This window comes from Arachis hypogaea, chromosome 18, assembly GCF_003086295.3.
Source record: "Arachis hypogaea cultivar Tifrunner chromosome 18, arahy.Tifrunner.gnm2.J5K5, whole genome shotgun sequence".
Taxonomy (NCBI): domain Eukaryota; kingdom Viridiplantae; phylum Streptophyta; class Magnoliopsida; order Fabales; family Fabaceae; genus Arachis; species Arachis hypogaea.
This window is the reverse complement of record NC_092053.1, coordinates 130,397,224-130,469,312: the sequence shown is the minus strand read 5'-3', so window position 1 is coordinate 130,469,312 and position 72,089 is coordinate 130,397,224. Positions and strand designations below refer to the sequence as shown.

The 72,089-nt window shown below is 31.1% G+C and overlaps 4 protein-coding genes and 1 long non-coding RNA gene across 5 annotated transcripts; 1 reads left to right on the top strand and 4 right to left on the bottom strand.

Annotated features, from left to right (window-relative positions):
• Window positions 1-12,226: 12,226 nt before the first annotated feature.
• LOC114925813 (STS14 protein) lies at window positions 12,227-26,994 on the bottom strand. Its single transcript, XM_029294964.1, has 3 exons — window positions 26,970-26,994; window positions 23,631-24,050; window positions 12,227-12,657 (listed from the first exon to the last, which is right to left on the bottom strand). Exons 1-3 carry the CDS (start codon window positions 26,992-26,994, stop codon window positions 12,227-12,229), a joined length of 876 nt encoding a protein of 291 aa, XP_029150797.1.
• A 16,931-nt stretch (window positions 26,995-43,925) lies between these two features.
• On the top strand, window positions 43,926-45,729 carry LOC140181676 (uncharacterized). Its single transcript, XR_011876719.1, has 2 exons — window positions 43,926-44,340; window positions 45,501-45,729. It is a non-coding gene; the product is annotated as an uncharacterized lncRNA (long non-coding RNA).
• A 3,356-nt stretch (window positions 45,730-49,085) lies between these two features.
• On the bottom strand, window positions 49,086-51,976 carry LOC112770567 (pathogenesis-related leaf protein 6-like). The gene is made up of 2 exons (XM_025814906.2): window positions 51,826-51,976; window positions 49,086-49,516 (listed from the first exon to the last, which is right to left on the bottom strand). Exons 1-2 carry the CDS (start codon window positions 51,974-51,976, stop codon window positions 49,086-49,088), a joined length of 582 nt encoding a protein of 193 aa, XP_025670691.2.
• A 2,850-nt stretch (window positions 51,977-54,826) lies between these two features.
• LOC140181495 (uncharacterized) lies at window positions 54,827-59,777 on the bottom strand. Its single transcript, XM_072225119.1, has 5 exons — window positions 58,133-59,777; window positions 57,334-57,869; window positions 56,515-56,883; window positions 55,915-56,242; window positions 54,827-55,782 (listed from the first exon to the last, which is right to left on the bottom strand). The coding sequence occupies exons 1-5, from the start codon at window positions 59,775-59,777 to the stop codon at window positions 54,827-54,829; spliced, it is 3,834 nt and encodes a 1,277-aa protein (XP_072081220.1).
• A 2,361-nt stretch (window positions 59,778-62,138) lies between these two features.
• Window positions 62,139-62,645, bottom strand: LOC112770566 (pathogenesis-related protein 1-like). Its single transcript, XM_025814905.2, has one exon. The coding sequence runs from the start codon at window positions 62,643-62,645 to the stop codon at window positions 62,139-62,141; it is 507 nt and encodes a 168-aa protein (XP_025670690.2).
• Between the last annotated feature and the right edge of the window lie 9,444 nt (window positions 62,646-72,089).

Below are 72,089 nucleotides of genomic sequence, written 5' to 3'. Positions count from 1 at the left end.
GCGGCGGTTTTTCTTGAACCGCCGCCAAATGACATATTGCGGCGCATATCGCGGCGGTTAGCGGCGATGCTTCAATCAGGATTGTATTTAGCGGCGGTTTTTCAGCGAACCGCCGCTATCTGTAATGTCAAGTGACTCATCATGTTACATTTTGCGGCGGTTTTTATTCCAACCGCCGCAAAATGCGTATAACAACATATTTCATTGGTTTCCTTTAAGGGAGACACTCCGATAAAGATGCTTAAAACGTCTTTTTTTAAAGATGTTTGTTATTAACTAACATTTAATACATATAATTGATTAAACTATATTATTTTTGTCAAAGATCAGACAAATTGATTTGGTCAAAAAATTGATAAACCAAACTTTGAACCGATTTAAATTAGTATTTTTTTTATAGAAAATGACTACAATAATCTTATTATAAAAAATAAGTAAAATATTTTTATTATATATATATTTTTTTAATTTTAAAAATCTTAAATTCTAACCCTATAACGATACAAAAAAAAGGAAAAAAATATTAGAATTTAGGATTCTTAAAATATATTTATATATAAAAGAATATTTTAGTCAATTTTTATAATAGAAATATTGTAATTATTTTTTATAAAAAATATTAATTTAGACCAGTTTAAAGTATAATTTATTGATTTTTTGGCCAAATCAATTTATCTTATCTAATTTTGATAAAAATAACATAGTTTAATCAATTATATGTATTGAATTTTAATTACTTAAAAACATCTTTAAAAAAATACGTTTTAAGCGTCTTTATCTAAGTGGCTCCCTTCCTTTAATAACAACCATTTGGATATAATTTAGTTAATTTAAGACTACTATTTTAGCCTACATATGGTTTAATCATTGTTACTTAATTTCATAACACTTTTTTTAGATCCGTTTTACATAAAAAAATTTCACAAATTAAATAAGCTATATATGTTAACTCATGTGAACAAATTTACCAATAAGATTTTCTCGTTTACTTTATTGTCATTTAAATTTGCATTCAAATATAAATGTAAAATAAGAAAATATAGTCATAGGCTGATTTTATAAAGTTAAAATAAAGTTGTAACTAGCATATATTAAAGTTACTCTTCTTTGAAGTTATGCCTTACTAAACATAAATCAGGAAACTCTAAGAGTAGATAAACATGTAAACCTGCGACCCAAATCATTAAATTAAGGGAATCAACGTAACTCTTATAATAAAAAAATCAAAATTTCTCTCCAACATCGTATTGACCTGGCGAAAAATTAATAATTAAAAATATTTTCCACAAGTCATTAAAAATTCAAAACTTTATAATTTTACCAAAATTATAATTTTAAATTTTTTATTTTAATGATTTGTTGAGCATTTATTAAAATAAAAAATTTAAAATTTATTTAATAACAATCTTAACTTGTATTCTTAGATATAAGAATTCATAATAACTAAATTCAAAATTAATTAATGTTTTATCAAAATTAAATACTAAATAGAATAAAAATATTTTTATATGAAAACCAATCAATCATCTATATAATTATTAGCGCTATATACATCGAAGAGTCATTTGGCTTGGTGGTAACATAACATTGTTAAAGCTTTTCCTTCTTCCAGGTTCCAGGTTCGAGCCCTGCCTTCTTCATTTGTGGAAGGTTTACATAGAGTTGATATTCTACAGTGATCTACATGTTGTGGGTCTATTGGTGGGCACGGATTTAATGATTGAGTCGGTTGGACCATTGGACCACCGGTTGGTTTGACTATAATAACTATGAATGGAAATACTGAAATTTAGCGGCGGTAAAAAAATGATGTTTTCGTTTATTTGCTATTTAGCGGCGGTTTGCAACCCGCCGCAAAATTGATAGACGTTTAGCGGCGGTTATTCCAGCGGTTGAATAAAACCGCCGCTATCCGTTTAGCAGCGCCCCATCTTGCGGCGTTTCATTAAATCGCCGCGAAATGTTTTGCGGCGGTTCAAAACCGCCGCTAAACGGCTCCAGGAACCGCCGCTAAATGGCGATTTTGTTGTAGTGTAAATTGGATATTCAATATTCGAATATATAAACAAATAATAGTGGTATGGTATAATATTACAATAAATAGAAAGGTGAGTTGTTATGTAGAGGTGGGTTCCCTAATGAATCTTTTACTGAAACTCTTCCCTGCTCCCTACTTACCTTACTTATATTTGGCGATAAAAAAGGGAGTAGAATTTAAATCAAGAATGCACAAATAATCCAAATCCATCAACCAAGGTCAAACTCACAGTAATAACACATTCCTCACAGTATCAGCAGCAACCATACCAAATTAATTAGCTGATAACATAACTTCAACGACAATTAATAAACCATATCAAGAAGTTCTTATCTCATAAGCCATAACATAGCAGCAGCAACAACCAACGAAATTAACCCAGAATTAACATATGCAATCCAAGAAAAAAAATACAGAAGGAACGGAACAAGCAACTAAAATCAAATAAATGGGGATGGCGAACATTGAAGAGTATAAAAAAATAAAGACATGAACAAAAAAGGAAAGAATACGAACCAGTGAAGGGACGACATAGAGACGAAAAACACACGACAGTCGGCAGGAGAAAGGGAAGAACAGCAGCGGCTGTGGGAGAATAAGGGAGACTGTTGGATTCCCGAACTAGGCCTTTTTATTTGTTTTTTGGTATCCAAAACGACGTTTAGATCCTTCATTTATTTTCAAGAAACAAAATAAAAATATCATGGAGTTACACTTATCTGTAATCATAATATTGGAAGAAGAGACAGGAAAATACGCATAACCTACTAATGAATAGTCTAAAATAATGAAAAAAGAGAAGGGAAATTACATAAGAAATCTACTTAACACATATTTTTAATGAAAGGCTTGATTTGATTAACATGACTGTATATATGATAAGTAGAATGACATATTAATATATAATCTTTTTATATATATGTATATAAAAAAAATAGACCAAAGTTTTCAACTCAAAATAATAAGATAACTAAATTAAGGTACCATATATCCTGTACAATCAATATCTATATATCATGTGTGTATGTATAATCAACTTAGAATATATGAATGTTGTATTTTTAATAATTTAGGATTAATATCAAATTATATTATTAACGGATTTAAACCATAAGAATTAATTAATACAACATTTATAAAATATAATTCCTTATATTTAGAGTCTTGACTTTTTATTCAGTATAATAAATAAATATACCTAATAAATTAAATTTAGCATCAAAAGTGGGACTGGGATTGGGAGAAAAGACAAAGACAAAAGTAAATGAACTTTTATGAGCAAATAGAATCTAAGCAGAGCAAAGCACAATCATCCATTCTAACAAAAAGATGCTATATATGAAACTCAAGGTGGGCATGGTTTGAATTTTTATAAATCCAAACTGGATCTACTTCAGAACCAGTTTTATGGTTCATGAAACCAAACTAAAACTGGATTGAAGAGAAAAATCGGTTATAAACCGATTTGAAAAAACAAAATCAATTTTAAACCGATTTTATTTACAAACTGGTTTTAAATTCGGTTTTATTTATATACCGGTTTTAAATCCAGTTTTTTTTTTTAATCCAAATCTAAAAACCGATTTTTTTTTATAAAATCCAGTTTTAAAACCAGTTTATTCAACCAAAAATTCAATTTTAAAACTAGTTTTTAAAAATCCAATTTTCAAACCAGATATTTTAATAAAAAATCCAATTATGTGTCTTTCAAAATAAGACCAAAAAGCTATCAGCTAAAAAGAGCCAAACACTTTAACAAGAAATAGAAGAAGATGGTGCTAACAAGAATAAGCTATTTAGCTTAAAGACTAAAAGAGCCACTATTGACCATGATGAAAAAGAAAGATATTTATGATTAAGACGGAATTAAATTAAAAAATAAAAATAGAACTGGAATACACACATACACATGCCTCTTCCAATATCGTAGTAGTAGGAGAGTGAAGGGACCAAAACCAACATAGAAAAGGGTATCAGAAGATTAATAGGAACCCTTTAAATGACTTAACTGTCAAAATAGGAAAATCAAACAATAATCAAAGCTTTTAGTTTTTTCCTTCCTTTATCCTAGCCACAAAAACAACACCACCCTATGCAAAAGAATCCACAGTACTTCTATCTTTTCTTGGGACAAACCAAAAAAGATGTTAAGGCTTACATATAAAGTACTCACTTTAGTGGCTTCCTCATTTTCCACAGCACTTATATAGATTAGGATAATTATTTATTGATTACTATATTAAAAAAAAAAGAAAAATTAGAATTAAAATTAACAAAAAGGAGACTAATAATAAAAGCCGAACCTAAGAGTTATAGAATTCTGTACCCAGGATCCGATCCCGTTGATCAGTGATCAGGACGATACGATTGGTTGTAAGACTTGGTTGGAACACGAGGTTGAGCCAGGTGGCTTTGTTGAAATGAAGAAGCAACAGAAAGAAAGTACTCATGACTCATTCATAATCAAAGGTAGCTTTGTTGAAATTAAGAAGTGTCAAGTATGATCAGTATGCACGGTGAGGTCCTACACACCCAAATCATGGTATAGACCATGTACAAATCACAAACATTAAATAAATTGATGCATTTAATTTCTGTTTGCATCACTAGATTCTATACAAGTACAACGATATTTTACTATATATATAACTATATACAAAAATAGGTGAAGGAAGGAATAAACATCAAGTTAATAAATAAACATAAATAACAACATTATTTAAAACTCAATCACCCAACGTCTACCTAACAACTTACTCTAAATAAAAATAAAATGAATAATATTTACTTAAGAACTTAATTTAACTAATATCTAAAAGTAAACCTTATCAACCATATCCTTCCTAACAATATGTTCATCCAACTAACATATTTTATACATTAGCTCTATAAAAGTACCCTAATTATGACTTCATTCGTACACGTTCGAATATAAACACAAAGAACAACACTAACTTCGATGTCGACTGCCCCTGCGATGTGCCATGTCGCATTCAAACGATTGATGTCTAGATCATTTGCATCTGCACGCGCCATACTCGTCTAGTAGGTCGATAATTTGGTCAGAAGAGGGTAAAAGTTAGAGAAAAATTGAAGAAATCAAACGAATTGTATATATAGGCCACGTTTAGTCTTATCTCGTTGCACGAATCTCGTTTACATTGTAAACGAGATAAAGTATGAACGAGATACGTATAATCTTATTTCATTTACAGTTTTATACTGTAAATGAGATAAAAAAGATAAGGTATATTTTTGTATTATTGCTACAAATTACATATTTTGATAAATAAAATATTTATTTTATTTATTTAAAAAAACTTGGATGTATCTTAATGTTTTTTTTTAATAAGAGAGATTTGTATTTTTTTTTCATTAAAAATCATACCAGATATTTGTTCCTAAAAACTTATAGACATGGAATAAATTATATTTCATATAGATTTTTAGTAGGATATAATATTGTTTTAGTTTTCAAAATTTAATTTGAAAACCAAAATAGTCTTTAATATTTTTTATTGTAAAGAAAAATCCCTAACGCTACACAAAATTTTAAAACGAAAATGTTTGGTAACCAAAGAAAATCAGTCAAAGACAGTCATAACTTGCCTTATTTAGCATTTATTAATTATTACGACAATTAATTAATGCTAAATAAGGCAACTTTTGACTATTTTTTTTTGTCTACCTAGCATTACCCATTTTAAAAATAGTAATTCCTTTAAGCAACATCTATTTTTGGACAAAATTATTCCTTTTGATAGTTGCAAAAAAAAAAATTAAAATAGTTATTGAATTAATTAAAAAGGAAATTGAAATAGAAAAAAAAAAAAAAGCAGACACACACAATGGGAGTTGAAGGTTGCTGTTGTGTCGGGGATGACTAAGTAAAATTTTTATATTATACGGACAAATATTAAAAAATTATCAGAATTTATTATTTTTAATTATCAACCTAATTTTTTTAGTAAAGTAATTTCATAATATATTTTAATCCATACTTTTAAATATTGATGACTAAAAAAATAAATTTTAATGATCCTCTAATATTTATTTTTTATATTCGTAAAGGTAGAATTTTTCTCAAAAGATGCTAATATGTATGTGATGTGATAAATTATTTAAGATAACTAGAGTGCACAAGTGACAATTTTGTTAAAAAATTAACATCATATAATACAATTAAAAAATTTTGCATTGTGCCATATTAAAAATGCTTTTTCACATGGAAATTAAAATATTCTAGACCATTTTATTTTTCAACTTAAATTTTGAAAATTAAAACAGAATTATATCCTTTCTAATATTTAAATAAGATTGTTTTTGATAGACTACCTATAATTTTAAACGGGCACCGCAGATTATTAAAAAAGTTATAATATGCTTCTAAAACAGTTATAAAATAGAGATAATATTCAATTTGGTCTTTAAATTTATACGTAAGTCTTAATTTAATTTTTGAAATTTTAATTATTTTTATTTAGTTTTTAAACTTTATGAATGTAACTCACGTTAGTTCTTAGAATAATTAGAGTGATGATATGAATGGCCAAATGCCATGCTGGACTCTTTAAAATGATGTCATTTTGATTTTGACACTTAAATAACCCGAGAGTGATTATAAATGGTGTTTATTAAATGTTTTCTCCTAAAACAAGTGATACGACATCATTTTTAGATTATTTAAGTGCCAAAACAAAAAAAGACATAATTTTAAGGATTCTAGTGTGACATTTGACGATTTATGTTAATGTTCTTAACATTTGTATGATGGAAATTGTTCCAAAGAATAATGTGAATTACATTTATAAAATTTGAAGACTAAATAGAAAAAATTAAAATTTTAAGAATTAAATTAAAATTTATATACAAATTCAAGGATTAAATTGAGACATTGAGTATTAATTCTATAAAATTTCCAACGTTGAAAAATAATTATTTTTAACTGAACATAATATCTGTCATTTCTGTAATGAAAATTTGTGGAATATAATATATATAGTTTTAAAAGCAAATGCAATTTTCATTGATGTTGTGGGGAAGTTGTTCAAGTATTAAGAAGCATTATTAGTCTTCACAAGATAATGCTCAACGAAGAAGCTCTTCTATATGTTAGATTTGTGACGATTAAAGTGTGTGTTTGTATATGAAATATAATAACGAGTTGGTCATATAATGTGAATCATTGGGGAAGTCCACGTTAGAAACTGTGGACTTTTCTTCTTCCTTTTTTCTTTTTTAACAGAATCATCCATATCTTCTTTTCTTTTCTTTTTCGTATCTTCCAAAATTATGGAATTTGAACATGTTGCTATTATAGTGACGGGGAAGAATTAAAGAATAATTATTATTTTGTACTCAAACTAGTTATTCTCTCGAATATTGGATAACTTAGAATTACCTATATTGGATATGATAGTAATGACAAACCATTCCTAATTTTATTTTATTTTTTCCTTCTCAACATATAATTTTCATATTGGTCCGTTCAATTTAAAGCTCTAGCTCCACTCCGGGCTTCCTGCGCAGCCCATTTGGTGAGTCTCGCACTTTACAATGGACCAACTCTCTATTACTCATTATTTACACTCTTTTATTTATGAAAAAGTATAGGGTACTAATATATTATCTGTCAATTTATTATCAATAATAATTAATTATTATATTTTAAACTTATATATAAAAAGACACATCCAAAAAATATATTTATAAAGATACTTCTATTAAACACAGTTATAAAAAAGATATTTTTATTAGACATATCCACAAAGATACTTCCATTAAACACAATTATAAATAAGAGTTAGCAGAAGTTAGCAGAAATACTGTTGGTAACGTAGCAGGATTGTTTATTTATTTGGACTATTTTAATCTATAAATGGACTAGCTTATTATTTTTGTTTTAGTCCATTTCATATTAATTACAAGTTTATTACATATTTAATTATTCATATATTTATACTCTTTTATTTATGAAAGAGTATAGGATACTAACATATTATCTGTCAACTTATTACCAACAATAATTAATTATTATATTTTAAACACATATATAAAGAGACACATCAAGAAAATATATCTATAAAGACACTTCTATTAAACACAGTTATACAGAAAATATTTTTATTAGACACATCTACAAAGATACTTCTATTAAATACGTTATAAATAAGAGTTGGTAAAAGTTAACAGAAATATTGTTGGTAACGTAGCAGAATTGTTTATTTATTTTTTGAAAAAAACGCTACTTGTTAGTTGTTAGTTGTTACTAATATATTGCAACACACCTTATAATTTTTACATGCCAAGTTACTCACACGTGAATTTCATAAATAATAAGGGAGTGTTAGAGGAACAGCAGATTTTATGAGTTATAGTTATTAATTAGTCATCAATAGTATATTTAATAGTGTGAAATTTTATCTAATAATAAAAAAAATCTACTGATCCCTAGATTTTTCCTATTTAATATTTATACCCTTATTTCCGCCTGATTCTCGCAGTCAAGGATTCCGAAAATCTTATAAAATTCATTATCACAGTTGTTATTTGCGAAAATACAACTAAATTTATAAATTTTTATAATCTGTTTTATTTGGGTAAATAATCTTTTTTATTCGAATAAAAGCCTCTCAAAAGTAGGACTTATACGGACAGACGTGATCGGATTTAATTAAATTTAGACTTGACTTTTAATAGTTTATTTAAATTCGGTTGTAAACTAATTTGAAATAAACCAAATTAAACCAGGTTTATTTCTTGTGTAATTATGTATTACAAAATTATATAATAAATTAATAAAATTTATTTTTAAATATTAAATAATATTTTTATCAAAATAAATTATATAGTAAAATAAAAATGATATTATCATATAATATAAAAATCTATTATATATCTCTAATTTTAAGGCCAAAATGTGCCACATGTCATTCTCTCATTGCAATTGAAATCAAATCTTTCCCTCCAAAATTAAAGAACTCTCTTCTCTTCTCTCTTCCTTTCTCTATCTCTTTCATTTTTTCATTTACTCTATCTCTCTTATATATCATTATCAATGACTAATTACAAATTTGACAATCAAAATATACAACATAACATTCTCTAATTGTATTTAAATTAAATTAAAATTAAAATTAAAATATAGCTATATTATATATTAAATTTATATATTACTAACTAATTTAATAACTAAAATGTGTCACATGACACTCTCTTATTAAAATTTAGATAAAATATTTTCCTCTTAAATTAGTGAACATTCTTCTTATATTTTCTTATCTACCTCTCTCTTTTTTCTATTTCTCTTCATCCTTCCCACTCTATATATAATTTATAATTCATATTTTATATTAGTAATTTGACAAATCAAAATGTATCACCAGATATTTTTATTATAATTAAAATAAAAAATTTTCTTATCTTCCAAAATTAACAAACTCCCTCTCTCATTCTTTTTCTTTATCTTTCTCTCTCCTTTCTCTCATTCTTTATTTTTCTCTACCTTTAAGTTCTACGAAAAATAGAATTAACAACATAATATAATTTAAATTAAAAATATTATTATATACATATTTTTTTATTTAATTTTAAATTTTTACTGCTTATCTTTTTAATATATATTTTCACTTTTTTTTAATATTTATTACATATAATTTTAAAAAAATACTAATGTTGTGATTAAAAGTTAAAATTAAGATTCAATTATTTTAAAAAAAATAAGTTAATTTTATAACTATCAATATAAATTTTTTTATGTTAATATCTAATTATATTTTTATATATATAGAAAAAAATATTATTTTTAAATAGCAAATATAAAAATTAATTATTTCTGTTTGTACAACAAACTTAATATCTAATCAAATATAAAAATATACATGTTAAATTCTTTCAAATTTTAGATAACGAATGTTAAAATTAAGTAAAAAATTAAATTCTTTCATTTGAAAATAATAACTAAAAACTTATTATTTAATTTTGTTTAAGACTCTGGTCTTCTTAGTCGACGGAGACTTTTGTCTCTTACGACCATTTTATAAAAGTAGTTTAATGTTATAAATTTTTTGTGTCATAATCTATAATACTAGGATCGACGTAATTTTAAAAAATTTATATTCCCGTAATAGTATTACGGGTAAAAATTCTATTATATATCTCTAATTTTAAGGCCAAAATGTGCCACATGTCATTCTCTCATTGCAATTGAAATCAAATCTTTCCCTCCAAAATTAAAGAACTCTCTTCTCTTCTCTCTTCCTTTCTCTATCTCTTTCATTTTTTCGTTTACTCTATCTCTTATATATCATTATCAATGACTAATTACGAATTTGACAATCAAAATATACAACATAACATTTTCTAATTGTATTTAAATTAAATTAAATTAAAATTAAAATATAGCTATATTATATATTAAATTTATATATTACTAACTAATTTAATAACTAAAATGTGTCACATGACACTCTCTTATTAAAATTTAGATAAAATATTTTTCTCTTAAATTAGTGAACATTCTTCTTATATTTTCTTATCTACCTCTCTCTTTTTTCTATTTCTCTTTATCCTTCCCACTCTATATATAATTTATAATTCATATTTTATATTAGTAATTTGACAAATCAAAATGTATCACCAGATATTTTTATTATAATTAAAATAAAAAATTTTCTTAGCTTCCAAAATTAACAAACTCCCTCTCTCATTCTTCTTCTTTATCTTTCTCTCTCCTTTCTCTCATTCTTTATTTTTCTCTACCTTTAAGTTCTACGAAAAATAGAATTAACAACATAATATAATTTAAATTAAAAATATTATTATATACATATTTTTTTATTTAATTTTAAATTTTTACTGCTTATCTTTTTAATATATATTTTTACTTTTTTTAATATTTATTACATATAATTTTAAAAAAATACTAATGTTGTGATTAAAAGTTAAAATTAAGATTCAATTATTTAAAAAAAAAATAAGTTAATTTTATAACTATCAATATAAATTTTTTTATGTTAATATCTAATTATATTTTTATATATATAGAAAAAAATATTATTTTTAAATAGCAAATATAAAAATTAATTATTTCTATTTGTACAACAAACTTAATATCTAATCAAATATAAAAATATACACGTTAAATTCTTTCAAATTTTAGATAACGAATGTTAAAATTAAGTAAAAAATTAAATTTTTTCATTTGAAAATAATAACTAAAAACTTATTATTTAATTTTGTTTAAGATTCTGGTCTTCTTAGTCGACGGAGACTTTTGTCCCTTACGACCATTTTATAAAAGTAGTTTAATATTATAAATTTTTTGTGTCATAATCTATAATATTAGGATCGACGTAATTTTAAAAAATTTATATTCCCGTAATACTATTACGGGTAAAAATACTAGTATTAACTAAATATAAAAATATAATATTTTATTATTAATTTTATGATAATATATATACATATTAGTTATATAACATGACTTTGAATTAGGTCAGATCCACTTAAAAGTATGATTCGAATTTAATATAAAAGTTATATCAAATAAAATATATTTTTAAGTCCATAGTCCATATGAGATTTTAGGTTGAATTTATGAAGTATGGATCTTTGACAGAGTTATTATATCTGCATGTCGGACACATTTTGAATACGAATACGATATTTATTGACATTTTTCGATATGTATGTCTATTGTATTTAATTGTGTCTTAATAAAAAATAAAAAATTTTTCTTTAAACACGCTTAGACACACTTAAATACCATCCCATATCAGTGTGTCTAGTTTTATTTTTAACATATATTCTTAAAATAAATTTAAATATAGTATATATTATTACTTATTAAAATAAAAAATATTTTAAATACTTGATATAATTAAAAGAAAATATTAAAAATAATTAAAAAATAATTTATATTTTAATATCAATAAAATATCAAAATATCATTATAATTTATCTAAAAAATATTTTCTATTTTATATATATGCGTATCTCCGTGTTTTATAAAATTTTAAAATTCACATAATAATCTCATATCGTGTCGTGTTTCGTGTCTGTACATCAATCATATTGTTGAACTAAATTTTAAACATCTTTAGTAAAAAATGCAAACTCATATTAATCAATTATCTTCATAATAGAAATTATAATCCATAGCAGGAAAATAACTAATTAAGTAATTGATTAATAGGGGCGTTGACCTGGAATATTACCCGGAGGTTCATAATTACATCTAATGAGAATGCCGGAATGATTGTGGCACGTGACTCCAGCGCAGCCTAAACGAGTAGATCGCTTCCAAACAAGTTGAGTATAGGCATGGCATTCACCACCAACACATGAGTTAGTTACATGGTCGTAGTTTTCGTGCTGATGGGCCCATTTCACCACAGCATGTGCTCCTACAAAGGTGTCATTGCCCCAGTTACGTGCAATGTTCCAACCTATACCGCTGCTAATTGAAGGTTTTCTTGCTAAGCAGTCCACACTGTTTGCGTTCACGAAACTGCGAGCATGTTTTTCTAGTTGTCGGTCCCACTTCAGCACTGAAGACCCAAAATGTTGACGGATAACGTTGTGATATTCAAGATAGTGCTTTGGAGAGCTTAGTCTTTCTAATGAACAACACAATGGAGTTATACTCACAAAACTTACGAACAACGCTAAACTATTTAGTAACCATTTCATTTTTTTTTTCTTTATTTTGTTCTAGGATGATTTCGAAAATAAAGGTGAGTTTCTTTTGTGTTGGATTATTGTTTTAATGAAGATTAATTGGGATATATATGACAATTGGCAATTTAAATGCCAGTTGTCATTTGATGGACTTCAAAGTACATATTTATTTGTTTGTTAGAGGATCTAGAAGGGAAAAAGTGTGTTAAAATTGTTGAAGCAGCTCAATATGCCTTGGCCGTTTAGAGCTTGAGGGGTCAAAAAAGCTTGTGAATGGTTACATAATTTTATATATATGTATATACCAAAAATATTATGTATATACTACTAAAATTACTCATTGTGTATTTATATATATATATATATATATATATATATATATATATATATTATTTAACTCATTTTTAATTTATATTTTATATATATTTTAATATATATTTTATATTAATAACTGATTTTGATATACATCTCGCATGAGAGAGAGATGGTGTAGAATTTTATTTACTATTTGATTTTAATTGACTCAACATTTTAGTACCTAAGATCAATTATGTTTTTCTTTTTTGAAATTTCATTTTTTTTTCCTGCCAACTCCACAATATCACTACTCGCCGGCATTAACTTGCGAAAAATTTAAAAATTAGTTAAACATTCAAAGTTAAAGAATATAATGTTTCCTTTAGCCTTCAATACTATAAGATAGATCTAAATTAAAGGAAAAAAAAAAAAAAAACTTTACAAACACAATGAAAGAAAGGTCTATGACTTTGAGCAGGTCTTGAAGGAAGAGATGATAATTCACATATTGCTTATTCCTTTTGGTGCGTTACCATTCATTCATTAAAAACAAAAATAATGGTTCTTGAATTCAGGAACGGTTACTTGCTATCACATAAAAAGATACAGAGAATAAATAATAGAAAAAAATTTGAGAATAATCCGACCATCTAAACCAAAAGTTGTCGAGAGGATACATGGTTTCTATTTATATAAATTATAAATAGAAAATTAAAAAAAAATCACATAAGAGAGATCAAGTGATAATATTTTGATAATACTAAAAAAATAATAATTTAAAATGGTAATATTAGAGAGATAAAAAAAATTAAAATTTATTTTATTTAGTATTTACTAATTATTATTAATGAATACTATATAAGATAAATTTTAGTTGTTTTTAACTAATTTTTTTTAATTATCAAATATTTTTAAATTTAAAATGATATTATTTAACTTAATATCTATAATTTTATGTGTGTAATATTTATAATTACATATTTATTATATTTAATATGTACATTTATTTTAGCATACTATTTATATTGTTCTCGAACTATGACTCCAAAATATGTTTATAATATACATTATTATTCTAATAATAAAGTGAATAAACAGGATAAACAAAAAAAAAATAAGAATCTAAAAATAATGTTCTGCATGTTATTTATATATACGTACATATGTTTTTTTTGGCGTTTCTTCTTTTTTTTTTTTTTGTACATTGCTGTTGTTATTGTCTTTTTTATTTTTAATCTTGTTTTCATTCTTTTTTTTTATTATTATTGTTACCATCATCAGCATCTCTTCCTTTTTCTCCTCAGCTCCTTCATTTTTCATTTGAATTTATTCTCCTCTTTTTTTCTCCGCGATCCTCCTCCTATATCATCATCATCGTTATCGTTATCGTTATTGTTATCTTTGTCATTGTCGTTTTCTTATTATACATAAATTATAGTGTTTTTTTTTCTCCTTTATTTTCTTTTAAATTTTTAAACATGTAAGATTTCAATTCAATAAGTGTGCATTCAAGTCTAGTTGAGAAGCAATGCTGGTAAAAGAAGTAAGAGCAACAGAAAAAAAAAAGAATAAGAAGAAAAAAATTACAGCATTAAAAAAGAGATTTTTGTATTTTATAGCAATATTATTTTGATATCAAAATTAAAAAATTTCGTTGTCAAAATTAAGAAATTTTGGTGTTTTTTGTTTCTGATGAGAATTCAATCCAATAAGTGTGAACTTAAATAAGATTCTAATATAGTATAAACATGTTCATTCAAGTAATTTTGGTGTTATCTTGTGATTTTTTAGTATATAATTTATTTTTTACATTCATTCAATTAAATAAGATTGTAATACATGTTCATTCAAGTCTAACATGAGAAGTAATACGCCTAAAAAAAATAAGAATAACAATTCAAAATTACTCTCCTCTTCCTTTTCCTTTTATTCTTCGTTATCTTGATCATCATGATTATTTAGCAAGATTAGAACACCAAATTAAAAAATATTCCTTCTCATTATCTCTAGTTAGTAAGTAAAAGAAAAAAAGAAACTCTCATTGAAGCATAAGAAGTATAAGAAGACATTAAGATAATATTTCTGTGTCTGCAGTACAATTTTTGTGTCAAAATTAAAAATTTTTTGTGTTTTTATAGCAACAATTTGGTGTCAAATTAAAAAATTTAGGTATTAAAATTAAAAAATTTCGGTATAATTTTTTTTTTACAAGAATTTAATCTAATAAAAGTGAACCTACATCCATTCAATTAAATGAGAGTACAATATAATACAAACATATTCATTCATATAATTTCGGTGCTTCCTGGGTGGATAGAGAATCCGTTCCTATGCGCCTCCTTCAAGATATCTTGCCGCAAATTTCCAATATTTGGCACGCAAATCTTGCTCTTATACCTCCATATTCCATCTCCGTCCCACAAAACTCCCCATCGCTTTTCCTTCTCGATTGCCAGCAACACCTTCTATAACTCCTGATCATCTTGTTGAGCTTTTGAAATTTTGGCCTTGAAGTCACTAGAGATCTGTAGTTGGTTTAGGCATACACTCCCACTAGATCCTCGACAACCAATCTTAAATAATTCCCAAAATTGCTCATCAACTCCTCTTCCTTAATCATCATCCAAGAGACCGTCAATGACTTCCGACTCAAGGTATCCGCTACAACGTTCGCCTTCTCTGGGTGGTAATTTAACTCAAAGTCGTAATCCTCCAGCAACTCCATCCACCTTCTTTGTCACTTGTTGAGCTCCTTCTGATCAAAGAGATACTTGAAACTCTTGTGATCAGAGAAGACTCGAAACTTCACTCCATACAAGTAATGCCTCCAAATCTTCAATGCAAATACAATCGCCATCAATTCCAAATCATGAGTTGAATAATTCATCTCATGAAGTCTCAGCTAACGCGATATGTAAGCTACCACGTCCTGGTGTTGTATCAACACACACCCCATACCTTTCAACGAAGCATCGCAATACACTTCAAAAGGCTCATTAGGTTTAAGTAAACGGCGCATCCTTTCGAGTTAACTTTGTCAAAGACAATTCAATATGTTAAATTTTAAATATCTTTAGTAGTCGAAAATGCAAACTCATATTAATCGATAATTTTACCTTTTTATTTTATGCTATTTAATTATCTTCGTAATAGAAATTATGATCCATAACTAGAAAATAACTAATTAAATAACCCTAGTATTCTTCAATTAAAAAAAATCTAAGAAACTAGTATTTTTATTAAAATTTGACTAATATTTAATTAATAAAAAGAGTGAATAATCTTACATTATTAGATATAATCTCATACTGTTAAAAATATTATTAATAACTAAGTGATAACTATAAATCACAAAATCTACTGATTCACTAACATTACTCAATCACAAAACCTGTTGTCCTAACACTCTTCAATTGATTAATAGGGGCGTTCACCTGGAATATTACCCGGAGGTTCATAATTACATCTAATGAGAATGCCTGAAAAATTGTGGCACGTGACTCCAGCGCAGCCTAAACGAGTAGATCGCTTCCAAACAAGTTGAGTATAGGCATGACATTCACCACCAACACACGAGTTAGTTACATAGTCGTAGTTTTCTTGCTGAAGGGCCCATTTCACCACAGCATGTGCTCCTACAAAGGTGTCATTGCCCCAATTACGTGCAATGTTCCAACCTATGCCGCTGCTAATTGAAGGTTTTTTTACTAAGCAGTCCACACTGTATGCGTTTACAAAATTGCGAGCATGTTTTTCTAGTTGTCGGTCCCACTTCAGCGCTGGAGTCCCAACATGTTGACGTACAATGTTGTGATTTTTAAGATAGTGCTTTGGAAAGTTTAGTCTTTCTAATGAACAACACAATGGAACTATACTCACAAAACTTACAAACAACGCATTTAGTAACCTTTTCATTTCTTTTTTCTTTATTTTGTTTTAGGATGATTTCGAAAATAAAGGTGGTCTTTTGTGTTGGATATTATTTTAATGAGGATTAATTGGGATATATATGACAATTGGCAATTTAAAATACCAGTTGTTATGGACTTCAATATGTACATATTCATTAGTTTGTTAGAGGATTTAAAAGGTCATAAAAAGTGTGTTAATTGTTGAAGCAGCTCAATGTACCTTGGCTCGTTTAGAACTTGAGGGGTCAAAAAGACTTGTGAACGGTTACATAATTTTATATATGTATATACCGAAAATATTATGTATATATATACTACTAAAATTAGCCATTGTGCATATATATATATATATATATATAATTTATTTTTAATTTATATTTTATATATATTTTAACATATATTTTATATTAATAAATGAGTTTGTTATACATCTGGCATATATAAAGAGAGAAAGAAAGAGAGAGAGAACTAGTATAAAATTTTATTGAGTAAAGTATGGTTTTTGTCCCTAACGTTTGGGGTAAGTTTCAAAGTTGTCCCTAACGTTTCAATCGTCCTATTTAAGTCCTTAACGTTTCAAAATTGACTCAATGTTGTCCTGCTGTTAGGGATTCGTTAACAGAATTGACGGCGAGACAAAATTGAGACGATTTTGAAACGTTAGGCACTTAAATAGGACAAAAATGTTAGGGACAAAAACAATGCATAAAAATAAATTTTAATTTAATTTTATCTTTCAATAATATTAATTTTTTACTGTACATAGTATTCAATTATTTTTTAATTATATCTAAATAAATTACATTTAACCACATTACTTTCATTTTAAATAAATTTATTTTTTTATAATTTTAAAGAATTTTGATATATTAGAGACAAAAAGTATAATTTATATTTTATTGTATATATATTATTTTTTTCTTTTCTACAAGTTTATATACTAGTCATTTTACAAACATTTCATTGATAACTAATAATCTTTAAGAGTAAAATTATAAAAAAATAATTTATTTAAAATAAAAATAATATAATTAAGTGTAATTTACTTAGATGTGATTAAAAAATAATTGAATACTATGTATAGTAAAAAATTGATATTATTGAAAGATAAAATTAAAATTTATTGCTTTGTATCATTTTTGTCCCTAATGTTTTCGTCTTATTTAAGTCCCTAACGTTTTAAAATCGTCTCAATTTTGTCCCGCCGTCAATTTTGTTAACGGATTTCTAGCGGCAGGACAACATTAGGTCAGTTTTGAAACGTTAGAGACAACTTTGAGACTTACCCCAAACGTTGGGAACAAAAATGATACTTTACTCAATTTTATTTATTATTTGATTTTAATTAAGAACTCAACATTGTAGTACCTAAGATCAATTATTTTTTTCTTTTTGAAATTTTATTTTTTTTCCTTCCAACTCCACAATATCACTACTCGCCGGCATTAACTTGCGAAAAATTTAAAAATTGGTTAAACATTCAAAGTAAAAGAATGTTTGCTTTAGCCTTCAATACTATAAGATAGATCTAAATTAAAGGGAAAAAAAAAAAAAAAACTTTACAAACACCGAAAGAAAGGCCTATGACTTTGAGTCTTTGAGCAGGTCTTGAAGGAAGAGATGATAATTCACATACTGCTTATTCCTTTTGGTGCGTTATCATTCATTCATTAAAAACAAAAATAATGGTTCTTGAATTGAGGATAATTCTACCATCTAAACCAAAAGTTATCGAGAGGATACATGGTTTCTATTTCTATAAATTATAAATAGAAAATTAAAAAATCACATAAGACAAATGAAGTGATAATATTCGGATAATATTAGAGAGATAATAATCTAAAATGGTAATACTAAAGAAACAAAAAAAATAAAAAATAAAATTTGTTTTATTTAATTTAGTATTTATTAATTATTATTAATAAATAATTAATAAAGTAAATTTTGACTGTTTTCAACTAATTTCCTTTAATTATCAAGCATTTTTAAATTTAAAATTATCTTATTTAATTTAATATCTATAATTTTATATGTATAATATTTATAACTATATACTTATTACATTTAATATATATATTTATTTTAGCATACTATTTATATAGCTCTCGAACTATGATCCCAAAATATGTTTATAATATCATTATTCTAATAATAAAGTGAATAAAGAGGATAAAAAAAAAATCTAAACCGAATAAAAAAATAATATTTCGCATTTAAGTTATATTAGTAACTAAATCCAACTAAATCATTTACATACACGCTTATACGTTTTTTTTTACGCTCTTTTTTCTTTCCTTTGTACATCATCACTACTGTTATTGTTTTTTTTTATTCTCAATTTTTTTCTTCATCTTTCCTTTTCATTATCATTATTACCACTACCACCACCACCATCTCCTCCTCTTCTTTCTCCTCCCTTTCTCATTTGCATTTATTCTTCTCTTTTCTTTTCCTCCTCTTACATTATCATCATCGTTATCATTGTCTTTATCGTTTTATTCTTATACATAAATTATAGAGTTTTTTTTCTTCCTTTATTCTCTTTCAAATTTTTTAATATATAAGATTTCAAGCTAATAAGTGTGCATTTAAGTCTAATTGAAAAACAATGCTCATAAAAGAAGTAAAAGTAACAGAAAAAAAAAAGTAAAAAATATAGCATTAAAGAAAAGATTTCTATATTTTTGTAGCAATATTTTAGTGTCAAAATTAAGAAATTTCGGTGTAAACCTAAATAATATTCTAATAGATAGTACAAACATGTTCATTCAAGTAATTTTAGTGTTATCCTGTGATCTTTTAGTACACAATTTATTTTTTACATTCATTCAGTTAAATAAGATTATTATAATACATGTTCATTCAAGTCTAATATGAGAAGCAATACTAAAAAAAAAAGTAAGAATATACAATTCAAAACACCTCTCCTCCTCTTTCTTTTATTCTTCATTATCTTGATCATCATGATTATTTAGCAAGATTAGAACACCAATTAATATATTCCTTCTCATTATCTTTAGTTAGTAAGTATGAAGAAAAAAAAGAAGTTCTCATTGAAGCATAAGAAGTATAAAAAGACATTAAGATAACATTTTTGTGTTTGCAGTAAAATTTTGGTGTCAAAATTAAGAAATTTTTGTGTTTTTTAAAAATATTTTGGTGTCAAAATTAAGAAATTTTAGTATATTTTGTTTCGGACAAGAATTCAATTCAATAAATGTGAACCTACATCTATTTAACTAAATAAGAGTGCAATAGAGTACAAACATATTCATTCATGTAATTTGGGTGCTATTTTGTGATATTTTAGTATGTAATATACTTTTTAGATTTATTCAATTAAATAAGACTATAATGCATGTTTATTCAAGTATAATATGAGAAGCAATACTCCTAAAAAAGTAAGAATAACAATTCAAAACTCCTCTGATCATCATTATCATCATCATAAGAAGGAAAAAAAAATAATGCATTAAAAAAGATGTGTTTTGTAGTTAAATTTCAGTATCAAAATTAAGAAGTTTTGGTATTATTGTTAAAAAAATTTGGGTTATTTTTTAATAAATTTTGTATAATTCAAAACTCATCATCCTCTTTTTCATTATCATCATCTTCTTCTTTTGTTGTCTCACATTCTCATAATTCTTCTTATTTTATCCTGTTAATAAGAATAAAAACAAGAAAAAGAGACGAAAAAATCAAACAAAGAAAAAGAAGACATACATAATACGACAAAAAATTACCAGAAAGATGAAGAGGAAAAGAAAAGAAAAACGCAGCAACTGCATGCAGAGAAGAAAAAGGAACGCGAAGCAGAAGAAGGAGCGCGAAAAAGAAGAAAGAATGCGAAGAAGAAGAGGCATGCGATGTCGCTGGGAGTTGGAGCATGTCTACATGCTGTCACTAATAAAATTGGTTTTTGTTAGATTTAAACCTACTTGGTTGGACTTGTTTGTCAAAAAGACTTAGATGTGTAGAGGTATTGTATACATTGAAATGAAAGGGATAAATTGAAATTAAATATAAGAGAATCACTCAATTTTTTATTCGATTTCTTGATGAAAAAAAAGGGATTCTTCAACCTAACTTGTCCACACCATAGTTCAAAAATTAGATTGAAGTGACTCACTCAATTTTCTACCCAATTTTCTAATGGGAAAAGCTCTACATCCATGTAAAAATTAAATGGATGGTATCCATGTAACTTTCACTCCACGCCCCACACCCCGCTTGTTTTACACGCGCCTCTTATAACCTAGATAACGAATCCTTATTTTGCATTATCAACGTTTCTCAACGTAAACTTTTTCATACAACATAAACCTCTTTCTTCTTTTTCTTCTTCTTTTTCTTCTTCTTTGACCTAATTAAATTCGTTGTTCTCCTCTTTCGCGTTTTTCTTCTCTGCATTATGGATTTGGATTGATTCAACGCAATTATATTCGTCGTTCATCTTCTTCTTCGTTTTCTTCTTCGATCTGCACTTTTGAATTGAAACAATGAATGAATCAACTTCAAATCAGTTGAATGAGTGCAATTTTGATGATTCTTCTCAAACGAATCAATTTGATGAGGTTTGGATTATTGAATTCTGAATCGAATTTAATGGAATGAAATTTCTAATTTTATTTGAAGTGAATTGAATGGACTGAGGTGATCTACATCTGAATTGAATTCAATTGAATTGATAATATGTAACTGTGAGTAATTGTGAGTGTCAGTAATTGTGAGTAACTCTGAGTAAATGTGAGTAACTTTTCGGTTCGATAAGTACTAAAGAGGTAGTTCATCACTTTCATGTTTTCAGTTCAGTCCGCAGAAAGAAGTCTAACAAAAATTAGACCAATATGTTCTATTTTCTTCCCTAAGCACTATATAATTGTTTCACCATAATTAAGATTTCGGTTCACCATAGCTAAGATTCGGTTCACCATGAGTATTGTGTTTGATTCATTCTGCACTATTCAAAACTCTTCTTCCTCACCGTTTACTGCGTCTTCACCAGAGAGAGAAGAAGAAAAAGACAAAAAAATACAGCAACAACAACAACAAAAGAATGACGATAGAGTTTCAGGGTTTAGGGTTTTAGGGTTTAGGTTTATGGGTTCAGGGTTCAGTGTGTTTCAAACTTTCGGTTTGTCCCGTGTATTAATTTCGGTTCACCGTGTTCATGGTTGAGGTTTTAGGGTTTAGAGGTTTAGGGTTTAGGGTTTAGAGTTTAGGATTTTAGGGGTTTAGGGTTTACGGTAGGGTTCAGAGTTTAGGGTTTAGCATTTAGGGTTCAGAGTTCAGTGTTCAGGGTTTGGGTTCAAGGTTTAGGGTTTAGCGTTCAGGGTTCAGAGTTCAAATTTCAAGTTTCGAGTTCAGGGTTTAGGATTTAGGGTTTAGGTTTTAGTGTGTAGGATTTAGGTTTTAGGGTTTTAGGGATTTAGGGTTTATGGGTTCAGGGGTTCAGGGTTTTGGTTTTAGTGTTTAGAGTTCAGTGTTTAGGGGTTCATAATTTCTTGGTAAACAGGAGAGCGATTTGGATTACTCTTCTGAAACGAATCAAACTGACAAAGTTTAGATTATTCAATTTTGAATCGAATTGAATGGAATGCAATTGCTAATTTGAATTGAATTAAATGGACGGAGGTGTACTGAATTGAATTGAATTGAATTGATAATACGTAAATTGTAGGCAGAGTTATTTGAATTTGATTTTATATAATGGATTATGTTTCGTTCACTCAGTACTATACAATTGTATTGTTTTCGATTCACCATGAGTACTATGTTCGGTTCACCATGAGTACTGTGTTCGGTTCACCATGAATACTGTGTTCGGTTCATTCTGCAGAAAGCTGTTTGAATTTGATTTTATATAATGGATTATGTTTCGTTCACTCAGTACTATATAATTGTATTGTTTTTGGTTCACCATGAGTACTGTGTTCGGTTCATTCTGCACTATTCAAAACTCTTCTTCCTCACCTTCTATTGCTTTTTCACTAGAGAGAAGGAGGAAAAGACAAAAAAATACAGCAGCAACAACAACAACAACAAAAGAATGACGATAAGGAGAAAACATATGAAGAAGAAGAAACGCGAAAAAGGAGGAGAAGGAGGAGAAGGAGGAATGCGAAGAAGAAGGCGAAGAAGAAGAAGACGCTCCGTGCGTAAACGAGCGTGAAAAGAAGAAGAAGAAGAAGAAGAAGAAGAAGAAGAAGCACGGGAGAAGAAGAAGAAGCGTGGGGGAGAAGAAGCGTTGGGCGATTTCGTGTGTATTGGGCGCGTGTATTTCACGTTTCATTTAATGGTATTGAATTTTTTTAGTGTTGGACCAACTTGGTTACATGATTACATGGATGTGTAGCATCCCCGTTTTCTAATATAACAAGAGAATAACTCACTCAACTTTATTTATCTATACCATGATTTCATCACAAAACTAAAAAGTATTTAGGCACTCCTTTAATCTCTCTATATTACAACTACTATATAATAATTAATGAAATATTTATAACCTCTTATTAAATTAAAATAAAAAATTCTAAACTTATAAACATAAAATTCAATTTAATAATTAAATAAATAAAATTAAAATATATCAAATTAAATTAAATATTTTAAAAATATAAAATAATAATTTTTAATTAATAATTAAATTTTTTTTAATCACGAACATATATAAAGTACGTATTAAGTTCAAACTGGGCGTTTACCCGGAATATTACCGGGAGGATCATAATTACATCTAACAAGGGTGCCTATATTATTGTGGCACTTGATTCTAGCACAACCCAAAAGCTTAGAATGCTTCCAAATAATTTGAGTATAGCTACGACAGTCACCACCAACACATTTGTTGGTTCCACGGTCGTATTTGAATTTCTGCTTGACCCACATCCCCACAGCCTGTGTTCCAAAAAAGGTTGTATTTCCCAATTTACGTGCAATGTTCCAACCAATACCGCTTGTAGTTGAAGGTTTACTTCCCAAGCAGTCCTTAATGTGAGTGTTCAAGAAATTATGTGCATGTGTTTCTAGTTGCGTGTCCCACTTCAGCGGAAGAGACCAAACTTCTTCACGTATTTCGTTGTGATATTTAAGATAGTCGCGTGGAGAGCTTAGTGGTACTTGTTCTAATGAACACAATAATGGAACTATACTCACAAAACTTATTACTAACACCGCTAAAATATTTAATAACTGTTTCATTTTTTTGTTTTTTTTTCTACAATGATTTCAAAAATAAAGGTGAGTTGGATTATTGTTTTAATGGGGCTCGGGATATATATATATATATATATATATACGACAATTGGGAGTATATTTTTTATATGCTAGTTGTTATTTGATGGACTTGAATATATATGTATATGTGTGTATTGATTTATTAGAGGAACTAAAAGGCAATAACAACTAACAAGTATGTTAACCAATTTGGGTTGGTCGAGTGGTCAGCTCACTCGTCTGTTTAAGTAAGTGTTGGGGATTCGACTCTTGTTTTGTACATGTAGCAACCCATTAGCTAACGACAAACTTTTAAATGGAGCTCAGATCCGCAACAGATTAATTTTTGACCTGTCAGATTGGGAGATACCGTGAGAAAAAAAAAAAATAATAACAAGTATTTTAATTATTGAAGCAACTGAATGATTAAATAAAGACAATGTCCCTTGACTCTTTCATAGCTAGGGGGTTAAAAAGGCTTGAATATTACCAAATCAAAATATTATGCTTTTAAGAAGGGAGAACTGGTGTAGAATTTTTCCTTTTCAAAATATTTTACTATTAGAGTCTACGTAGGAAATCAACATTTAAAATCTTACTAAAAATTATCCAAAATATCAGAACATCCAAAACTAAAAATACATCTGATTCATTTATATTGAGTTAAACATAAAAAATTCTTAAATCAACCAAATGAACGTCAACTAAATCTTTATAAAATTTTCCCAACAATTGATATTATAGCACATTCTTCGCAGTTGGATTTATAGTCGCAGTTTTGTTTTTGTGCCACCCATTTGCACACATCATCTATTTCGGTATAGTATTTAGATCTTCATATACGCACAATGTTATGATACTTGCCATGTTGATGTACTTGCATTGTATAACACATATATTATACATATATTGATTTACCGGAGGATATCAAGAAAGCATTAATAAAGAATGTTAATTATAAATACCATTTTTGTCCAAAATATTTGAAAATAAACAATAGTTTCACATCAATTAGAAATAAGATTAGATTTCATTAAAACCAGAAAAAAGGCCTAATAAGTGACATTAACCATTCATGTGTTACACACTTACACTGTTCTTGAATGATCATGAACATGATACAATAGTCTTACACTAGGAGACAACACCGAAAGAAAAACGTTAAATACTATTGAATTTATTGTCGGATGCAGTGTCGGACATTAACGGTAGATTTACTGCCGGTAGATTCGACAATATATTCGTTGGGTAAAATTGTAAAAACGTTATCGTTGGATTGTAAGTTTTCCAACGATACACTACAAAAAATACGTTGAGTACCGTTGGATTTACTATAGCACATTAGCATCAGATTTTCCTATGGATTTAGCGACGATTTTAGTGTGGGATTCATCATGCCAAATAATTACCTGCGGATTATCTCTTCCGACAGTAAAGTCACCGGTAATATTTGATAGGAAAACAAGGCAAATAGCGCGTCAAATTTAGCGTCGGATTTACCAGCGAAAAAATATGACGGTAGACACGTTTATTGAAACGCCGAGTTTTGGTGATCCGCACCGCGTTACCATTGGAGTTATCCGACGGTAATCGCGTCCTAAAACTGAACTACAAACCCTCTCCCCTTCATTTCGAAATCTCTTCTCTCTCTACCCTATTTTCTCTGTCTCTCTCTGCCCCTTTTCTCCCGTCGCCGCTGCGTCAGCACCGCCGCCGATGCCTCCTGTCCCGCCTCCCTCCTCTCCTTGCACTAACCCATCTCCGTGACGAGAGAGTTGCTGAAGCCGCGGTGGGTGATTCGTTTATTGCGTCCCAGCAGGATGCTCCTCCACCACTACCCGTCATACGACTGAAGGATATGGCCTGATGGCATGTAGGCGTGAGTACATGCTATTTCAATGTCTTTTATCCACAATCTATTTTGAATTTGTTAACGTTTATGTGTTTTTATGTGTTTGTTAATATTAATTTTTTTCATTGATAGGTTTGCATCAAACAACAATCCATGCACACAGGAGATCTCCGAGGTCATTAAGTCAATATACGACACCGCATGGTCGAGCTACACGAAGACCCCTGCTGAGATTAAAGAGTGATGGTTTCAAAAGTGGGTGGTAAGAACCCAATATTGTTAAATTAACTATGTTTGAACTGTATTTTATTCGACAAACTAATGTTGTTGAATCACTTTGTGCAATTGAAATTTATATGGGATAAAGAACATGATCTGATAATCAAGAAGATCTACGACCATCGAATAGTTAAACGACTTCAGGAGATGATGAGCGACTTTTGTCAGGAGTGCGACCACTTAACGATCTGTGTAAGACCTAGGATTTTCATAAAAAAATATTATTATGAGTTAATTTCAATTTATTTATTCATAAAAGATTTTATTTTTAAAAATTATTTTATTAAAATTAATTAAATTAAGTTTTGATAATTGAATTAAAAATTTTACTTAATCTCATAATTATTGAATAATTTTCTATATTTAAATTATACAATTTAACAGTTGTAAAAGAATAAGAATTTTATATGATTTAATTTAAATAATTAAGATTTTAGAATTTAATACTTTAATTTTTATAAACAGAAAATAAATTATATTATCTCTAATTTTAAATTAGAATACTTGATAGCAATTGATAATTAAATAATATTTTTCTAATATAATTTTAAAAAATTAAATAAGATTTCAAATTAATACTCTATGCTCCAATTTATTAAAATTATCAAACCCTAATTAGTCCAAATATATCCCCAAATTTAACTCTAATCCTAATTTTACCCTAACCCCTACCCACACTCACATCACTGCCACTCACCTTTTTCCCCTAACCCTACTGCCATTCCCCCTTCGCCTCTTCCTCTGTACACACACAAATCCAACATTCAGCATAATCTAGAAAAGAAAAAACCAAACAAAGAAAGGTAACCAACAGAGGAGAAGAGAGAAAGAGAAGCGGAGAGGGAGAAGAGGGAGAAGGGAGCACCGATGGAAGAAGAAGACGCGCCAAAGCTAGTGGACCGCGACGCCACTGTTGCCGCGCCCTGCCCGGCCGTCGTTGCCATTCTGTTAAGCCGCTGCCATCCTCGAGCTTGCCACCGTTGCCTTTGTTGCCGAGCAAGAGCGGAGAAGTCACGCAGCAGAGAAGAGGAGGGAAGCTCACTGCGTCGCAGTCGTCACTCCCACCGCATCGCACCGCCGCTGGTCCACCTTGGAGCCGCCGTCGAAGCAGAGCCGCGGAAAGAGATGAGTTCGCGTAGGGAAGAGAGAAATGAAACTGGGAGAGAAAACGAGCACGAGAGGAAGGAGACGGCCGTTCTCATCGCTGCTAGAGGTTCCACCGCCATCGTTGGTGCCAACCGAAGTCACCGCCGCCTTTGCAAGCTTTTTCCGAGCTGTTTTAGTTCTGGTCCTGCTACAACTCGCCAATGTCCCTACTCATTTCTAACATTTGTTCAGCCTTCGCCATAGCTTGCCGTCGCTGGAGAAACACTTCCGGAACTGCTCAAATTCGCTGGTAACATTACCTTGGTACCAATCTGGTTTTTGGCTTTTACTTTCTTGAATTTGTCTTGCTTCTATTTTGTTCTGTTGTTTTGATTATGAGCTTTTGCTTTAACTTGTAATTTCCAGTACCATTCTTGTTGCGCTCCGATCGATTTGAATCTACCGCTTTTCTTGGTGTTATGGTCATTGTCGTTATAACGGGGAGTTAATGTTGTTGCTACTATTGCAGTTCTGGTTGCTGCAGTTTTGATTTCTATGAGTTTCAATACTAAGGTTGGGGTTTTCTTAAAATTTATTTTATCTTATAGAGTTGTTATAAATAGATATTAATGTGAGAAACATGTGTCTGTGATTATAATTGTCTTATAAATGTGGTTGTTTGCTATACTTAATGACTGATTGCTTGATTGCTTGAGTGGTATGATTGTTGAAAAGAAATTATTTTAAAAAGTTATTTAGTTGATTATTATGAAAAGTGATTTTTCTTAGTTTTGAAGTTATTTTGATAATGTAAATGAATCGGTTTTGAAAATTATTTGAGATATGAAAATGAATTAATTTTAGAAGTGGTTTAATTTTGAATTAGTTTGATTTTATAAATAATTTAATATTTGAACTGGTTTAATTTCAAAAAAAAAATTATTATTGGAAATGGTTAGATTTGGAAATAATTTGATATTAGAACTGGTTGAATTTTTGAAAATGATTGAGATTTGGAAATGGTTGAGAAAGGGTTTGAGGAATGTTTGGATGGAACCCGAAAAGGGTGGCAGAGTTCGAGTTTTAGAGGAGATGCTGCCAAAATTTTATAAAATTGGAAGTTTCGTTTGAAGTAATTATTTAAAAAGATTTAGTTTTAAACATGATATGTTTTAAGATTGATTTATTTAGGAAAGAAAGAATTATGTTTTGATTTGGGATTGTTGATGAACGGAATGGAAAGAAAGATGATGAGAATTGACATTGAAATATGATTTTTGAATGAATTTGGAAATGAGATATTGATTGACGAATGATGATGATATTGAGAATGACTTAGATATTGATGAATGTTAAATGAATTATTCATATGGCTTATGAATTTGAATTATCTGAGACACGAGTTTCCCTTGGTAGATGCAGTGGCTTGCCACCACTTGCTCCAGGTTGAGACTCGATACTCTGTTGACCCTACGACGTAAGGGTGACTGGGCACTTATAAATTCCCGGGAATGGTACACGCATTGAGCGATTTGATATATATATGAGAAAAAGCTATGCATAGACTCATGGGGATGCGCGTCGGGGGACAGTCCAAGGGTGCAAATTGGACTTGTCGGGTTGTCTGTATAACCAACAGATGAGCTCATTAGCCATACGACAGACATGCATCATATGCATTTGTATGCTTTGCTTGGGTTTGAATTTGTTTTGGTTAGCCTAATTGTTAAACTGTTATTAACTGCTACCTGAACTATTTGCTATAACTGCTACCTAAACCTGTGCTTTTCTTGTCTATTTTGCCTGTATTTGTCCTGGTGTGCTACTTTTGAGAATGAGCTTTGGTGCTGAATTGATGATTGTATTGATTGATTGCGTGGTTGGTTTCTGATTAAGATTTTCTTATAAGAAAAGAAAGGTTTTGGATTTATGGATATTTAAATATTGATTTTCGAAAAGGGTTTTTGGATGACTTGTTGTTGGTTTTTTAAAAGATTCAAAGGACGAACAATAATCACTGAGCTTAAAAATGGATTTCTCTTTAAATATCTTATTATGACAATTCTGAAACTCTGTGGTGAGATCGTATGGTTAGGTTCTCATCCCCTACAACTTTATCTTTCTAGGAGATAGATGAAAAAGCTCACGAAGGGTTGTATTGCGTTTCACTTAGTCGATAATGCTTTATTTACTTATCCCTCGCCATCAATATTATATTATGTAAGAGGGATAGAAGTTGTATGATTTGTATGTATATAATATGTATAGGATACTTGAGTAAGAAGTTTTGTACATGTATATGCTTGTCTTGTTTTATTTAAAAAGTAGTCTTTTTCCGGTTTTCAAAAAGAACAATGATACGATTTCGAGTAAAAGGCTCCTATTTTATTATTAAGTATATGAAGTCGTCATAATACTTCTTGCTATCAGAGTAGCATCGCCGGAAGCGTGATATTCTGATAGTGAGGGTGTTACATTATGGTATCAAAGCAGTTCATCCTGATTAGAGCCTTGAAAATGGATTGACTATGCTTCATTGCATACTTTGAGTGTTTGTCAATGTAGTAGGTGTTGTTCGGATAATAAGAATTAGAGCTTTATGTATATGACTGTCTATTGATTAACGCTGTTAGCTTACTGTTGCATATCTGTTGATATTAAGTCTGGGCAACTTAATGTTGATGGTTTATGTGACGGGAAAGTTAATAGGTTATTATAGACAAATTGGAATTGATAAGTAATGGGTAATGTGAGTCATATGGTTAAGGAATGCTAGAGTTCACTTTTCGTGTTTGGTTTCAACTTGTGATTCTTATCTGCGTTGCTTAAGTTGGCATATCGTTCCTTCTTTACTATCCTCATTGAAGTTCCTTGACTCGGATTCCTTCCTTGAACTATAATTTAACCATTTTTCGACCATATTTTATTATTCATCCATAACCTTGCTTGATTGTATTCTTGAGAGTATGCTTGCGTTTTTTTTTAATATATATTCGTCTTTATTATTAATTATACTCTTCTTCATGAATCTTGAGCTCATTGATATGATCTTGAACCTGTTTTGGTGTGATGCATCATTCCTTACCGTCTATTTTTAAAATTCTTGTTTTGGGATTGAAAAAGTTTAGAATTGACTATTTTTCCTGTCTTATTCTGTTCCACAATCATCCTTTGAACTTTTGATGAGACCCCTTTTAATTTAGCATATACTTCCCTACATGAATTCAAAAAAAATTTCTTATATGTTTAGATCTGTTTATCTGTAATGTTTCACCTATTCTTTTATAGATATGTGAAAACAATTTCTACCTTAGATTTCCTTCTTTGACTACAACTCGATTTACTTTTAACTTTATCACAATTTTTATACGTATTCTTATGTGATTTCGCACCTGAGTATGTTTCAAGACTCTCGAGGAAATATTTTTGCTCATAGCTTAATTAAGTTCTATTTTATAAACCTTGCATATCTTATTTTAATTTGAGATGTTTTGATGCAATACCTTTAGTATTTCTTTCGAAAAGTGAATTCATTCCTTTTTGAGTTTATCCATTCCTTGTGAACGCTAGCATTGACTTTTAGTATTCTTTTTGACCCAGCTTAGATTCGGTTCAAAAGAGTGTACTGTTCTTCTTCTTGATTGTTCCTACCGAAGTTCTTAGATTCAAATTCCTTCTTAAGATTATAGCTTGATTCTCTAACGACTTTATTGCAGTTCTTACGAATATCCTTATTTGATTATGTATTTAGATATTCTTTAGAGAAAGGTTTTTATCTCTTTCCAGTTAGTTTTTGTTTGGTAAACTTCACCTAATTTATTTTTAATTTGAATTTGGTTTAGCATACTACATTGTTTATCTATTGTTGTTCTTTTAAAAAAATGTCGGGCTCATGTCTTTCTTCTTATGAATAGACCGATTCCTTTTTTAAGCTTTTCATTTATGTGGATGTCATATTTGATTCTGTTTTTAATTACTCTCTTATTTTTTTTGAACGTCGCCATTAGTCTTAGTTTTCCATTTCTTGTGAATCTCATACTCATCCGAGTCAACTTGAATTTGTTTCCATCTAATGTACCATTTGTCCTTTTATTCATCTTTCTTTAGTCAAAAGTTCTTTCTTGAGAATTATCTATTGATTGAGTTGTCTTCCTGGCGCGTTTTGTATTCCTTTGGACCAATTGGAAGCTCGTTTGATAATCCATGCCTAGTGAGTTCTTGTTTGAATTCCCTTGATTTAAAGATCCTTTCTTCCATGGGCTAATTTCCTTTTAAGTGCATCGTAATCTTCTTAAATGATTCTTGCGAGGTGGTTATTCCAAGTATACTTTCAGAATTTTGTTTTGAACCATTTTGAAAAGTTTTGAATTCTTTTGAAGAAATTTAAGTTTTGAATCAACTTTTTTTAAGTTGTTGAGTTCCTTCTTAACTATGAAGCACAGACACGGATACAGACACGAGACACGATACGACACGCAACACGGCGACACGCAAATTCTAAAAAGTTGTCAGACACGGGGACACGCATATATTAATAATATAATATATTTAAATAGAGATATGTCTTAATAGAGATATTTTCAAAAACAACCATATGATATGCATTTTTTCCTAAAGTGTATAGGTATTCAAAAGATAAAATTCTAAACTCTTATGTCTTAATAGAGATAGTAAGAATTTTGTACATCATATGTACACCAAAAAAAAGTTATCTAAAGTCATTATTTCTCCATCATATATGGTTGATATCTTCATCATTAGAAAAAGTCACTCTTTCCAACTCCGGTTCATCAAGAGAAAGGTGAGCAACTTCAAGAACACTATTTTCTTCATCAATTGGTGAAAAAGCATCTCCAGCAATATCCCACATCATAGTTTCTCCTTTATTGTATTATGGAGTTTTTCTTAAAAGAAGACGAAGATTAGTGTGGACAAATACTAAATTTTCTGCATGTTTAGGCTTCAACTTGTTTCTTTTTAGGGAATGGATAAAAGAATATGTGCTCCAATTCCTTTCACAACAAGAAGATGAAGATGGTTGCCCTAGTAGCCTAAGAGCAATTGGTTGAAGAAATTTTGCTTTACCACCATGAATTAGCCATCAAGACTTTGCATCAACTATGCCTTTATCATTCAAAGAGTCATAATCTTCAAAGACACCTCTACCATCAGAAAAGCTTGCAAATTCAATGTTTACCTTTCTCCTCTCTTCTTCATTAGGAAAATACCTCTTCAAGCATTTAACTCTCTCATTAGTGATCTCAATATCTTGATGAGGAGAAAATCGTGTAGGATATTCTCTCAACCATTGGTGGCTATAATACCTATATAATTAGTGTTTAAGCATAAATTAATAATGATTCAATTATCTTCACTTATAAATAAAAGTTATAAACAATAAATGTAAAAAGTTACCTTGGATTCAATGAATGTGCTAAACAATGAAGATGTGTGCTACTTTACGTCCATCTTTGAACTAATATTGAGTGCACAACATTGTAGAAGGACGATGACTCTTGTTCATCTTTTCTTTCATAGAGATATATAGCACTTTTTACTTTCTTGATCATTGAATCCCACATCTCATGGACCAAATGAAGAGTATGTGCATGTGTCTGTACTTCTTAAAACATCATAAATAGGATTTGTGAAAGCAAGAATATAATCAATTTTTTGCCACCAATTTCACTCAAAAACTTTTCTATAACAAACTCAGCTTTGCCAATATTATCTTCCTTGTATGAAGACCACTTCTCACTTATAACCATCTCTTTGAAGCCTTGCTTTAACAACCTAAATCTTTTGAGCATCACAATAGTAGAAGCAAATCGAGTAGGAGCAACATTAAGCAACTTCAATGTATTAAATTCATTGAAAATAGATAACCTCATATGATGATTAACAATAAAATTTTTTATAAAAGAAGCATCATCAGCAATTTGAGTAATCCATGAGCATTCTTGATAGAAAAAATTATTCTTCTCTGTATTCTTAGCTGCACAAATGTCCTTTAAAGCAAGGTTGATAGTATGAACAACACAAGGAGTCCAAAAAATAGATGAAAATTCAGCTTCAATCAATAAACCAGCTGCTTTACAAACCGACGCATTATCAGTCACAATCTGCACTACATTTGAGAGACCGACTTCTCTTATCACATCTCTTATTTGCTTTGCAACATAATCCTTGTCTTTGATCTCATCTGAACAATCTACAGCTTTCAAAAACATAGGCCCACTTTCAGTTACAGCCATAAAATTAAGAAGAGGCCTCCTTTGCGGATCACTCCATCCATCACTTACAATGCTCAGTCCCTTTCCACTCCATGAATTCTTAGTAGGTTCTAACATTCTCTCCACATGTTGCTTCTCTTTCTCAAGCAAAGTTGTCCTCAATTTATTATATCCAGGAGGAATATAACCATCAATATAGTTATTGGCAGCATAAGAAAAAACTTTGACAAAATACGAATTTTTTGCTAGATGAAAAGGTAATCCAGATGAAAAAAACATTCTAGCAATATGTAAATCTAGAGTCTCCCTTGCATTCACATTAAGAGCTTTCTCTAAAGGTCCAGTAGCTCTTCTTTTTCTTGAATCAAGTTCACTTGCATTAGATAAGGGTGGAAGAGGAATTGACTTAGCCTTTTTACTTTCATGCAACAATGTACTTTCAATATCAAGTTTCTTAAGTTCTTCAAGCTTTGTTGATGTAACTTTTGCACAAAATCTAATTCCTTTTCCTGAAATCTTCAATAAATGTGCTCTTACTCTAGTATAAGAACCACTGAATAAAACCTTGCAAAATTTACATTGAAATTCAAGATTTTCGTCCCCTTCAATTTTATCTTTCTTTGTTACAAATTTCCATAAAGGCTTATCAACACTTTCTTCAAAATTGTTTTGAACACTCTCTGAACTCATCTCTCACAACCCTACAATAATTTAAGAACCAAAATTACTTTTTACAATTCAATTTCTTGAGCAAAATAGAACTAAAAAAAGCATAAAGAGAAAACAAAACCAAAGAAAATTATTATATAATACTAAACATTTGTGTAAGCTGAGTTCATTCCCAGCTATTATTGTTTAATGTTTACTAAAAAAGAAACAGATAAAAACATATTATAAGAGGTGCGAATTGCCAAAGACCACAACAAAACCTTAACAAATAATCTTTCAATATGAACATGATTACTAAGAAGAGAAAGATAACCTAAAGTTATGAATCAGGATTACCATTAGAACCATGATATATATAATAACGGAATATACATAAATGCATATAGAACAAATTATAGACAAATTGTTATCTAGAGTCTAGACATTTACACTAAAACTCAAAATAAATTGATTTCTAGAAATCTTACAAGTCACTGCCATATTCCTCTTCATATACATAAGTGCTGAATACTGGCCTCATCGGTCCCTTAGCCTTTGAACTAGAGCCACCACCACCGCAACTCTTGCTCCACTTCTCACTATTGAAGCAATTAAACCAGCCACGTCACTTCTATCATCTTTAGGTCCTAACTCCTAACCTATCAGGAAGTGAGACTAGCTCCTTTTCTAAACCATCAAGACTCAAGAGTAACCTTACCATCAATCCAGTTTTTTTCCTCTTGTTTTTCTTCTATCAATTCTATGCCTTTCTATTACTTTCTAGTTTCTAATCTTCTCATAGCAGCAGTAAAAAATTATGAAAGAAGTATCAAATAATACCTAATTCCAGAAGCACAAAACAAAATAAACCAAAACTAAACCAAGAAGATGCACAGAACAAAATAGAAATCCAAAATCAAATGGAAGCACAAAATTGACAAAACAAATCAGAACCAAAGAGAAGCACAGAAGCCAGAGAAAAATAGAAATACAGAACCAGAAAATTGATGGATGAAAAAAAAAATATTCTCCCTTACTTGAAATGGAGGATGCAGGAGAGCACGACGGAAGAGCACGAGAGTAGGGCAATGGTCACGGTAGAAGTAGCGACCGGGGAGGTGGCGAACACGGCAGCAAGTAGTGACTGGAGAAGCAATGATCGGTAGTGAACAGCGATGACAAGCACCGCAGAAGAAGTGGCGGCAGTGAAGAGGAGATGCTGAGATTAAGAGTGAGTGGGTGTGGAGAGAGATGATGAACATTCACGGCAGTGATGACCGGAGGTGGCAGCGATGGCTGGAGGTGGCGGTAGATTGGCGGTGAGGAGAGGGTGAGTGGGTGTGGAGCCACGGAGCCAGAGACGGGCTTGGGAGTGGAGGTGAAAGGTTAGGTTTTTAACTTTTGTTAAAGTGAAGGGTGAAACTGATGAGGAGAGCTTTCCAAAATATCATTGGGCCGTGTCGGGCCGTGTCTGGGCTGTGTCTGGGCCGTGTCCGGCTGGTTTTTTTGTTTTTTGGACAGGACACGTTTGGACATGGGAGACACGCGTGTCGGATGAGTGTCTCCGTGCGTCGTGTCCGAAATGTGTCCGACACGCCGACACAGCAATTAAACAAAGTGTCCGTGCTTCATAGCTTCTTAAGCTTTTCATTTCTATGAGTGACATGCTTTATGAATCCTAATTAAAATCCTTTCATTTAAGTTTCTTTCTTGAAATGTGTTGGTTTCCTTCTTAGTACATCTTAATATTATTGAACATCCTTATAAGGTTGTGATTTCAAGTATATTATTGGAGTTTTGTTTTAAACCTCTTTAAACAAGTTTTGATTTATTATTATGCAACTTTGTCCTTGACTTTGCATTTCTTTACTTGAGCAGTGCCTCTCTTTGATGTGATTTGAACTTGTTTTGGTGCGATATAACCGTCTATTGAAGTTTTAATAAAATCTCTTTCAATTCAGCCTACACTCCTTTACCTTATACTCTAAAAATTTATGTATGTGATTTAAACCTGTTCAATTGTAATGCATCATTTTTTCTTTTATGAGCAAAACTTTATCTCAGATTTCCTTCCAACAAGATCGCAATTTTCATGCAAGCTTGAAAAAGAAGAGAAAATACAATTTTGCTCTTAGCCAAATTAATCTTTCCATTTACAAACTTTGTGTAATCTATTTTCACTTGAATTTATATTGAAATAATGCCACATTTACGCTTTTATTAATCTTTTGAAGGATGTTTGTTACTCATTTTCTCTTTCAGAACATGAAATGATTTTTCCTTAAGTTTTTCATTCTTTATGAACAATGTATTCGAGAGTATCCTTAAATCATACTCTTGAGTTCTGTGAATTTTGTCTTTGGTTTTGGATATTCTTATTTTGTAAACCTCATATTTACTTGACTCAGCTTGAATTCGTTTCAAAATACTGCATTGTTTTTCATCTTATTGGTCCTATTGAATTCCTTCGATTCAAGAGTTACCCTTAAAATTATCAGTTGATTCTCTTTCCAGCACTCTTTATTGCTTGTTCATATCCTTGTCTACTTGTGATTTCAATAATTCTTTCAAATTCTCGCGAACACGGTCCTTGTTGCTTTTCTTTCTTTTCTATGGTCTATTATCCTTCTGAGTATACTCGAGATTAGTTTTGGTATCTTGTGTGGCCGTTAGACTTAGTAAACGACACACTAGCCCTTTAGGACACGTTTGGTGAACGCAAAAGGGTGAAAATTGTAAGTATACGACGTTGCAGGGAATTGTGGAATCTTGTTTCATGTGAAAGAGTTTTGTTGATGTTAGGTTTGTGAGCATTAAGATTTGCGAAGTGTTTGACGAGGTTGAAAACCCTCGGATGAGTTGTTCGATGAAGTACGATTGAGGATGGTGGAAATAAGTTATGTTGAAGTTTGAATAATTGAATCTCTAAAGTTGGTGTGAGATCAGAGTTCGAACGTTAAGCACGTTGTTTTAACCTTAACATATTTTATAACCTTTTGCCGCCTTGCTTTACCATCACATGTTTGAAATATATCATCTTGTACATCAAGCCTATCTTGTAACTTCTGTTTCGCATCACACCTATACCCTTTATACCTTTATGCCATATGAAAATCCTGGTATTTGAAACTATATGTATATATATACTGAGAACTTTTTGCTTTTTCTTTAAATGCATTCAAGAGTGAAGTGATATGAAATCTCTTTTATTTGTATCAATTTTCGAGGACGAAAATTTTTATAAGGTGGATAGGATGTAAGACCCAAAATTTTCATAAGAAAAATATTATTATGAGTTAATTTTAATTTATTTATTCATAAAAGATTTTATTAAAAATTTTACTTAATCTCATAATTATTGAATAATTTTCTATATTTAAATTATACAATTTAATAGTTGTAAAAGAATAAGAATTTTATATGATTTAATTTAAATAATTAAGATTTTAGAATTTAATACTTTAATTTTTATAAACAGAAAATAAATTATATTATCTCTAATTTTAAATTATAATACTTGATCAAAAACTGATTAGCAATCGATAATTAAGTAATATTTTTCTAATATAATTTTAAGAAATCAAATAAGATTTCAAATTAATACTCCATGCCCCAATTTATTAAAATTATCAAACCCTAATTAACCCAAATATCCCCAAATTTAACTTTAATCCTAATTTTACCCTAACCCCTGCCCATACTCACATCACCGCCACTCACCTTTTTCCCCCTAACCCTACTGCCATTCCCCTTCGCCTCTTCCTCTATACACACACAAATCCAACATTTAGCATAATTCAGAAAAGAAAAAACCAAAGAAAGAAAGGTAACCAACAGAGGAGAAGAGAGAAAGATAAGCGGAGAGGGAGAAGAGGGAGAAGGGAGCGCCGGTGGAAGAAGAAGACGCGCCAAAGCTGGTGGGCCGTGCCGCCGCTGTTGCCGCGCCCTGCTCGGCCGTCGTCGCCGTTCTGTTAAGCCGCTGCCATCCCCGAGCTTGCCACCGTTGCCTTTGTTGCCGAGCAAGAGGAGGGAAGCTCACCGCGTCGCAGTCATCGCTCCCACCACGTCGCGCCGCCGCTAGTTTACCTTGGAGCCGCCGTCGAAGCAGAGCCGCGGAGATAGACGAGTTCGCGTAGGGAAGAGAGAAATGCGTCTGAGAGAGAGAACGAGCACAAGAGGAAGGAGACGACCATTCTCATCGCTGCTAGAGGTTCCGCCGCCGTCATTGGTGCCAACCGAAGTCACCGCTGTCTTTGCAGCTTTTTCCCAGCTGTTTTGGTTCTGGTCCTACGGCAACTCGCCAATGTCCTTACTCATTTCTGACATCTGTGCAGCCTTCGCTAGAGCTCCTCGTCGCCGGAGAAACACTTCCGGAACTGTTCAAATCCGCTGGTAACACTACCTTGGTACCAATCTGGTTTTTGGCTTTTCCTTTCTTGAATTTATCTTGCATCTATTTTGTTCTGTTGTTCTGATTATGAGCTTTTGCTTTAACTTGGAATTTCCAGTACCATTCTTGTTGCGCTCCGATCGATTTAAATCCACCGCTTTTCTTGGTGTTGTGGTCATTGTCGTTATAATGGGGAGTTATTGTTGTTGCTACTGTTGCAGTTCTGGTTGCTGCAGTTTCGATTTCTATGAGTTTCAATACTAAGGTAGGGATTTTCTTAAAATTTATTTTATCTTATAGAGTTGTTATAAATAGATATTAATATGAGAAACATATGTCTGTGATTATGATTGTCTTATAAATGTGATTTTTTGCTATACTGAATGACTGATTGCTTGATTGCTTGAGTGGTGTGATTGTTGAAAAGAAATTAGTTTGAAAAGAATGAGTGCATATCGGACCAATCTTCATTCTTAGGTCCAGTCAAGACCTCACCATGTGCATGACCTAGGTCCCGCTCTTGATGAGGCACACCCTGACTCAAACCAAACTGTCTTCTCAACCTATCAGACGCATGTCACTCAATGCATTCAAAAGAGATCAGCGGTACGATTGCACTCCAAATAACCGAGTGGTGGCGGATGTCAGCCGGAATCACACCTGCCTCAATGCGATCAACTGCATAAGCCTCCCAAACAAACTGAACACATTGAAGTTAACAGAGGATTACACACCAGATAATAATACGGCTAATAAAAAATATAAAGCAATTGAATATCACATACCTATCCTTCCTGCAGATCGTCCAATAACCTCCTAAAGTGAGCAAGAGACTGATATATGTAAGGCCGATAATCACGCTCCCAATTATGCCAGCTGACATCAGAAAGCCCGTTATATAAATATTTATCATAAAAGTCTCAACTAAAATGTGATGCACTTATTCAAAGCAGATGATGATTGAACTTACCTGTTTGCAAGCGGAAAGACTCGAGGATTGTCGGGAATTGGCGAGAGAAATGGTAAACGAATCCAAGCTCAGGTAAGCAGAAGGGTCAGTGGACCATCAATCTCCTTGTAGTCGACACGAGTTGCCCTACACAATGCTCTATACAAGTGTGCCAAACATGCCGAACCCCAACTAAATTCTCTGATCCCGCCGAAGTTACGGAGCAACAGCAGAAATTTCCAGTGCATTGCTGTCCTAGACTTGTCCCCAAATAGAATGGTCCCAAATAATAATATTATGTGACACTTTACATACCTCTAAATCGGAATATCATTATCTAAGATTAAATGATCCTTCAGTCTCCGAAACCATGTCAACTTTACAAAGCTTCCTCTACATTCTGTCCTCCTGGGTGCAACATAAAAATGATGGAGGCATTCGACCTCTAATGCCTTATAACTACTCAGAGTCGGTCCTGTAACTGGAATACCATTTGTCGGAAGGCCAAGAATTATCGCCACATCCTCCAATGTCGCGACACACTCACTAATTGAAAAATGGAACGTATGATTCTCGGGCCGCCATCTCTCGATCAGAGCATTAACCAATGTCGAATGACATTGGACAACTCTGATCTAGGAAACGTGATAAAATTCGGTCTCCCACAAATACCCCTCCACAATTGGATTATATGGATCCGGTGGCAAATAATGATCACATATTAACATTTATAAACCCTACAAAACATAGACATATATCACATTAATCAAATATAATCATACTTAATTAGCATACAATATTTAACATTCTTCCATTCTCATTATCACATAAGCAATATAACATAATTAATAAACTTTAAATGAATCTAAAATATACATCCATTTATTATCATTACATCCATTAAAACTATATTTCTAATATCTAAATCCTATTTATTTCTTAATAACAATTTCCATTCGTTTAGTTATAACATCATAACTAGAATGTTAAACTTAAATAAATTTAAAATTAAATCTAATTATTATTAGTCGAGGACATTAAAAATATATATTCTAATATCTAAACTAAATCCTATTTGATTTATAATAATAATTATTAATACCTAATTTATATTTATATAACTCTTCCTCATTTTTATTATTATTATTATTATTATTATTATTATTATTATTATTATTATTATTATTATTATTATTATTATCACTGTACGGGCACAAATCATTTTTAACAATCGTACATAATCTATTCTATTAACTAAACTTATTGTTCCTAACGTAATTAACTACCTAAACTAGGTTAAATTAATAAACTAAACCTAAATTAACGGTCACCAGAAATAATAATAATAATAATAATAATAATAATAATAATAATAATAATATATCTCAGTTAGGCAAATAATTTATGTTATTTACTTCACTCATTATACTTAAACAACTTCAACACTTTAACTAACTAACAACATACACTAATTAAATATTCAAATAACATGTTTATAATAACAATTAACTTAACTTAATTATTTTATTAAAATAAATAATTTAATAAAAAAACTTTATATAATTAAGATGATCAAGATAATTAACAATGTGTAACTTTGAATAATTTATATCTTTTATTTTTCACCTCCTTGACATTATTTATTTTTGTCTCCCCTCCTTGCGTTTCTTAATTTTTGCTGGAACTTCAATAGAAAAAAGGGAAGGAAGAATGTGGAATTTGAAAGAGATTGAAGGTTAGTTGAAGGGTGAGAGATGAACAAGTGGGATATTTGAGATAAATAATGGCTAGGGTTTTACCGCATTGAAAAGAGATTTATTGGCTGATATTTACATGTGCGACGCGTGACATTGGTACGCAAATCGGACGGTCCGATTTGTTTACCCTCTACGCCAGTAATCGAATCGTCTAATTACTTTCCCCTAAATCGAATCGTCCGATTTTTTCTACGCAGCCCCACACTAAAGTAAAACATGTCAGACCCCAATAACCAGGTATACACCATACCTAACATCATATTAAAATTAAAAAAATGCAATTCTGTTCTATTTTGTTTACCTTAACATTACTTTTATTGCGGAATTTGCATCTCTGCAACTTAAGTCACAAGTGCTACAGTCTCACGCTTTACAATGGACCAACTCTCTATTACTCTAGCCACAAAACTTGGATTTGATTTGTATTTGTATTTTTCTGTTTTTTTTTTAAAGGAGTTTTAATATTTAAGATTTTGTAAAAAAATAAAGAAATAATAAAAATACAAGAAAATGTTTTTTTTATCTCTTTTTTTTATAATTTAAATAATATAAAATATATTTATTTTTCAAAGTGTTTTATGTATATCATATTTATTGGATAAGAATAAAAACTCACCTCACATACACCTAGCTAATATGTTCGGTTTAAAGCGTTATACGATATAACCAATTTGGGTTGGTCGAATGGTTAGCTCACTCGTCTGTTTAAGCAAGTGTCGGGGAATTCGAATTTCGCCTTATACATGCAGCAACCCGTTGGCCAACGACAAACCCTTAAATGGAGCTCCGATCTGCGATGAACTAGTCTTTGGGGAGTGGATCCTTTCCAGTAAAAAAAATGGATGTTGTCAAGTGTTTAATCTAACCCTTCATTGTTTTTTCTCTCTTATTTAATTTTGGTCTCACTTAGAGAATTAAAGATGAAAGATCACACTTTATTCTCTCAAGTGTTTTTTTTCATTGGAAAGGATCCATTTCCCTAATCTTTGGTCTGTCAAGTTGAAAAATACCATAGACAACCAAAAAAATAAAAATTATACGATATACGTCGCTATAATCAATGTTATAATTAATGATTCTTACTAAATGCAAACATTTTAACCTTCGGTAGTGCAGAATCAAAAACTTTAAATAGGAAGACTAAAGTAAACATAAAATAAATTAAAATTATATTTTGTTAATTTTTTTTATTATGTTATGTTATATTTTATAATATATATATTAAATTAATAATTATATTATATAAAGGTTAATATTTAATTACATATTTTAAGATTTTAATATTTTTTAATTTGTTTGATATAATATTTTACAGAAGTAAATTTTAAAATAATTTTTTTTAATATATACAATTATATAAACTGTAAATTTTTTTTTTATATTTTAAACTTATTTTTCTCTGTCTAGTTCTCCCTTAATTTATTTTTAAGAGTTTTTTTCATTGTGTATAAAAAGAAAATTTGTTTGGACTATTTTAATCTATAAATAGACTAGCTTATTATTTTGTTTGGACTATTTTAATCTATAAATGGATTAGCTTATTATTTTTTTAGTCCAATTCATATTAATTACAAGTTTATTACATATTTAATTATTCATATATTTATACTCTTTTATTTATTTTTTGAAAAAAAAAAACATTACTTGCTAGTTGTTATTTGTTACTAATATATTGCAATAATACACATTATCATTTTAGAAGTCACTTAGATAAAGATGTTAAAAACATTTCTTTTAAGATATTTTTTAATAATTAAAATGCAATACATATAATCGATTAAACTGTTATTTTTATGAAAATTAGACTGGATAAATCAGTTTAATCGAAAAATCAAAAAATTAAATTTTAAATTGATCTAAATTAATATTTTTTTATAGAAAATAACTACAATTTTCTTATTATAAAAAATAACTAAAATACTCCTCTCTCTCTCTCTCTATATATATATATATATATATATATATATATAGTTTGAAAATTCTAAATCTTAACCCTATGATGACAGAGAAAAAATGGCTAGAATTTAAGATTCTCAAATTAATATATATAATAGGAGTATTTTAGTCATTTTTTATAATAGGGATATTGTAGTCATTTTTTATAAAAAAATAATATTAATTTAGATCAGTTTAAGATTTGATTCACTATTTTTCGGTCAAATTAATTTATCTGATCTAATTTTGGTAAAAATAATACGGTTTAATCAATTATATATGTTAAATTTTAATTATTAAAAAATATTTTAGACGTCTTTATTTGAATGACTTCGTATAATTTTTACATGCTAAATTACTGAGACATGAATTTCATATATTTATACGAGGGGTGTAAGTTATCGAACCAGATCGAAAAATATCGCAAAACCGAACTGAAAATTACAACAACCGCAAAAAACCGAAAAAATCGTTTTTTTCTGAATTAAACCGATCGATTTGGTTTGGTTTATGGTTGGCTTAGTAGAAACCGAACCGAACCGAGAAAGATGTTCTCTAGTAGTTCTTTTTACAGGTTTACCCTTAGTTTAACCTAGGAATAAAACCCTAAATTTGAATACCCTCACTCTTTCCCTTTCACTTGCGCAGCCTCACTCCTTACACAGACACCCACTCAGTCACTCACCTACAATTCACTTCCATCTTCCATTCTTCCTCCTCCATGCGGCCATGACTGAGAGAATGAGAGCTTGAGAGAGCCAGAGAGCGTCATCCACCATCAAGGAAGCCCTCCACCGTCGCTCGAAGCCATCGCAAGTCATCCATTCATCTCCGTCGCAGACTCGCAGGCGTAGCAAAGAGCAGCGCCGTCGTGTAGCCAGAAGCTCAGAAGCATCATCTAGTTCACGCCCTCCACCGTCGTTCGAAGCCATCGTCCAGTCATAAGCCGTGGCAACAAACCCTAAGTCGAGCATCACTCCAGTCGCCGAGCAACACTCTGGTCGCCGAGCAGCACTCCAGTTGCCGAGCCCTCTCCTGCAAAAAGCAACTGAACAATGTCTTCTTCGGAGGTTAGAATTTAATTTAAGGAATTTTTTCATGATATTGATAGAAGCAAAAATTATTGTCAGAAACTAGAAACTCTCGTTTCAGCAGATCTTATGGTAATCCATTTGGAGCTTGAAATATTTGTATGTTTCAGCAATTTTAATTTAATAAATTAAGCAGAAAAATTTTATTTGAAGATTATGGTTTGGTGGTTGGTTATTTTACACATGATGAACATTTGTAAAAAGTTACGTTGAGAAATTTTCAATTTATATATAAAACATACATGTCCCTAATTTCATTAATTTTATGTTGTTGTCTTTGATTGTTTATAGTCATTTAAATTCTGTTGATTGACTTTAAAAATGAATTAATTATAATTCTGTTTATGAGCTGCTTATGAGTTGTTTTAATTCTGTTTATGAGCTGTTTAAAAATGAATTATAAACCTAAATTCTATTTATGAGTTGCTTTGGTTCTGTTTGCGGTCTCCTACTTCATAGTTCAATGACTATGTGAGGTGATTTATGTGGTTTATTATGATTTTTAGGGTACTTGAATTTTCGTTTACTTATCTTAGTGGCTTAAACTTCTTATCATTTATTTGCTTACTCTCTCTCTCCGTAGATTAATAGATTGATAGATAGATAAATATATTGTATCTCTTCCAATGGTGCTTGAAAGCTGTGAATCAAAACCACTGCAATAACTGTAGATGATTAATGAATTGTAATTAACTAATAATTATGAACCCGAGGAAATTGGATATCTTTTTCTGTCTAAATATTTTCGTAATTTAATTTTTGGTATTCTTTTTTCTATAAGTTATAGAATTGGGATATTTTAGTTAGCCACAAATTTATCTTTTATGCTTCTACATGTATTATAATTAATAATTCTCTACTCTGCACATAATTCTCTCTCTCACACACACTATTTTAATTTATAAATTTTAATTATTACTCTCAAAACTACACATATATAAGCTTTAATTTGTTATCTTGTTTCATAATTTGTTATGTTGTTTCATAATTTGTTATTTAATATGTTTCACAATTTTTGTTGTTGCATAAATGTTGAAAACAATATTTTTGAATAAGTTTGAATGCTGAATTTGTTGCTGGAAACAATGCTTTTAGTGATGTTTATAATCTATATTGATTTTTTTGTTTTATTTACGTAGAAATTGCACCAACGGAAAAAGATGATGATGAGTCTGGTGTGGATTCAGATTAAGTATGGTGGCTGTTTGGTTTTTATTTGGTTTAAAGTGGCTGTTTCGATTTTTAGTATGTTTTAAAGTGTGTTTATTTTTGTTGTTTTGCTAGACATTTTTAATTGTCTTTATTTTATGTTTAATTAAGTTGAATTTGTATTGAATTTGAATTTAATATACTTTTGTTATTCTAGTTTATTGATGGTTTTAAACTTTATTTTACAGTAATTTAAAGTCTTATAAAAGTTAAAAAAATCGAAAAATCGACCGAACTAAACCACTACTAATTCAGTTCGATTCGATTCGGTTATTTAAAAAACAACAAATCGAACAGTTAGTATCATTACAGAATTGATCAGGTCAGTTCGATTAGTTTTCGGTCCAAAAAATAACCAAATCGAATAGATTATTCCCTGATTTATACCCTTATTTCTGCCTGATTCTCGCAGTCACGAATTCCAAAAATTTTGTAAATTTCATTAACACAGTTGTTATTTGCGAAAATGCCACTAAATTTCTAAATTTTTATAATCTGTTTTATTTGGGTAAATATTTTTTTTATTTAAATAAAAAACTCTCAAACTTGAAGTAATGCTAACTTGATGCATAAATGCACTAATGCATAATTTTATAAACTAAATTCTCATAATAGAAGCATAATAGAAGTATAATGAACTAAATTCTCAAGGACCTATTTGTCCTTCGAACTTTATTTGCAAAATGACGTCAAGGACTTATTTGTCCTTCGAACTTTATTCTCCTTCTAGCGTGGCACCATAACGAACACCTGGACACCGTTTCAGCCACGTCAGCCAGTTCCGTTCGGTGTATGAGAGGTAAATAGACGGAAGGACTAAATTGTCTTCCGTTTGTTAAAGTCAGAGACCTTTTTGTATTTAAATTTTGTCAAGAATGTATTTGTCAAAAATTTAAAAAGTCTAGGACCTATCTGTCTTTTTCCCTATATTTAAAGTTTTAAATTACATATTGTATAAATATAGTTAGTCTTTTTATATTGTATAACTATTTGTTATTTCTGATTCCGAAAAAAATTTAAGTTTTAACCCCTATGCCACCTTAGAGGGCTATACTTTATATTAACTTTTTCAATATCAAAAGTCTCAATAATGATTCTTTAGATGCTGATGAGTCAAAGAATAATTTTTAGTGAATTTTTAGAAATTGTTTATTGTTCCGTTTTAAATTTATAAGTTTATAAAATATAGATTTTCTGGAATTTGAACTAAAACAAAAAAATTAGATTTCTATTCTTATTCATTTTGATTTTTTTGATATTTTATTTGAATCCAAATGGGGGTATTTTCTTATTGACATTTACTACTTTAAAGTTAATTGTTTCAGTACTAAATGTCAATAATCTGTATCAGTACTAAATCGAATTAAACTGATTCGATTTACTATATATAGGTTGTTCAATAGTAAATCGATAATCGAATCTAGTTGATTCGATTTACTACTCACGGGCTATATTTCGAATATCAATCATTGGTAATTTGAATCAAATAACTTCGATTTAGTACCAGAATGTGTAATTACATAGATATATGTATTGAGACATCTACATAATATTTTTTATTTTAAGACTATTGAGTAATATTGGTGACTTATTGATTTATTTAAGTATTTTACCCTATTAATTACAAGTTTATTACATATTTAATTATTCATATATTTATTCTCTTTTATTTATTTAAAAAAAAAAACGCTACTTGCTAGTTGTTATTTGTTACTAATATATTGCAATAATACACATTATCATTTTAGAAGTTACTCAGATAAAGATGTTAAAAACGTCTTTTTTTTAAAATATTTTTTAATAATTAAAATTATACATATAGTAGATTAAACTATGTTATTTTTATGAAAATTAGATTGGATAAATCAGTTTAATCGAAAAACCAATAAATTAAATTTTAAATCGATCTAAATTAATATTATTTTATAAAAAATAACTAAAATACTCCTCTCTCTATATATATATATATAAATTTTAATTCTATGATGATAGAGAAAAAAATGGTTAGAATTTAGGATTCTCAAATTAATATATATAATAAAAATATTTTAGTCATTTTTTATAATAGGGATATTGTAGTTATTTTTTATAAAAAATAATATTAATTTAGATAAATTTAAAATTTGATTCACTATTTTTTGATTAAATTAATTTATTTAATATAATTTTAATAAAAATAATACAATTTAATTAATTATATATGTTAAATTTTAATTATTAAAAATATTTTAAAAAATATTTTAAACGTTTTTATTTAACTAATTCCGTATATTTTTTATATGCTAAATTAGTGAGACATGAATTTCATATATTTATACCCTTACTTCTGCCTGATTCTCGCAGTCACTGATTCCAAAAATCTTGTAAATTTCGTTAACGCAGTTGTTATTTGCGAAAATACCACTAAATTTCTAAACTTTTATAATCTGTTTTATTTGGGTAAATATTTTTTTTATTTAAATAAAAAACTCTCAAACTCGAAAGTAGGACTTATACGCACAGACGTGACCGAATTTAATTAAATTTAAACTTGAATTTTAATAGTTTACCCTATTTATTTTAAAAACTTAAATTTGGTTTCAATTAATTTGAAATAAATCAATATAAACTAGATTTATTTATTATGTAATTAATATATAATTTATAAAAAATTATATAATAAATTAATAAAATCTATCTTTAAAGATTAAATAATATTTTTGTTAGAATAAATTATAGTAAAATAAAAATGATGCGATCATATAATATAAAAATATTAATTGAATATAAAAATATAATATTTTATTACTTATTTTATGATAATATGTATACATATTAGTTATTTAACATGACTTTGAATTAAGCCAGATTCACTTAAAATATGATTCGAATTCAATATAAAAAATATATCAAATAAAAATAACAAATTCGAACCCAACAAAATATGTTTTTAAGTTCATAATTTATATGAGATTTTAGGTCGAACTAAATTTTAAATATTTTTAGTCAACAAAAATGCAAACTCGTATTAATCGATAATTTTATCTTTTTATTTTATGTTATTTAATTATCTTCATAATAACAAATTTAAATTCAGTCATATTTTGTACATGTAGTAATTCATTATAATCCATGAGGGAAAAATAATGAATTAAGTAATTGATTAGAGTAGTGCTAGAGAGTTAATGGCCTAAGTGTACGATGTGTACAATAGACTAAATCTTTAGTTTATGAATAAATTGAACATCACCTATACTATGCAGAATAACTTTCCGAACGAATAACAGGGATAACCATCCGAATACCAGGGATAATAAACATCTCATGTTATAAAAAGCTAATTTTGGATTCATCAAGGTTTGAACTCTTAATCTTTCGGATCTGAAACTCTAATACCATGTCCTGAAACCACTCATCCCAAAAGCATAACCTGACAGGACAATGTAACACTAATAATCATATCTCTAATACTTTCTAAATCTTCATTGTACACATTGTACGCTTAGGTCATTGGCTCCCTATACTTTCTCAATTGATTAATAGGGGCGTTGACCTGGAATATTACCGGGAGGTTCATAGTTACATCTAACGAGAGTGCCTGAATGATTGTGGCACGTGACTCGAGCACAGCCTAAACGAGTAGATTGCTTCCAAACAAGTTGAGTAAAGGCATGGCATTCACCACCAACACACGAGTTAGTTACATGATCGTAATTTTCATGCTGAAGGGCCCATTGCACCAGAGCTTCTCCTCCTACAAAGGTGTAATTGCCCCAGCTACGTGCAATGTTCCAACCTATACCGCTGCTAATTGAAGGTTTTTTTGCTAAGCAGTCCACACTGTGTGCATTCACGAAATTGCGAGCATGTTTTTCTATTTCTCGGTCCCACTTCAGCGCTGGAGACCCAACATGTTCACGTATAGCGTTGTGATATTTAAGATAGAACTCTGGAGAGCTTAGTCTTTCTATTGAACAACACAATGGAATTATACTCGCAAAACTTACAAACAACGCTAAAATATTTAGTAACCTTTTCATTTCTTTTTTCTTTATTAATTTTGTTCTAGGAGACTAGGATGATTTCAAAAATAAAGGTGGGTCTCTTTTGTGTTGGATTATTGTTTTAATGAGGATTAATTGGATATATATATATGACAATTGATTGGCAATTTATTTGCCAGTTGTCATTTGATGAACTTCAATATGTACATATTTATTAGTTTGTTAGAGGATCTAGAAGGTCATTAAAAGGGTGTTAATTGTTGAAGCAGCTCAATGTGCCTTGGCTCCTTTAGAACTTGAGGGGTCAAAAAGGCTTGTAAAATGTAAATGGTTACATAATTTTATATATGTATATACCATACCAAAAATATTATGTATATACTATTAAAATTAATCATTATATATTTATATATAATATATATATTATTTAATTTATTCTTAATTTATATTTTATATGTGTTTTAATATATATTTGATATTGATAGCTAATTTTAATATATATTTTACATAATTTATATTTACATATATATATAGAAAGAGAAAAAGTGGAGGAGGAGAGAGAGAAAATTGGTGTAGAATTTTATTTACTGTTTGATTTTAATTAAGGACTCAACATATTAGACTATTAGTCCCTAAGATTAATTATTTTTTTTTTTTTTGAAATTTCATTTTTTTTAGTTTTTTTCCTGCCAACTCCACAATATCACTACTCGCCGGCATTAACTTGCCTAAATTTAAAAATTGGTTAAACATTCAAAGTTAAAGAATACTTTTTGCTTTAGCCTTCAATACTATAAGATAGATCTAAATAAAAGGAAAAAAAAAAAACTTTACAAACACAATGAAAGAAAGGTCTATGACTTTGAGCAGGTCTTGAAGGAAGAGATGATAATTCACATGTGAAAAAGTTTAAGGATCAACATTTTTATTTAAAATTTGGCCAGTATTTAATTATCTAAAAAAATGCGAAAATATTTGGTAATCAAAGAAAATTAGTCAAAAACAGTCATAACTTATTTTATTTAATATTTATTAATTGTAACGATAATTAATGAATAATAAATAAGACAATTTCTAATTTTTTTTTTGTCTCCCTAGCATTGAATAATTTTATATCATTAAATATTATCTTATACCATTAAAAATATTAATAATAATTACATATCATAAATTCTGTTGCCCCTAACATTCCTGTTCACATATTGCTTATTCCTTTTGGTGCGTTATCAACTTTTCATCATTCATTCGTTAAAAACAAAAATAATGGTTCTTGAATTGAGGAACGGATACTAGCTATCACATAAAAAGATAAAGAAAATAAATAATAGAAACAAATTTGAGAATAATCTGACCATCTAAACCAAAAGTTATCGAGAGGAGAAACTCTATAAATTGTAAATAGAAAATTAAAATAAAATCACATAAGAGAGATGAAAGGATAATATTCTAGTAATATTTGAAAGATAATAATTTAAAATAGTAATATTAGAGAGATGAAAAAAATTAAAATTTATTTATTTATTTTTGATAAGAATTTAATCCAATAAATATTGATGGTTCTAGTTGAACTTGAGAAGGGGTTGAATCAAGTTGGCTTAAAACTTAAAGTTTTAAACTCTGTTTTTGCTGTTGCTCGAGTTGCAGGAGATTATTTAAAATAGTCTCATACGCAGAAAATTATAAGTGCAGAGAAGAGGAGAAAGAAGCCAGCATGTATCCTGGTTCGGATTCTTTGTGCCATGAATCCTACATCCAGTCTCCACCACAAACCATGGTGGAATTTTCACTATAATTCTCAGGTTACATACACCAATACTATTGAATTACTCCCTAATTCAACTAGTATCTACCCCTAAGCTTTCTTCATCAAAGCTTAGCAACCCCAAAGTGCTATCCCAACTTGGAAGGGGAATCTACACAGATTCAATTCTCACCAAGTGCTAACCCAACTTGGCAAGGGGAACTAATCCTAGTTCATAAACCCAAATTACATCAGAAAAATAAACAGTGGCTATTTTTGCATCACTCTTGCCTTTTCTCTCTTGGCTTTTGAACCTCACATAATTGCCTTTTTCTCAAAACAGAAAATAACGCAAGACAGCCATAACAATAAATCAGAATTAAGCTTGAGTAGAAGAAAGAGATTTCAGCTCTGTGTTAGAGAAGGTGCTCTGAATGTGTGTGCTCTCTCTCTTAACTTGAAATGATGGAATGAGTCTTCTTATATATCTTCAGCTTGCCTAGAATTTCTGCCTCTTCCATTTCTTTGTGCCAGCTGCTCGTTGGAGCTGTCCTTGATGGCATGCAGTCCTTTCTTCATCTTGCTTCACCACCTCTGCAGCTGGAGTAGCTCGACCACTACCTCTGCTGTCCTTGGTGTTTCTTTCTTCCTTGGCATGCTCTTCTTTTGCATCCTGCTCCATGATCTCTGCCATACGAGGAGCTTCACCCACTTCCTCTGTTGCTTGGCAATTTTGTGTTTTGCTTTTCCTTTGCTGAAATTTGCTTTACTGTTTGTCCTTGGAGAGGTGAGAGTCCTTGTGTCTTGTTGCTTTGCTAGAGCCCCAGCTGTCCTTGATGTTGACAGATGTCCTTTTCTTTCTTTTCTTCTTTTGCCAACACATAGCCATTTTATTTCTGAATGGTGCCATGAGGAATTGTTGGACTTGGTTGCTATACCAAGGAACAATGTGAGCTGCTTTTCAATTAGTTTTGATGGGCTGCTGCAACATAAGCTAGTATACTTGGGCCTGCCACAATGAAGCACACATTAAACACTATTGGGCTTTCAACCCAAATAAATGTTTGTCATCATAATATAACCCAAAATCAAACTAGACTCAACAATCTCCCCCTTGATGACAAACATGATAAAATAGGGAATTTAAAGAGAAATTTAAATGAGTTAAGAACACTTCCGTTTGATGACATTTGGATTGTGAGTTGCTCCCCCTGAATGCTAGCATTGCTCCCCCTTGATCATGGCTTACATCTTTTCCTGAACAAAACTTAAAAACAGCCAAGACCAATATATCCAAACAATATATCACAGTAATGGAAGCACAGAGCAATTAACACTAAGCACAACACAGGATAAATTATAGCACCACAAAACATTGTTCTTAACTATTACTATTAATTCAGCCAAAACTAACATTCCTTTTCTTTTCTCCCCCTTTTGTCATCAAGGGAGGAAAGGAAAAAACAACCTGCACAAAATTTGTTAGTGGCTAGTGCATATAGTTTAAGTAGCAGAGTAGTTAAAGTCTTTACAGTCATCCAAAATATTTAACAAGTTCAAAAGGAAACTAAGTCATAATCACAGATGAGATAAAATGAGCTAGGCATCAGAGTTGGATTCATCAGAGGTTCCATCGTCCTCCCCCTCATTGTCAGATGTGGTGAGGCCAACCTCAACATCCTCCACAAAGTCCCTCAGAATGCGAATCCTTCCTTTGGTCTTCTTAAGAGCATTCTCCTCCAAAACTTGATTCCTTTTGCGCTCAGCACCATGATGGAGAAGAAGGTCAGTCAGATTGATAATTTCTTCAAGCACATTCTTCAGAATGCGGGTCATGACCTTGATTGTAGTGGATGTGGAAGGGGGAATCAGAGGATCCTCATCAACAGAGGGAACATCAGTGCTGTCATCAGTTTGGCGACGCTTGGGAGCTGTTTTCTTTACTGCACCACCCCCTTTAATATATGAGTTACAATCTATGGCAATTTCAGCCCCAAAATCAACATTGTAATATTGAAAAATTTTTGTAAGAAGCATGCCATATGGTAACGCATTTTTGGTACTAACACAAGAATACATATGCCTTACAAGTAAGTAAGCAAAAGAGATGGGAATTTTTGAAAGCAGTGCATACAAAACCAGTGTGTCACAGAATGAGACGCGTTGAAAAGAGCCGCTCTGAGGCAAGATGACATGGTTCACAATCCTATGCAGCTGGGCACGGACTGGACCAAGAGACTTATGAGTTGGAGTGTTACCTTCTAAGAGAGGGATATTGATGCAGACAGTACTTAGGGCATCAAAGTATGAAACATTGAGTGTTTCGTCCCACTTACCAGAGGTGTAGACATCAGGGCCTCGGTCCTGGTAATCTAGGGCTTTGCCTAGGTGATATTTGTCAAGAATGATCACTTTGCCTTTAACGAAAGAGGCGATTCTCCCTTCTTTGTATGACATGTTGCTATAGAACTGTTTTACCAAATCAGGGTAAATTTTCTCTTTGATGGACAGTATGGATGTCCAACCTTGATATGCAAACAATGGGGTAAAGTTCAGACCTTTTCTACGGAGTTTGTCAAGATTGACAAGCTTCGAGGGACAGAGTTTACGCTTGTAAATATCTTTGCAGAAAAATAGATAGTTCATGAGAGATTGAAAACGACGACGATCAAAGGACTCATCAGGAAAATCAGCATAAAATGACTTGTAAGCAATAGGATTTGAGAGTCTAGGTTCAGCAACAGGACGGAGGTCAAAGCCAATGACTGTACCGCGAGTATGGCGATTCTGAGTGGGGCAAGTCTCTTCGTCTTCGTGAAGAGGCCTCTTTCCTCTGGAAGAGCTAGGTTTGGAAGAGCTAGGCTGAGACATGTTTGGTGGATGAGGAGGAGGTGTAGGGCGAGGGGCAACGCCAGGGCGGCGAGCAGTGGTCTTCGTGCGCGCCATGTCAGGAGAAGGGTTTGGTGGTGGAGATGGTGAGGAATGAGTGGGGGAATGAGAGGGAGAAGAGTGTGTGTGATCAGAACGGTGGGTGCCACTGTGTGAGCCTCTGTGAGCAACTCTCTTCTTTCGAGCCATATTTATAGAAGCACTGGTTCGGAGAAGATGAAAGAGTGGAGAGTGGTGTGAATGGATGTATGCAGTGGGAAGTTATTATAAACTTAGAGAAGTGTAAAGGTTGCACCTTGAAAAAATAAAAATCCCAACTTTGAAAACGTATAGGAAGTGACAGCTGTAATTGTTGTACGTTGCAGATGGGAACAAAAACAAAATAAAATTTGGATTTGAAAACAAATTCTAAATGAGGCCCAAAAACTTATTTTCAAAAAATGAAAAAGCAACTATGAAATGGGCTCAATTGGATTCAGTAAAGAAAGCCCATATGTCGAGACTGCTCCAGCACGAGATGTTCATCATTCAGGCTTGAATCCAGTAGGCTTCATAGTGACTCAATGAAGGTTACTCATCATCTGCCAAAAAATCTCACCGCGATTCAAGAGACAAAACACAAAAGATCTCATTATCAGAAACATTAAGAAAACAGAGATGAAGTTAGAATGCCCAGTTTAGTTCTTAACTTGCAGAACCTCTCCTCTATCAATGGTTTGGTGAATATATCAGCTAGCTGACCCTCAGAATTAACAAACTGAATATCTAAATTTCCATTTTGCACATGTTCTCTTATAGAATGAAAACGAACTTCAATGTGCTTTGTTCTAGAGTGCAAAACAGGGTTTTTGGAAATATTGATATCACTCATGTTGTCACAAAATAATGGAATATTTGAGACATTCAATTTATAGTCAGCTAGTTGAGTTTTCAGCCATAATAATTGAGAACAACAAGAGGAGGTTGCAATATACTCAGCTTCTGCTGTTGACAGTGCTACCGTAGCTTGCTTTTTGCTAGACCAAACAATGAGAGATTTCCCAAGAAAGCAGCACATGCCACTTGTGCTTCTTCTATCAGTCCTATCCCCAGCAAAATCTGCATCACAGAAACCCACTAATTGAAAAGAATCAGTCTTAGGAAACCATAACCCATAATTAGTGGTACCAAGTACATATCGGATAATCCTCTTGACAGCAGAGAGATGTGACTCCTTAGGCTTTGATTGAAACCTTGAGCAGACTCCAACACTTTGGATGATATCAGGCCTTAAGGAGGTTAGATACATTAGGGATCCAATCATCCCTCTGTAACGTGTCTCATCAACATCTCTACCATGTTCATCCTTATCAAGCTTGATGTTAGGATGCATGGGGGTTCCCATAGGTTTAGCACAGTCCAGCCCAAACTTCTTGACAAGTTCTTTTGCATATTTTTCTTGATGGATGAATATGCCTTCTGCAGTTTGCTTGATTTGCAAGCCTAGGAAGAAATTGAGTTCTCCCATCATGCTCATATCAAATTCATTGGTCATAAGCTTAGCAAAATCTGCACACAAATCCTCATTAGCCGAACCAAATATAATATCATCAACATAAACTTGCACAAGAATAAAATGATCATGATAGTTCCTAATAAATAAAGTGGTGTCAGTGGCTCCTCTTTGAAAATTATTTTTCAACAAAAATGAGCTAAGCCTCTCATACCAAGCTCTAGGAGCTTGTCTCAAACCATATAAGGCCTTAGCTAGTTTGAAAACATGATTAGGAAAAGATTTGTTTTCAAACCCAGGTGGTTGAGCCACATAAACCTCTCTATCTATTATGCCATTGAGAAAAGCACACTTTACGTCCATTTGGAACAACTTGAAGCCACAATGAGCAGCATATGCAAGGAGCAATCTGATGGCTTTCATTCGAGCTACAGGTGCAAAGGATTCATCGAAATCAATCCCTTCCTCTTGATCATATCCTTGAGCAACCAATCTAGCTTTGTTTCGGACTATAGATCCATCTTCACCCAGTTTGTTTCTGAAAATCCACTTAGTGCCAGTGACTTTCTTTCCATTTGGATAAGGCACTAATGACCAGACCTAGTTCTTCTCAAATTGCAGCAATTCTTCCTTCATAGCTAGCACGCATGAAGGATCAGCAAGAGCTTCTTGGATGTTTTGTGGTTCAATCTTTGATAAGAGAGCAAGGTTGGTGGATTCGGCTCTTTTCAAAGATGAACGGGTAGTCCTGCCAGTGGATGGATTTCCTATTATGAACTCTTCAGGATAGTTTTTCAGAAACTCCATTCTCTTGGTCTTTTTGACTGGTGTGAGAATACACGTTCCTCTTGATCAACAATGGCCTCTGCATCATTATTTTCTGCAACAACAGGAGATAATTCCAAATTGTCTCCTGCAGAATTGGAATTTTCGTTGCTAGTAGGTGCAGCTTCCTGAGACCTTGAATTTTGTTGAACTGGCTCATCATTCTTGGGTAGTTCAGCTTCGAAACCTGGACTGTCATCTAAGCAAACACTAGGAATAATGTTAGTCTCACAGAAAGTGACATGCATGATTTCCTCAACAGTTTTGGAGTTCTTGTTATAAACTCTATAGGCCTTGCTATTTGTGGAGTAACCAATAAAAATCCCTTCATGTGTTTTAGGATCAAATTTTTCTAAATTTTCTTTGACATTCAGAATGAAACACTTACAGCCAAACACATGAAAATAACTAAGATTGGGAGGATGCCCTTTCCAAAGTTCATATGGGGTTTTCTTCAAAAACTTCCTAATGATGGTTCTATTTAGAACATAGCAAGCTGTATTCACAGCTTCAGCCCACAAGAACTTGGGAATTTCATATTCACATAACATAGCTCTAGCCATTTCTTGTAAACTTCTATTTCTTCTTTCCACAACACCATTTTGTTGAGGTGTTCTTGGACAAGAGAAGTTATGTGATATGCCTTGTTCATCACAAAAAGATTCAAAGTATTGATTTTCAAATTCTTTACCATGATCACTTCTTATTGAAATAATTTTTGAACCTTTTTCATTTTGAATCTTTTTGCTGAATTTTTCAAAAACAGAAAAGGACTCATGTTTATTAGCAAGAAAGAACACCCAGCCAGATCTAGTATAGTCATCCACAATTACCATGCCATAACTCTTTCCTCCAAGACTTTGAGTCCTAGTTGGTCCAAACAGATCAAGATGTAACAACTCCAATGGTTTCTTAGTAGAGACATCTTCCTTGGGTTTGAAAGAGGTTTTAATTTGTTTGCCCATTTGACAAGCATCACAAGTGATATCCTTGTCAAATTTTATATTAGGAAGACCTCTAACTAAGCTTCTCTTTACAAGCTTAGAGATTTGGAACATGCTAGCATGTCCTAACCTCTTATGCCACATCCATTTTTCAGATTCCATTGAAGAGAAACAAGTTACATTTTGAACTTTTAGATCATCTAGAGTGATACCATAAACATTGTCACTTCTTTTGGCAACAAATAAAACAGCCCCTGTTTTCTCATTTATGACTCTACAATCAGATTTCCTAAAGGTTACAGCATACCCAAGGTCACACAATTGACTTATGCTCAATAGATTATGCTTTAACCCATCAACTAAGAAGACACTATCAATACAAGTTGAAAAATCTTTGCCAACCTTACCAATGGCAATTATTTTACCTTTACCATTATCTCCAAAAGTGACAAATCCTCCATTATACTTGTTGAGTTTAATGAAGAAAGTATCCCTTCCGGTCATATGCCTTGAACATCCACTATCAAGATACCACATGTCCATTTTCTTCTTGGATGCAAGGCAAACCTGCATGTTCTTCAACTAACCTTAGGTATCCAAATCCATTTGGATCCTTTGATGTGAAATCTTCTTGGTTGCCCAAGAGCATTATAATCATGAACAACTTTATATAATTTACTATCATTACCAAAAGACTTAAGAAAGATGAAACATTGAGGAGGATCATGACCATTTCTGTTGCACTTGTAGCAATGATTCTTGCTTACTGATTTTTTAGGTTTGCTGAATCCTTTTGGTTTGAAAAGCTTGGAAGAGGAGGCTTCAGATTTTTTAAAGTTTTGTTTGAAAACAGCCTTGTTTTCCTCTATGAATCCAAGTCCAGATTTTTCAGATCCAAACCTTTGACTAGCAAGTAGTTTGTTAAGATTTTGAGAACCTTGAACAAACTTTGCTAAGTCTTCATTCAAATTTTTTATTTGTTCATTCAGCTTTTTGTTTTCAGAAATCAAATCAGTGGAAGCAGTAACTTCATGCTTGAGCTTGTATTTTTCTAATTCAGCTCGCAAGGCAATGTTTTCTTCTTTTAAAAACTTTTCATTGCTAGTTTCATTTGCCTTAACCTTTTTCAAAAGAAGATCATTTTCTGTCCTCAAAGCCTCATTTTCTTTCTTACATTTAGCATACTTATCCAAGAGTTTCTTAGAGTTCACAGAAATATCTTTGATAATGTAGTGCAGTTCATCAATAGATAAGTCAGAGAGATCTACCTCATCTTCATCATTATGATCTGCCATCAGACATAGTTGAGCTTCTTGATCTGAGCTCTCTGAGCTGGTGTCGTTCTCCAAGTCCTCCCATATTGCCATCATCACCTTCCTTTTGTCTTTCTTGGATTTTTCGCCTTTCTTAAGTTGAGGGCAATCTGACTTGAAGTGACCAGGCTCCTTGCAGTGATGGCATGTGAACTTGACTTGATCTTTCTTGACATCTTTGGATGAGGAACTTCCTTTGCCTTTGTTTTTGTATCTCAGTAGTCTTCTCATTTTTCTTGCAAAGAGCACCATTTCTTCATCTGAGAAACTGTCATCAGATTCTTCTCCTTGGGCTGTCATTCTTGATTTTAGTACTATACTTTTCTTTTTGTCATCTTTGTCTTGAGACATGTGAGTGGTTTCATAAGCCAGCAGCTTGCCTCTCAGCTCATCATAGGTGATTTTGATCAAATCATTCCTTTCAGAGATGGCTGTGCTTTTCACTTCCCATTTCTTGGTAAGACTCCTCAGAATCTTCCTTACCAAGGTTTCTTCAGAGTAGTTTCTTCCCATAGCGTCCAGATTGTTGATGATTATTGAGAACCTTTCAAACATTTGATCGATGCTCTCATCTTCCTTCATACTGAACATTTCATACTCCTTCATCAGCATGTCAATTCTGGTCTCCCTTACTTGCTTAGTGCCTTCATGAGTGAGTCTGAGCTTATCCCAGATTTCTTTAGCCGTTTTGCACCTTGACACTTTTCTGAACTCTTCAAAGCTGATTGCACAGTGCATTAGGTTGATTGCCTTGGCATTGAGTTCAACCTTCTTCTTTTCTTCATCTGTCCATTCGCTGTCCTCCTTTGCCACAACTTCTCCATCAGCATTCTGTTTGGTAGGAACGTCTGGACCATTGAGAATGATCTTCCAGATGTTGTAGTCGATCGATTGCACGAAGATTCTCATTCTCTCTTTCCAGTAAGAGTAGTTGCTGCCATTGAAGTAGGGAGGTCTGTTGTTGGACTGCCCTTCAGTGAGAGTGAAAGCCACGATGTTGGGATTCATGTTGTTGGCCATGGATCTTTACTCCAAGCTGTGAAGCTTGCCTTCTTGAGACCTTGCTCTGGATACCAATTGATGGTTCTAGTTGAACTTGAGAAGGGGGGGTTGAATCAAGTTGGCTTAAAACTTAAAGTTTCAAATTCTGTTTTTGCTGTTGCTCGAGTTGCAGGAGATTATTTAAAATAGTCTCATATGCAGAAAATTATAAGTGCAGAGAAGAGGAGAAAGAAGCCAGCATGTATCCTGGTTCGGATTCTTTGTGCCATGAATCCTACATCCAGTCTCCACCACAAATCATGGTGGAATTTTCACTATAATTCTCAGGTTATATACACCAATACTATTGAATTACTCCCTAATTCAACTAGTATCTACCCCTAAGCTTTCTTCACCAAAGCTTAGCAACTCCAAAGTGCTATCCCAACTTGGAAGGAGAATCTACACAGATTCAATTCTCACCAAGTGCTAACCCAACTTGGCAAGGGGAACTAATCCTAGTTCATAAACCCAAATTACATCAGAAAAACAAACAGTGGCTATTTTTGCATCACTCTTGCCTTTTCTCTCTTGGCTTTTGAACCTCACATAATTGCCTTTTTCTCAAAACAGAAAATAACGCAAGACAGCCATAACAATAAATCAGAATTAAGCTTGAGTAGAAGAAAGAGATTTCAGCTCTGTGTTAGAGAAGGTGCTCTGAATGTGTGTGCTCTCTCTCTTAACTTGAAATGATGGAATGAGTCTTCTTATATATCTTCAGCTTGCCTAGAATTTCTGCCTCTTCCATTTCCTTGTGCCAGCTGCTCGTTGGAGCTGTCCTTGATGGCATGCAGTCCTTTCTTCATCTTGCTTCACCACCTCTGCAGCTGGAGTAGCTCGACCACTACCTCTGCTGTCCTTGGTGTTTCTTTCTTCCTTGGCATGCTCTTCTTTTGCATCCTGCTCCATGATCTCTGCCATACGAGGAGCTTCACCCACTTCCTCTGTTGCTTGGCAATTTTGTGTTTTGCTTTTCCTTTGCTGAAATTTGCTTTACTGTTTGTCCTTGGAGAGGTGAGAGTCCTTGTGTCTTGTTGCTTTGCTAGAGCCCCAGCTGTCCTTGATGTTGACAGATGTCCTTTTCTTTCTTTTCTTCTTTTGCCAACACATAGCCATTTTATTTCTGAATGGTGCCATGAGGAATTGTTGGACTTGGTTGCTATACCAAGGAACAATGTGAGCTGCTTTTCAATTAGTTTTGATGGGCTGCTGCAACATAAGCTAGTATACTTGGGCCTGCCACAATGAAGCACACATTAAACATTATTGGGCTTTCAACCCAAATAAATGTTTGTCATCATAATGTAACCCAAAATCAAACTAGACTCAACAAATATAAATCTATATTTATTCAATTAATTAAATAAGAGTATAATATAATATAAATATGTTCATTTATATAATTTCGATACTATCTTTTGATTTTTTAATATGCAATTTACTTTTTAGATTCGTTCAATTAAATAAGATTGTAATATATATTTATTCAAATCTAACGCGAATAATACTACTCCTAAAAAATAAGAATAACAATTAAATGCAGTCAATGCTCCTTAGTTATTCTATATTAATTTTTTTATACTTGATTGTTGTTATTTTAATGTAACTTTAGAATAGACAAACCGATGCTTATTCGAATTTGTATAGAATAACACTTTAAAGTAATTGGGATTCGATGCTAATTAAAACTTGTATATAAATCGTTGTTGTTCTAATGTAGGTCTAGAATAGCTAGATAAATTGATACTAATTGAAATTTGATCATAATTGGAATACTTGATTGTTATTGTTGTTGAGTAATGTTAGATAATCAATAATTTTTTTGAACAAATCTTAATATTAGAATAACAATTCACACATGTAGCTAGTAAAATGAACATCCAATATATCTATTATTCATATTGTTTAGTATTTTTATTGTCTACCTATACTTTTTCTTGCTGCAAAGTAGGTTTAATACTTGATTATCAGCGCCATTGATAGTTTACTTTATTTAATAAATAAACTAAGGTGTAAACTCATGTAAAGTTATTTTTACGTGAAGTTGTTAGTTTAGACCATTAAATAACAATTTATTCAAACGTATTAAATCATCTAACAATTTTTAATTAAAGAAAAATATAGGTAACCAACAACATTTTTAAACAATGTGAATTAATAGGATTAAAAGAGTAAATTAATCTTAAATTTAATGAGTAGTATTAAATTAGGGTGTAATGTATTTGTATTATTGATTGACGGTTATTCATGTTGTTTAAGATAGTCATTATTTATCTAACACTCCTCTTTAATTAATAACTTTATGATAACTGCACTTAAATTTTCACCGTGAACTAATTAATAGGGTCGTAAAGCTGGAATGTTGCCCGGAGGAAAATACACACAACTAACAACTATTCCTGCATTTTTGTTGTCGCACATGACTCTAGCACAGCCAACATGAGTAGTGGTCTTCCAAACAACCTGAGTATAACCACGACATTCACCACCAACACAAGAGTTGGATGTGTGGTTATAATTTTTCTTCTGTGCCACCCACGTCCTCACAGCATCGATTCCACTGAAGTTTTTGGATCCCAATTCGCGTGCAATGTTGTGACCCATGCTAACATAACGCGCCACGGGCACTTCCTTCGAGCAAAAAACTACTATGTGTTGATGCAAGAACTCGTAAGCTTCCATTTCTAGCATTGGCTCCCACTTCAATGGCCCAACCCCAACACTTGCACGTGCATTGTTGTGAATTTCAAGATAGTCTCGTGGAAGATTTTGTGCTAATAAACTCAACGGAGCTACACTTAAAAGCTTTAATAACACCACCAAAATTTTTAGTAGTCTTTTCATCTTTGTTTTGTTTTCTGTTGTTTATTTGCAAAAGGTAGAGGTAAGTGTTGTGTTGGATTATTGTTTTAACAAGGCTCGTAGTTTTGGATATATATATATATATATATATATATATATATATATATATATATATATATATATATAGAGTAGAATAATGATGGTGAGTTTTAATTATTTTTTTAATATTTAAGAGAAAAAGATAAATAGATTTTTGATTTTTTGATTCGTAGACATTTAAATCTTCGTATAGAGTAGAATAATGATGGTGAGTTTTAATTATTTTTTTAATATTTAAGAGAAAAAGATAAATAGATTTTTGATTTTTTGATTCGTAGACATTTAAATCATCGAAGATTTAAAAATATATTTAAATTCTTGACATTTTTAAAAAAATTGGACATATCGATCCTTCATATTCATTGAGTCTGTCAAACTTAATAGAAAAATCAAACGTGACTTCTGTTGTACTGACTTGGTTGATACAAATGCACACGTGAAAAAATTTTTAAAATTGGACAAATTAAACTCAAGAATCGATGTGTCCAAATTTTAAATAGATCAGGAACTTAACTATATTTTTAAATCTTCAGAGATTTAAATGTTTGCGGATCAAAAAATTAAGATGAATTTGTTATTTTAAATGCATATTGTTTTGAAAATATAAAAAGTTTAAATTCAAAAATATTTAAGAATTAAAAATAATAAAAAATATGAGTTAAGATTACCATATATATATATATATATATATATATATATATATATATATATGGTATTTGTCATTTGATGCACTTGATTACATCAAGAATGAAGTAACAAAGTCTGTTAATTATTGGAGCAGCCGAATGATTAAGTAAAATCAATGTTCCTTTTTTTTTTATATATATTCATAAAAGGTGGATGCTCTGAAGATGAACATGAAGTCCATAACATGATATGCGGTCTAATTATTTTTCAATCATGTTAACGTTAACTATACACAAAATTAATTATATATAAAATATATATTAAAATTTAAAATACACAATAAAAATAATTTAAATATTATATGAATTCATATATAAATATATAATGATTGAGATATACTGATTTTTTGTATGTACATAATATTTTTTATTATTAATAATGGTTGATTTTAGAAAAATAATAATACATTCCCAAATTGATAATGGTGCTCTCTCTTAATTATACTTTTTTTTTTGTCTTCCAAAACTATCTACAATCTTCATGGATATAACAAAAAATATGAAAATGTATGTTTATATATAGAGTTAATTACCAATTATATTCTCGAAATTGTAAAACACTAACAATAATAACCCTAATATTTGTTAAAGATAATTATACCCTTGAAAATTTTAAAAATGCAACAAATCTGCCCAACCGTGAAGTGAGTCCTTCTCCGTTAAACGGAGCTTGGTGATGTGGCAGACGGAATTCTAACGTGGCATCCTCATAAGGCGTTCTGTCCCGTTTTTCCTTTATATGGAATGTGAGAGAATGTTTTTCCCAATTCATGACAAACATAAACCCTAATTACTATCATGCATGGTGGAAGCAGAGGCATGTCCAATAACAATCGAAGGACACAGTCAGTGAAAAATAGTAACTCTGAAGGGCTCGACGAACACGGGAGCAAGCCATATGACGGGACATGCTTCTGCCGTCTTTAGGTGGTGGTGTTGAAGTCGAAGACGAGGAGAAATCAAGGGAGATGGTTTTTCAGGTGTCCTCTGTGGAAGGTATGTATGAATTTTCTGTTGAATCTGTCCCCATTCCCTATTGAGAGTTGAGCTTGATGAATGGATTTTGTGCTGGGCAGACGAAGAACACTGGGTGTCGTTATTTTCAGTGAATGGACGAAACCAATGAGGAATCTGTTGAGCTGGAGGAAATCTTGAAGAATGGAACACTAGTATGCAATGAATGTGGAGTCTTGAAAGGGAGATTTACCAGTCTTGAGACAGAGACCATACACAGAGATGAAAAGATGATGAGGGAGCACATGAAGATAGTTGAATTGTTTCTATGCATCATTATGTGTGGAATTGTATTGAGTTTGATTTTGAGTGTGATTTGTTTGGTTAGATAGGAGAAGGGATGCATGCAGGACAATGTATAATAATGGATGTTATGTGTTATTGTTTTGTGGAATTTATGTTGACATTGTTGTAGCTATTTTTGTTGCTTGTTAATGAATTAGATCTGTGTGTTACACTCAATTGAATACTGACAATAACATGAATGGAGTGAATACAAATAAGTAAAAAAGGGCAACTCAGATATGCTAACTAATTTGAGATGGGTTTAAGAAATGAAACACTACCAAAGGAACACGAATAATACCAAAATATTTGATCTGCATAACATTTAGCATTAACACATATTGTTCCAACCAAAATATTTGGTCTGCATAACATTTAGCCTTAACACATATTATTCCAACCAAAATACTGAATACTCGCTAATTAGTCTTAATATCAGACACCAAAAGACTTAAATTGTGCAGGAAAGGCCAACAACCATCAATGCTAATATCAACATATAACTCAAAAAGTAGAAAAGTATTGCAACTAAACTTCAACTTATAACCCAAAAGAAGAACTAATCACAGATCCAAGTCTCCTTCAACCAGACTGATTTGGCATGAACTTAGAGAACCTAGAAGTTGTTGCTTTACTAGCTCCATTCATGGTTTCATTTGACACCACGGAAGTCCTTGTGGTGTTTGCAACTCTTAAACCAGGGACAACAGTTGAAGTAGGTCCAACGGACCGTATTTGTGGGGGCCTAAATGGTGGGTTGGGCCTTGGAGTGGCTGTTGGACTTGGAGCTGTGGGCCTTGTAGTGGCTGCTGAACTTGGAGCTGTGGGCCTTGGAGTGGCTGCTGGACTTGGAGCTGATGAGGGCCTCATAATAGGCATCTTTACCCTGATTCCTTCCCTGCTAGAAGAAGCAGCAGCGGCAGCAGCAGTATTGGAGGGAGTTTTAGGAGTTGATGTAGGACCTTTGCTAGATCTGGTTGCTCTCCTCCCAAGGTTGGTCCTAAGAGCTCTCCTTCCAGCAGACTGACTTGTTGAACCGGATATGTTGAGATTGGCCTACAAAAAAAATAACTCTAAGTTCCACTTGTCTAGTATTTTCATCCTAGGCTCTACAATTCATTAACAATACAATTGTGAATAATTGCATGTTTTAAGCTACAAAAATATACAACACATATACTAACCTGGTTGTTCGTCACCATTGTTCTGTGCATCAGGTTGCGCTCTACCAGACTGTTGGGGCCTTCCATGTTTCTTCCTGCGCTTTCTTCCCCAGCCTTTAGCTTCCTGACGCTGAGATTGCCCCTCTTCGCCTTCAACGTGTGTCTCATGGTTATTTCCTAAATTAGGTTCCTCATTTTCAACAGTTGCAGCCTCAGTTTCAATGGGTACGTTATTAGTACCTACGTCACCTTTCTCCGATTGATCATTCCCCCTTTTACTCAACACTGATTCACTCTCCTGTTGTTGTTGCTCCTCGTACTGTGGGGGATCATCTTGATGAGTTCTCCTGAATTTTTGAAATAGCTCTATCAACTACTATATCATCTGGTCCTCCATGTTCATCATGCTGTGGGAGATCCTGGTCATGATTTTGCTGGTCTTCTGAAGGAGGTCCCTCAACTTCATCAACTAACTCTGGATCGGCGTCAACAGGATGCTCAAAATACAAGTGGACCCTGTTTTTATTCTTCAGTGTAGCATCACCCATAGCTCGTTAGCTAAATCCATCCCCGACTCCAACCAATACACTTCATTATACCTAGTATAACCTAAATCCAGAAACAAACCCTCAACAAAGAACAGATTACATGTATCAACATGTACCCTGTCGATGACACTCACTAAATCATCGTTATACCTCACCACACCATCCGCATCCTTCTCTAACCAACCCCGATGGTGATATACAAACGTGATATGAGTTGCCATCTAACAAAAAATATCAAATAAGTAACAATCAGATAAATCAACACATCAAGACAACTATCAAAAAAAATTTTCACTTCATCACCAACAATATGCAAACCCCAACGAACTGATAACAAGAAGAACGAAAACAATGAATGCTTACCGAAACCTTCGTTGTTCAATGGAGATTTCTTCACCTACTATCAATGCCAAACGTGAGATTGCATGTGATGTTAACAATTTCAAGACGCGAATGCAAAGACACACGAGACGAAGAGAAACATAGACCAACACTAAGAAACTCTTCAGTTTCCCGCGTCCAAAATGGTCATAGTTAAATGGAGTGTTTCATTTAAGGTTAGCCTGGTCATTTACTAGGAATTGGACAATTAGGGTTTCATGAATTAGGGATAAACCTGAAACGGGACGGAAGGCCTTATGAGGATGCCACGTTGGAATCCCGTCTGCCACATCACCAAGCTCCGTTTAACGGAGAAGGGCTCACTTCACGGTTGGGCAGATTTGTTGCGTTTTTAGAATTTTTAAGGATATAATTGTCTTTAACAAATATGAAGGTTATTATTGTCAGCGTTTTACAATTTCGGAGACATAATTGGTAATTTACTCTTATATATATGACAAATAAGAATTAGGGATAATTTTGGAAGAAGATAAAAAAAAAAGATATAATTAAAAAAAGTGTGTTATCAATTTGGGAGTGATATTATTATTTTTTTAAACTTTTTTGTTGAGCCGAAAATAGTTAGAATAGAAATAATTGGACCAATTAATCAATTGATCTTTTGAAAAATAAAATAAAATCTAATCAAATAGTTAATACTGATTAAGGATATTTTTGTGATCAATTATTTTATTTTGTTTTCTTTTAAAAAATTTGTTGGTTTAATTATTTTTGGTTCAATCATTTTCTTTTTAACATAAAAACCGATAAAATTGTTGCATATGCTATATTCTCATTGTTTGACCATAATACTTTATCTAACAGCATTTGGCCTCCATTTTATTTAGAATTTTTCCTCCATCAAAAATGTCCTTTTGGTTCTTCCAAAACTTGGAGTAAAAAAGGTTTGTGAACGGCCAAAACAAAATATTAATGTTTTTGCAATACTTTTGAAAAGTTCTTTTTGCAATATTATTTTATCATAAGGAATTGCGCAAAATCAATTAATATTAATATATGATGTCTTTTTTTTTTCTTCTTTAAAAATTAAAATTAAAAAAAAACTTATTAACACATCTTATGATACCGTGTCATCAAAGCCGCAAACACTAAAAAAGGTAAAAACTTACTTTTTTTTTTGACAAATTCTTTGATATTTTTGAGTTTGGTGTTGAATTTGTTGAATTTATCTTTTAAATAAACATTAAATATTCAAAAATTAAAAACAACTAAAACATTCCCCTAAACAACTCCTTTACTAATAATATTGATAAACACTAAATACATTAAAAACAACAACAATACACCATAAAAAGTCTACATACAATATAATGTAGTTACAAAATATGAAAATAAACATAAAAAATAAATTTATTAACATTTTAAATTTTTACAAATACAACAACAACAACAAAGTCTTGTCCCACTAAGTGGGGTCGGTTACATGAATCAAACAACGCTATTGTGCTCTGTCATGTATCATGTCTACAGAGAGACCGTTTACATGTAGATCTCGTTTGACCACCTCATGAATGTTCTTCTTAGGTCTTCCTCTGCCTTTCGCCCCTTGTCTATCTTCCATCTCATCCACTCTCCTGACTGGATGTTCTATCGGTCTTCTTCTCACATGTCCAAACCACCTGAGACGCAATTCAACCATCTTTTCCATAATGGGTGCTACTCCAACTCTCTCCCTTATATATTCATTCTTTATTTTATCCAATCGCGTATGATCACTCATCCATCTCAACATCTTCATCTCTGCCACACTCAGCTTATGTTCATGCTCCCCTTTAGCCGCCCAACACTCCGTACCATAAAGCATAGACGGTCTTATAGCGGTGCGATAGAATTTACCTTTGAGTTTTAAAGGCATTTTTTTGTCGCATATAAAACCAGATGCACTCCGCCATTTTGATCAACCTGCTTGGATCCTATGATTTACATCATGTTCAATCTCTCCATTATCTTGTATGATGCACCCAAGATATTTAAAACTTTTAACTTTTCGTAAGATGTTTTCTCCAATCTTCACCTCTATATTTGGTTTTCCCTTCTCAGACTGAATTTATATTCCATATATTCCGTCTTGCTACGGCTAATGTGCAGACCATACCCTTCTAGAGCTTCTCTCCATAACTCCAACTTCTTATTTAGATCTTCCATTGACTCTCCCATAAGGACGATATCATTGGCAAAAAGCATGCACCATGGCACAGGCTCTTGGATGTGCTCTGTGAGTACTTCCAAGACTAATGTGAAAATGTATGGACTTAAAGATGATTCCTGGTGTAATCCTATACCAATAAAAAATTTCTCTGTCACATCACCTTGAGTCTTCACACTAGTTGTGGCCTCATCATACATGTCTTTAATTGCACGAATATATGCGATCCTTACTCTCTTCTTTTCTAAAACCTTCCATAAGACCTCCTTTGGTACCCTATCATACGCTTTTTCCAAATCAATAAACACCATATGTAGATCCCTTTTATTACTACGATACCTCTCCATCATCCTTCTTAATAGGTATATCGCTTTAGTGGTAGATCTCCCTGGCATAAATCCAAATTGATTCTCTGTTACTTGTATCTCTTTTCTCAACCTCCGTTCCATCACCCTTTCCCATAACTTCATGGTATGACTCATAAACTTGATCCCTCTATAGTTTTTGCAACTTTGTATATCCCCCTTATTCTTGTAGATAGGTACCAAGGTGCTCTTTCTCCACTCATCAGGCATCTTCTTTGACCTTAAAATCTCATTAAAAAGCTTGGTTAACCAGTTGATGCATTTTTCTCCAAGACCCTTCCAAACCTCAATCGGGATATTATCAGGTCCTACTGCCCTGCCATTCTTCATCTGCTTTAGAGCCTCTTTTACCTCGAAGTCTCGAATCCTTCAATAGTAGTCAAAGTTTTGATCTTCTTCCCTTGTGCATAACCGACCAAGGCACGGAAGAGTCTTCTGTCCCTCATTAAATAACTCGTAGAAGTAGCTCTTCCACCTTTCATTAATCTTCTCCTCTTGAGCCAACACCTCTCCATCTTTATTCTTTATGCACTTAACCTGATCCAAATCTCTCGTTCTTCTTTCACGGCTCTTTGCGATTCTATGTATACATTTTTCTCCTTCTTTCGTGTCCAAAGACTGGTAGAGACCTTCATATGCTCTTTTTTTGCTTCACTTACAGCCACTTTAAAAATAAAAATGATAATTTAATATGAAAAAAATAAAAGAATGGTAACTGTTTTAAAACAATGACAATTTAATAAATAATTCTTAAAACAATGACAGATAGATAAAAAAAATTTATTATTCAAAATTCAATTAGTACCGTATTCATATATTTATTGGGTTAATTTTTCATTAACACGTAGGGATGACAATAAAACAGGGTCGAACCCATGTATTACCCAATTATTATCCATAAGTATATACTATAGGAAAAATTTTAAATATACCAGGAACACTGGTGTTTTAGTTGTTTTAACCATTAATTTTAATTAATATATATTATATATATTTTTTATAATTCAGATCAATAGTTAAAACAACTGAAACACCGGTACTTCTGGTATACTTAAAACTCTTCCTATATTATATACTTGTCCGTACCTATTCTATCCTGTGTCGCCCCAAAATCCGATTGGAATTTAGGATTTTAATAAAAGTTGGCATCTTCTAGAGTTTGAACCCTGGACATTCAAAGAGAGTAACATCCTCTATCAAATATTTTGTTTTACTAATGAGATTTGTTTTTAATGTATATATCAAAGTTAAAAATCCGGTAAAAAATGTAAAGGGAGATTCATAATCCGCTTCTTCTGCAAATAATGAGATACACTTAACCATTCTGTTACTTGTTTTCTTTTTCATATTGAATGCTATATATATATATATATATATATATATATATATATATATATATATATATATATATATATATATATATATATATATATTGGAATTATCTTTATAACCCTTCGTCTATTGTTTTAGGTTATAAAAAATACTTTTATTTTTTTTAATTTATTAGAAAAATTCTCTCTTCAGAAAAAAAGAGAGAACGACGGAGTCATTTTTTTCTATTTGTCTTTTTTGTGCAAATTAAAAGGGGATAATTAAAAAAAATTAACGGATTATTCGTTCTCGATAATCATTTATTTAATCAGTGGATAGGAACATACTTTAGATCAGAATTGGAGGAGAACTGCCTTCTCTTTTCTACCAACTTTAAGTCCCAATTAGTATTCTTTATTTAGATTATGTGAAAATATTTCTTTTGACAATTTACATCATCCGTGTTACTAATCCCTTGTGTACACTTTTTGTTTGCTATTAGTGTTTATATTATTTAATCGATATGCTTACAAATAATATAATATCATCATGACAATAAATAGATTATATAATGTTATCATAATAAAAACGAGCAATATACACTACAACAAAACAATATTTTTGCAATGGTTTTTTTAATGTTTGGCGACAATTTTTACCGTCATTAAATATTTTTAGCAACAGTCAAAAGAAGCATCACGAATTTGAGCATCGTCAACTGATATAATGACAATTTTAAATTATAAAATTATTACTAATTTGTAACACTTGTCTAGTTTTTTTGTGCTATATTTTGCAACGGTTTAAAATCGTCGTTAAATTATTAAATCTTGTGACGGTCTTTTCTAGAATTTTTGATTATTTTAAACTGTTACAATATTTTTAGCGATAATATGAAACTATCACTAAATTACTAGTTTCTATGACTATTTTTTTATATTTAGTAACTATTTTAAACCGTCTTAATATATTTAATAATGGTTTAAAACCGTGACCAAATTATTAATTTTTGTTACTTTTTCTTATATTTAGTAACTGTTTTAAGCCATTATAATTTTTTCCAACATCAAAATTTTTATGTATATAAACACTACAACATCAAAAATTTTCTTCTCAATAAAACTTTCTACATCAAAATATCTATACAATTATAGATCTAACTCATTATTCATTTGATTCATAATTTATGTATTTATAAAAAGTAAATACTACCATACACAATACAAGTATTACATCTATAACATAATTTATATATCTAAATGCTAAACAAATATAAGATATTTGGTTCTTAATGGTCCATTAATAGTAACAGATTGCATAAATTCTCTTATACAAGATAAGAATCCAATCACTTGAAAAACACGAATACCAAAGCTCATATTTTGAACATAGTTTAAATGCTTTTTAATTTACAAGTTTTTCTAGATAACATTAAATAGAATCAAAATTAGACAAACATTAATAGAT

Bases quoted from the DNA above. Each gene is read 5' to 3' on its own strand.
- LOC140181495 (XM_072225119.1), bottom strand. From the start codon at position 59,777: ATGGCCAACAACATGAATCCCAACATCGTGGCTTTCACTCTCACTGAA. The intron at 57,870-58,132 runs GTAATGATAGTA...ATAATGGTAAAG, and splicing joins CATCTTTCTTAAGTCTTTTG to GTAAAATAATTGCCATTGGT. The intron at 56,884-57,333 runs GTAATTGTGGAT...TTTGGCTGTAAG, and splicing joins GAGGAAAGAGTTATGGCATG to TGTTTCATTCTGAATGTCAA.
- LOC112770566 (XM_025814905.2), bottom strand. From the start codon at position 62,645: ATGAAAAGACTACTAAAAATTTTGGTGGTGTTATTAAAGCTTTTAAGT.
- LOC114925813 (XM_029294964.1), bottom strand. From the start codon at position 26,994: ATGGCAGTAGGGTTAGGGGAAAAAG. The intron at 24,051-26,969 runs GTGAGTGGCAGT...TGTGTTCATTAG, and splicing joins AGTAGGGTTAGGGGAAAAAG to AACAAGTACCACTAAGCTCT. The intron at 12,658-23,630 runs GTAAACGCCCAG...GTTGTTCATTAG, and splicing joins TCCTCCCGGTAATATTCCGG to AAAGACTAAGCTCTCCAAAG.
- LOC112770567 (XM_025814906.2), bottom strand. From the start codon at position 51,976: ATGGAGCAGGATGCAAAAGAAGAGCATGCCAAGGAAGAAAGAAACACC. The intron at 49,517-51,825 runs GCACAAAGAAAT...GTTGTTCAATAG, and splicing joins ACAGCTCCAACGAGCAGCTG to AAAGACTAAGCTCTCCAGAG.